The sequence below is a fragment of the Solanum lycopersicum genome, chromosome 7, assembly GCF_036512215.1.
Source record: "Solanum lycopersicum chromosome 7, SLM_r2.1".
Taxonomy (NCBI): domain Eukaryota; kingdom Viridiplantae; phylum Streptophyta; class Magnoliopsida; order Solanales; family Solanaceae; genus Solanum; species Solanum lycopersicum.
Window position 1 is genome coordinate 60406534 of NC_090806.1, and position 71698 is coordinate 60478231.

Consider the following 71698-nt stretch of genomic DNA (forward strand, 5'->3'; position numbering starts at 1 on the left):
ATTCTGATATTTGGGTCCAACAAGGATCCCCTCTATTTTAAAAGCTTGATATTTTATCACTTTTAACAATGAATGCACTAGAATGACATGGGTGTCTTTACTTTACAAGAAGAGTGATGAATTTAAAGCGTTTAAGGAATTTTACAATATGGTGCATACACAATATCAAAGGAAAAATTCAAATTTGGCAGTCTGACAATGTCAGGGAGTTTAGTGATGGTTCATTCGAAGAATATATTAGTCAGTTGGGGAAACGACATCATACTTCATACACATATACACCACAACAAACTGGTTTAGCAAAAAGAAAGAATAAACAAATTTTGGAAGTAGTTCGTGACTCTCTTTTTGGTATGAACATGCCTCACTTTTATTGGGGAAAACAGTAAAGTCTGCTATTCATCTTATCAATCAAGCCCTTTTCTGGGTTATTGACTTTCAAACCCCTCAACAAAAGTTAAAGTCATGTTGCAAGATATCCCATATGTCGAACCTTGAACCTCGAGTTTTTGGATGTACAATTTATGTCGATATTCAAAAGTCTTAAAAGGTAATTGGATCCCTATGCAAAAAGATGCGTGTTTGTTGGGTATTCAAACTTCCGTAAAGGATATCAGTGTTATGATCCTCAGAATAAGAAGTTGTATGTTACACTAGATGTCTCATTCCATGAGAACAAAACTTATTATGGAGGGGGAGTTTCTAGTTCAACTCTTTATGAAGAGAATGTGAGTGAAGCACTTGAGTCGAACAAGCAAGATACTGGAATTCCAGTAGACCAAGCCAAGTTCTTAAGACTTGGAAGAACTGCAAGAGAGATGGAGTAAGAATACACATGTAAATGAAAAGATTTCCTCGGATCATCCTATCGAGTCTCCATCTTTTCCAAATCTATCTGAAGGGGATGAAGTATCGAAACATTATGAAGATGTTGTAGAAGACCCCATATTAACATCATCAAATGATGATTCCTCACAAAATGTTCAGGAAGGTGTTGCACCTCAGGTGATTCTCAATGCTCCTTCTCAATTACCATCAAAATTAAATAGGGGTGTCCCTAAAAAACAATATGAACTTGATCTTAAAATCAAGGTCAAATATCCAATTAGTAATTATATCTCAAGTCATAGATTTTTGAATTCATATGCTCTAGCTGTTAATCAATTATCCAAAGTATCTATTCCTAGTAGTGTGCAGAATGCATTAACAGATCCAAAATGGACCAAGGCAATGTATGAAGAGATAGAAGTCTTGCAAAGAAACTCAACTTGGGAGTTAGTTCCGTTGCCAAGAGAAAAAAAGAGTCGAGGGTTGTAGATGGATATATACTGTGAAACTTAATGTAGATGAAATCGTTGATAAATACAAGGCGAGGCTAGTTGCGAAAGGTTATGCTCAAAAGTATGGAGTTGATTACCAAGAAATATTTGCACCAGTAACCAAGCTCAATACTATTCGTATTCTTATATTTGTTGCAATGAATATAGATTGGCCTTTACGACTATTTGATGTAAAAATGTCTTTCTAAATGGTAACTTGGAATAAGAAGTATATATGGAATTTTCTCCAAGCATTAAGCAAGGAATAATGCATAAAAAAGAAATATGCAAATTGAAAAAATCATTTTACGGGCTAAGACAGTCGTCTAGATCTTGGTTTGAGAGGTTAGCTTCAGAGATGAAGTCTGTTGGTTACTTTTGCAAAGTGACTTTAACCATACTTTGTTTATTAAACAAAATGACAGAAAGATAACAACATTGATTGTATAGGTAGATGATATGGTATTGACTGTGATAACCCCAAAGAAATGGAAAAACAATAAAAGTACTTATCAACCAAGTTTGAAATGAAAGACTTAGGACAATTGAGATACTTCCTAGGTATTGAAGTGTCAAGGTCGAGATAGGGAATCTCTTTTTCCCAGCGAAAGTATGCATTGGATTTATTTACAGAAATTGGAAAACTTGATTGCAAACCAGCTGAAATACCGATAGAGATGAACCAACAACTTGGAATTTCTTCGACTCAACATTAACATACAAAGTTTGTTATCAGCGGCTAGTGAAAAAGTTGATCTATCTAACTCATATTAATTAGATCGTATATTGCATATGCAGTAAGTTTAGTAAGCCAGTTGGTACAAGCTCCAAGTATTATACAAATGAATGCAGTCCATAGGTACCAAAGGTATTTGCAAAATGGACCTCGAAAAGGGTTGATGTATTCAAAGAATGAAGTACGAACTGTTGAAGACTATACCGATGCTGATTGGGCTGGAGATCGCTCAACCAGGAGATCGCTTTAGGTTACTTCACATTTGTTGAAGGTAATCTTGTTATCTAGAGAAGTAAGAAACAAAAAGTTGTTTATCGATCAAGTGGAGAAGCGTAATTTCGAGGTATGACGCATGGTTTATGTGAACTATTATGGATACAAAGAATTCTACGTGATCTTGGAATTGAAAGTGTTGGACCTATGAAGTTGTTTTGTGATAATAAATATGCAATTATAATAACACAAAATTCAGTGCAACATGATCGCATTAAACACGTCGAAGTGGACGTCATTTCATTAGAGAAAAACTTGATCGGAAGATTATCTAGTTTCCATATGTGAAGTCTATAAACCAACTCGCTAATATCTTTACAAAGGCAGTATCAGAAAAAATATTTCATGAAGCGATTGACAAGTTGGGCATGATAGATATCTATGAACCAACTTCAGGTGAACTTTTGACGACAAGAGACTACAATTCTAGAAAGTTTTATTTTAATAATATTTATTTACTGCTTTTTTTATATGTATCCTATCTAAATAGAATTATACCTAAAATAGATTTCTAGGTTTATTTTTTGTTGTATAAATATATATATATATATATATATATATATATATATATATATATATATATATATATATTAATACAATGAATAGAAATATGAATGACAAATTTCTTTATGTAAGGCTACAACCTTTTTTAACAATTACAATTGTTGCATCGTTAATCATATATCAATTTTATTTTTTTTTTAAAAAAAGGAATTGTGTTTGTGCCATTATGAATCTTATAGTTCTTATATAAAATTTCAATTATGTTTAATTTTATAATGTCTATAATTCTTGTATCTTATATTGTCATTGTATCTAATGATAGTTGTTGTAATTTAGACGGCTAATCAATTGAACTACTAAGATTTTCGATTAATTAAGTAATTGTTATATTATTTTGACCTAGATTTAAAAAAATCACTTATACATATTGACACAGCCAATTATATTTATGTATCTAAAACAAAATGGTATATTATTAATTACAAAAAAAAGTAATAAAATTGAGTACAAATGTGTGCATGGAAAACGAAAAATGGAAAATATGTAAAACATATTTAAGACAAAAACGACAAACACAAGGGACGCTTGATGATATGCGTGATTTCTTTATGAAGTGTCACAATATCTAACTTCCTTCACGCTCTTCGAGGTGTCTAACTTCCTTCCACGTGGCAGCCTTGCCACAATCTTCTGCCACGTTACGTCTCCACCCCACATAACGGCTCTGTTCTCTCTTCTTCTTTCTGTCTCTTTTTCTGCAATTTTTAACTTTTTTTCCCTCTTTCTCTGCACCTTTAAGAATATTCTTTGTATAAATAAAATTAATTTGGACATGGGTTCTTGATTTTGATCAACTTCATTGAACCATTATAGTGAAGGTTTTTGTTTTTTTTTCATGGAAGTACCAGTAGGGTTCTTGGCTAAGCTTTGGAGCTTTATATCTTTTCTTCCTTTCTTCTTCTTGTTCTTCCTTCTTGGTGTTCTCAAAGGTATGTGTTACTAGTAACCCCTTTACATTTTAAGTGTTATTTTGCACTGAACTCGTGCATATTACAGAGTAGTAGTATGTTAGTATGTGTAGTGTGTTTTGTTTAGAGGCTAATCAAGGCTTTAAACTCTTAAAGATTCAATCTTTAAGGTTTAACCACTAAGTTACGTTGTGGAATTGATGTTTGTTGAAAGTTCAATTGGCATGTAGTTGTGTTTTGGTGTAGAGTATGTTGGGTTCAATTTTAAGGATTAAATGCACCTTTATAGCACTTCAAATTTATAAAGTGAAAATGGGGTTTGGGGTGTTTTTTAGATTTCAAAAAACAATGATTTTCAAATGAAGTGGAAAAAAAATTCGGGAAAAAAATGAAGAGTTCTCATGGCTAATTGGTGTTTTAAGTCTCTCTTTGTTTGTTTTCTTTTATCTTAGCACGCTTTTGAAGATGGATACTAAATTTGTGGAATATTGACAAGTTTGATATTTGTCTGTACAGGATTAGTAATTGGCCCCATTGTGACAGTCATCATATCAGTTGGAAATTCAGCAGTTGTAATTGGGCTATGGCCTGCACATTTTATCTGGACCTACTACTGTGTAGCAAAGTATGTGTTTTCTTGCCAATGCTCTTGTTGTATGAGTTCTTATAGTACAGAATATGGACATACTGTTATCTGATATAGAAGCTTTTGTGCTGTTTGTGTTACATTTCAGAAGCAAGAGACTTGGATGGGTTTTGAAGATTGCGTTACTGGTATCATTGCCAGTTCCTCTGACTCTTTGGCCCATAGTAGCCATTATTGGAAGTCTTATAGGTGGGATAGGGTACGGTTTTCTTGCTCCTTTGATTGCAACTTTTGAGGCTATTGGAGAGAGTATCACTAGCAAGATTTACCACTGCTTCGCGGTGAGTCTCGGTCTCCACGCGAATCCTGTTTTCCATTTATCCAATGTTTGAGGTGGATGAATTGCTATACGCTTAGATTGTCGGAGGAGACATCAACCTTGTAGTTAAGGGATTGGTCATTTCATATTCTTGATATTCTGAATGTTTATCATGAGCTTTTGCTAGCTGGTTAAATGATTACGTGCTTTATCTAGGGACTTGATTGGAAAATATAAATTTCCAGGTCATATGATGGCATAATTCATCTGTTTATTTAGTTTTCTTCTGATTGTTGGCCCTCGCTCAAGTAGCTAGAACATCCAGTGTTCTGAGTGCCACTGGTTTTTCTAGCCAGCTATAATTTTCGAGTTGATCAAGTACTTTATTGTTATCATTTTCCTAAAAAATGAGAAGGAGAAAAAATTCTTCCTTACAACTTTCATTCGTCTTGCTTTGGTAGTCGTTTCTTTTTCTTTATGAAATTGTCTCAAGTTTGTTTCTGCTTTATATTGGTGGATTTGTGTAATCAATCACTTATTTATAGTTATAAAGAGTTAATTGATCATGAAAAGATCCAAAGACTTCTAGCTTTTCAATGGAATAACATGTGCATGAAATGTACCTGTTAAAAAGAGCATATGTGTGTGTGTGTGTGTGTTTGTATGTAAAAATTTGAGTTCTGTTTGTTCAAATGTAATCATGTATTTTACATGCCAAATATTATAGTTGATAAAATTATCAGGATGGTTGCATTTCCACTCTTAAAGGGAGCTGCACAGTAGTTCGAGACTTTACAGACTTTTGCTTCCACTCTTACTTTTCTTATATGGACGAGCTTTCGGAGGAAATATATCCAGATGAGAAACCTATAGAAGTGAAGTGAGTGATATCTGAATGTTTTTTAATAAGTATTAGACAAAGGTCGTAGATAACAGCGGACCATATTTTTATTATTGTTCTGTGTCCTAGGTTGTCAAAGCTGCCAAGTTGCATTTTGGTTTCTCTGCTTGCGATTCCAGTGGATGTACCCATTATTACAGCTCTTGCTCTTTGGAAGAGCCCATTCATGCTGTTCCGGGGCTGGAAGAGGCTACTAGAAGACTTAATTGGTAGAGAAGGCCCATTTTTGGAGACTGTTTGTGTACCTTTTGCTGGCCTTGCAATCTTTTTGTGGCCTTTAGCTGTTGTTGGATCCGTGGTAGCATCCTTCTTTTCAAGTTTTGCTCTTGCACTTTACAGTGGGATTGTGGTTCATCAGGTATATTTGCTCTTCTTCCTCTGCTTCCACCGTTTTACTATGTAATCATCTGAGCCAGCTTTGAAGTTTGAGAGGCACTTTGTCTCATATATCCTGTTGTCTGATTCTTACCGAAGTGACACGAGTTTTGCTAGGAAGACTCGTTTCGCATGGGACTTGCATACATCCTAGCAGCTGTTTCCATATTTGACGAATACACAAACGACCTACTTGACATGAGGGAAGGGTCATGCTTCATGAGGTATTGACTGCATAGTGTAGTTCGCCATTGTCAGTTTTAATTACATTATGATCTGAAAGACGACCTATTTATAAATGTTATGAAATAACTTGATGATTCCATCAATAATGTTGATTCTCTGAATTCTTCTGGCAGCTAGGCCTAAATATAGAAGAAATATGAGCTCCTCTGGAGGCCTTGAGAGTAAGATGTCAATTGAGCAGAGAAATGAAAAAGAAAAAGAAGGATCACGCAGTTCGAAGCTTGTTTCGCATGGATCAAGAACCCTGAAACAAGCAATCCAACAATATACGCCCATGCATGTATAGAGTCTATATGCGTAATCACTTTAGCTACTTAATGTTCTTTTTTGCTTTAAACCTAAATGTAACTCTGCGGCAGGTATGGGGTTGGCTCTTTAAATCCTGTGAGGTCAATGGCAGAATACTCCTACGAGAAGGATTTATAGATGTCAAAGATATTGACCAATGTATTGTCAAGGGGGACTGTAAGAAGTTAGGTATCAAATTGCCTGCTTGGTCCATTCTACAGTGTCTGCTTGCATCTGCAAAATCCAACTCTCAGGGCCTACTAATTTGTATGTCTTTTCTCAGAGCTGCCTTTTTCTTTAACTCGTCTTCCGCCTATGTATCATCTTTAGGAAAAAGGTAATGTCTTTTATGCTCTATACAGCTGATGAAGTGGAACTGACAAAGTCTAACTGGCCAAAGGATAAAGTGTTCGAGTGGTTCCTTGCGCCGCTCTTAGTCATTAAGGAGCAGATAAAAACACTACAATTAGGAGAAGACGAGGAAATCAGTCTGAGGAAGTTGATAATGTGTTACAAAAACGAAAGGCCAGAGGAATGGGACAACACTGGATTTCCATCCACCGATACTGTGAGGAGAGCACAATTGCAAGCTGTTATTAGGAGGTAAGTTTATATTTATGAAATGCTTTACGAACTTGTGTAACGTTTTGCGATCATAATATAATATCACTTTTGCTTCACCTCTTCCTTGGAAAAACTTGTACACCTTATTTTTATTGAGATGTAGAGTGAGGATTGAACAATATTTTTACAAACCTAACAGGTTGCAGGGGATTGTTGGTTCATTTTCTCGGGTACCGACATTTAGAAGACGCTTCAAGAATTTGGTGAAGGTGTTATATTTGGAAGCAATCCAGACTGGTCTTATTGCGGAAACTGATGGTGGAAGCTCAAGAGCTGGAAACAGAAATAGGCGTCAACGCGTAAATGGGGATAAGAAAAATACAGATGATAACGGAGAGCAAAACGATCAAAGCAGCCGAGATGGTGATAGTATTGTGTGAAGATCATGTAATATGTGTAGTACTTAGGCATGTACTGGCCGAGATAGTGATAGTATCGTGTACATTTTTCGATATCGAATGAGCTACCGTTTGTTTTAGCTTCTATATTTTCTGGTGAGGAACCATAGTACATGCAGTTTGGCTCTGAGGAGTTGATTTCACTTACAGTAAGCAATTGTTGTAAACTAACATGCATCTGTGTTATCTATTTGGTTTATTGGTTATCAATTTGTAACGATTTGGTTATCAGTTTAACCATAATGTCTTTTTGGAACCATTAAGCTTATATTAACTGTTTTTACTTTTATATAATGATTTTCGTATTATATGTTATTGGTTTGTAACGATTTAGTTATTAGTTTAGTCATTAAGTAAAAGTTAATAATCGAACAGATAGACCAATTTAACAAAGTATAAAATTAATTAAAAATTGTTATTTTGTTATAAATCCATTGAATTGTGTGGATTGTCCTTTAGATTTACTCAAGACTTAATTGTATTCATGTATACATGTTCCCAAGGTGATAAGAATCATTTGGATAACTATGTACCTACTAATTGGACATTTATCATGGGGGCTTTTGGGGTGATATCTCCACTCTATAAATAGAGATATCATTCACCTTTTGTAATACATACTTGAATAAGAAAATTATCTCCTCTATCTTATACTTCTTGTCTTTTTCTTCTTATATTCTGAGCTTTCTTTACAACACGTTATCAGCACGAAGTTGCTACTTGTAAAGAAATCCCCAGTTGTCAGTTGGATTCAAGATGAGTAATGGAGATGTATGCCTTCTTGATAGTGCTACAACGCATACAATATTAAAAGAAAAGAAATACTTTTCTAATTTGGTTATGAAAATGGCATATGTCAACACAATATCAGGTAGTACAAAATTAATTGAGGGCTCTGGAAGAGCGACCTTATTACTACCTGGAGGGACAATATTAAGCATTGATAATGCATTATATTGTAGTAAGTCTCAAAGAAACTTATTAAGTTTCAAAGTTATTCGCCAAAATGGCTATCATGTTGAGACGGCTAATGAAGGAAAGGTTGAATACCTTTACATTACTACAATTAATGTTGAGAAGAAAATTGTGCATGAAAAATTACCTGCATTTTCTTCTGGGTTGTACTATACAAGTATAAGTACAGTTGAATCACATGCCGTAGTAAACAAAAGGTTTACTAATTTTAATGATTTTATCATTTGGCATGACCGGTTGGGCCATCCTGGATTTAATATGATGCGCAAAATCATTGAGAATTCACATGGACACACCTTAAAGAGCCCAAATATCCTTCAATCAAAGGAATTCTCTTGTGCTGCTTGTTCTCAAGGAAAGTTGATCATTAAACCATCAACAGTTAAGGTTGGAATTGAATCCCCTGCGTTTCTGGAACGTATACAGGGTGATATATGTGGACCAATTCAACCAGCATGTGGACCCTTTAAATATTATATGGTCTTGATAGATGCTTCTACAAGATGGTCACATGTGTGTTTATTATCAACTCGCAACATGGCTTTTGCGAGATTGCTGGCTCAAATAATAAGATTGAAAGCACAATTTCCAGACTATACAATAAAGACAATCCGTCTAGATAATGCTGGTGAGTTTACATCTTAGGCATTTAATGATTATTGTATGTCTACTGGTATAACTGTTGAACATCCAGTTGCGCATGTTCACACTCAAAACGGTCTAGCAGAATCATTGATTAAACGTCTGCAATTGATAGCTAGACCATTACTAATGAGAACAAAGTTATCTGTGTCTATGTGGGGGCATGCTATTTTGCATGCAGCAACATTTGTGCGCATAAGGCCAACCAATTATCATGAATTCTCCCCATTACAATTGACTTTTGGTCAAGAGCTAAACATTTCCCATCTTAGAGTTTTTGGATGTGCGGTGTATGTCCCAATTGCTCCACCACAACGCACAAAGATGGAGCCGCAAAGAAGGTTGGGGATATATGTTGGGTATGAATCTCCTTCAATCATAAAATATTTGGAGCCTATGACTGGAGATTTATTTAAGGCAAGATTTGCTGATTGTCATTTTGATGAATCAGTATACCCAACATTAGGGGGAGAACATAAGTCATTGGGAAAAGAGATAGATTGGAATTCATCATCTCTATCTCATCTGGATCCTCGAACAAACCAATGTGAGCAAGAAGTTCAAAGAATAATTTATTTGCAGAACATTGCAAATCAGCTACCAGATGCATTTACGAATCTTTCAAGGATTACTAAATCGCATATTCCAGCTGTTAATGCTCCAGTTCGAGTTGATATCCCGACGGGACAAATTGTTAAAGGCAAATGAGTCTAGACCACATTTGAAGCGTGGTAGACCAATTGGTTCCAAGGATAAAAATCCTCGAAAGAGAAAAGGAATAAATGATCAAGATGATCATGGGTTGAAAGAAATTTCTCAAGATGAGACCCAAGTCATAACACATGATGATGAGGAGGTTCGAACTTCTGAAAATAATGAAATTTCAATGAATTATGTCTCGACGAGAAAGTTGTGGAACCGAAATAATGTTGTGATTGACAACATATTTGCCTATAATGTTGCTATTGAAATAATGCAACAAGATGAAGATTTTGAGCCAAAATCTGTTCACGAATGTAGACAGAGAAATGATTGGCCAAAATGGAAGGATGCAATTCAAGCTGAATTGGCTTCACTAGAAAAACGTGAAGTTTTTGGACCAATAATCCGAACACCTGAAGGTATCAAGCCAGTGGGGTACAAATGGGTTTTTGTACGGAAAAGAAATGAGAAAGGTGAAGTCATGAGATATAAGGCCCGACTCGTTGCTCAAGGTTTTTCTCAAAGACCTAGCATTGATTATATGGAGACATATTCTCCAGTGGTAGATGCAATCACCTTTAGATATCTCATAAATCTAGCAGTTCATGAAAAACTTGAAATGCGTCTAATGGACGTTGTCACAGCCTATCTATATGGCTCATTGGACCACAACATTTTCATGAAAATTCCTGAAGCATTTAAAGTGCCTGAAACATACAAAGATTCAAGAGAAACTTGTTCAATAAAGCTTCAGAAATCTCTGTATGGACTGAAATAATCAGGAAGGATGTGGTACAATCGTTTGAGTGAATATTTGTTAAAGAAAGGGTACAAAAATAACCCGATTTGTCCCTGCATTTTCATTAAACGGTTGGGGTCTGAATTTGTAATAATAGCTGTGTATGTTGATGATTTGAACATCATTGGAACTCGTAAAGAGCTTTTAGAAGCTGTTGAGTGTCTGAAAAGAGAATTTGAAATGAAAGATCTCGGGAAGACAAAATTTTGTCTTGGTCTACAGATTGAGAATTTGTCAAATAGAATACTTGTTCATCAATCAACGTACACAGAAAAGATACTAAAGCGTTTTTACATGGATAACTCACATCCATTGAGTACTCCAATGGTGGTAAGATCTCTTGACATCAATACAGATCCATTTCGACCTCAAGAGAATGATGAAGAGCTTCTTGGTGATGAAACTCCTTATCTTAGTGCGATCGGTGCACTAATGTACCTTGCTAACAATACTCGACCAGATATCTGTTTTGCAGTAAGTCTACTGGCAAGATTCAGTTCCTCCCCAACAAAAAGACATTGGAATGGTGTTAAACACATACTTCGATATCTTCGAGGGACCATGGACATGGGTTTATTCTATTCCAATGAATCCAAATCAGAACTGATTGGTTACGCAGATGCAGGGTATTTATCAGATCCGCATAAAGCTCGATCACAAACAGGCTATTTGTTTACATGTGGAGACACGACAATATCTTGGCGATCAATGAAGCAAACATTGGTAGCCACTTTTTCAAATCATGCAGAAATAATAGCCATCCATGAAGCAAGTCGAGAGTGCGTCTGGTTGAGATCAATGACCCATCATATTCAGAAAATGTGTGGTTTTTCTTTGAAAAAGAATATACCAACCACAATGTACGAAGATAATGCTGCATGTATAGCTCAATTGAAAGGAGGATACATCAAAGGAGACCGGACAAAGCATATCTCACCAAAGTTCTTTTTCACGCATGATCTTCAACAAAATGGTGAGATAGAAGTTCAACAAATTCGTTCAAGTGATAATCTTGCTGATTTATTCACTAAGGCATTGCCAACATCAACATTTGAGAAGTTGAGATACAAGATTGGAATGCGCCGTCTCCGAGATATCAAGTAAAGTTTTCATCAGGGGGAGCGAAATACGCGTTGTACTCTTTTCCTTAACTATGGTTTTGTCCCAAGTTGGGTTTTTTCTGGTAAGGTTTTTAATGAGGCAACATTCAAAGCGTATTATGAGATATGTGTACTCTTTTTCCTTCACTAGGCTTTTTTCCCACTGGGTTTTTCCTAGTAAGGTTTTAACGAGGCACATAATCTATGGACATCCAAAGGGGAGTGTTATAAATCCATTGAATTGTGTGGATTGTCCTTTAGATTTACTCAAGACTTAATTGTATTCATGTATACATGTTCCCAAGGTGAGAAAGAATCATTTGGATAACTATGTACCTACTAATTGGACATTTATCATGGGGGCTTTTGGGGTGATATCTCAACTCTATAAATAGAGATATCATTCACCTTTTGTAATACATACTTGAATAAGAAAATTATCTCCTCTATCTTATACTTCTTGTCTTTTTCTTCTTATATTCTGAGCTTTCTTTACAACATATTTGAAAATATCATTAAACTAGATGCAAATTATTATTTTCATCTTGAATTATAGATACCACTAAAAATATTTTTTTTATTTGACAAACTAAATTTAATCCACTCCAATATGTCACATGACACAATAAATAATCTCAAACTCTTATAAAAGCATAAACTCTTAATAAAAAGCCGAGAGAAGTGTTGGAAATATTTTAAATTTGATGAAAAGTCTATTTTAATCATGTTGCACGATCGAGGGTGTATTTAAGTTCTACTAATCAGATAAATTGGTGTTTTAAGGTCGTTAATAAATTGAGAATGAAATCAGTAATTCCCGCCAAAATTTAGGGATGTTCTCAATTCTTCTCTCTTATTTATATAATATACATTCTGTCTACTATTATTTACACTTTGTTTGGATGGTTGTTACATATTATATTATAATGTTTCGTATTGTATTATTATGAATACAATGTTCGGATATATTGTATCATCTCTCTGTTGCTGCATAATGTCACACATTCATAATTTGAGTGATAATCGTACAAGAAAAGTAAATAACTTGAGAAGAAAATATTAGGGAAAATACCCAAGTACTCCCTCAACCTATGTCCGAAATCCTAGAGACACACTTATACTATACTAAGGTCCTATTACCCCCTGAACTTATTTTATATGTAATTTTCTACCCCTTTTTAGCCTACGTGGCACTAGTTCGAAAAAAAGTCAACCATCATTGGACCCACAAGATAGTGCCACGTAAGCTAAAAAGGGGTAAAAATTTATTAATAAAATAAGTTAAGGGGGGTAATAGGACCTTAGAATAGTATAAGTGTGTCTCTGAGATTTCGGGCATAGGTTGAGAGGGTACTTGGGCATTATCCCAAAATATTAAGATAACAATGCAATTTACACTAACACTTTGTTTAGATCATTGTTACCCATTGTTTCATAATATATTGTATTGTATTGTATGGTAAATATAATGTTTGACTAGATTGTATTGTTTGTTATTGTTTAGTAACATTTTAATTGTTTAGTTTGATTGTATCGTATTGTATTGTAATTTATAAATTTACTTAAATATCCTTAATTATTCTAAGGTAGGAGGTTTGACTAGATTTAAATAATTAAGAGAAAGGGTAAAATAGTATTTTGAAATATTATGTAAAGATATAATTGAGAAAAGAAATTAAGTAACAACGGGAACACACCAAATTGATTGTTCCATAAAACAAGGATTTCCATTGTTACGTAACAACGAAATCTAACAATACCATATAATACATTTTAAGTAACAATCAAAACAAACATTACAAGTATAATAACAATACAATGAATAACAATGATTCAAATACATTGTAAGTCGATCGTTATATAAAACATGTCTTTTGATGAATTTAAATAATATGATACGATAGAATCCAATTAATAACCATTCAAACAAGGTGTTAAGTAGTGCTCCATGGATCTTTCTTGAACCCGAATTCAAGTACCAAACGACCCGAAATGTTTCCATTACTATAAACAGGGGAATTAGGGCATTCCATTTTATTGCATTGCAGAAGAAGAAATGAAGGTAGCCCCAAAAGTAATACTACTCTTCAGAGATCCAACTGGCTTCGGCACCGCCATCTTCGAAGCTCTTCAACCAAACCCTAAATCCAACCTTCAAAAGCGGTAAGCAGCGCCACGCATCCCCTGTTCTATTGATTGTATCTTCTTACTTAATCGATTTCATTTCAGACAAGAATCGCTCGATTTATCCTTACAACATTACGGAATTAAAGATCAAAAGGTTTCGGTTGAAGTCGTTCATTTTCTCAATGGAGCAAATCTCGAGGTACCTTTTGCTTTTTGATACTGAGAAAAATGTATTCCTGGACGCTTTCTGCATATTCCTGTGGTTTAGATATTTTTTTTGGTCTTTGGTGTGGTTAAAAAAGTGTATGCTGTATATGGCAAGGCAATGTATCAAAATATAATTTTTAGTGATAGTGTGTAGTAAAATGTGTTTACAAGATTTCACTCAATGGTGTCTGTGGCTTGTTGGTTAATGAGTTGGGTTGAGATACATTTGGTTTAACATGCAAAATTATGGGGGATATCTTCCTGTCTGTCCTAGCTTTTGTATAGGAAGTTTTATCTGGTACTTGTTGCTGAATTAATCGAGCTGCGCAACAGCTGGTTTGAACACCACGGTCATTAAAAAGAAGTGTTTAGAGCATTTCCTGGGTATGGAGGGTTATTCATAACAAATTAACAGTACTTTTAGCTTATTTTCAGATACTAACAAAGGGAAAAATTACTACCATACATTATGTACTGAATTGGTTAGGTATTTTGCTTTTGGGGATTATTGACCATATTTTGATTCTTTTTCCTCCGTTTTCTTAGGTGTCTCTGTTACTACTGGAAAACTATGAGCCTCCAACACTTGCTTGTGCACTCAATGAAGTTCTGGCTTTGTTAGTAGGAGATGGGTTGTCAAATATGCCCACAATTGTAGCCCCTTTTGTTGTGGCTGCATCTAAGCTTAAGATGGAAAATAGAACTTCTGTTTCAATTGACAATAGATCAGTTTATGGGTTGCAAGTAGGTGCCTCTAGTGACCTTACTAAAGCTTTGTGCACAAATTTGCAAAGCCCTCCCCCATCGTTGCAGATTTGTAACGAACAGTTGGCCTGCCTACTTCAATTGGTTCGAGTCCTGAAGATGCCTACTTATGTTATAATTGGCAAAAAAGGTCAAAATTTGCATCGTAAGACTTCGGAAGAGGAACACGAGGTACTGTATAAATATTCATATGCATGTTCAGTAAATGGTTGTTTTTCGTGCTTTTAACATTAGAGCTGCTTTGTTTCTTATCTAAATTTTAATTAAGATGTAGTCCTTGTTCAAAATGTAGTCTTCCGAACAATTTAATCCTGGTATTTATTTATTTTTCGTATTTCTGCATGTGTTTTAAAAATTGTGGGAGGGGGAGAGGGGGAAAGCACTTTAAATAGAGTAAATTTAGCCCTAGTGCAGTATCTATTGTTGTATCCTATCGCAGCTGGCCGAGCTGAGTGGCTTATGTATTGCCATGCAGTAAGTTATTACAGGTGCAAAATCAAACCAAAGGGGCAAATCCAGCTCTTGATTGCTGAAATTCATGCAGATCAAGATAGACAAAGCCATAAATTGTCTTTGATTTAATATGGTCAACTTTTAAGTCTGATAATATCATTGTTGCATTTCCTGTGACAACAGAAAACTAACTTGATTAAGGAATGTGTAGCTGAAAACAGACTGAAAGAAAGCAACTTTAAAATAGAATAATTTGTCTCTCATGCAATTAACTTTGATAGATATCCTATTGCAGCTGGCCGAGCTGAATGGCTTATGTATGCCAGGCAGTAAGTTTATACAGCTGCAAAATTCAATCCAGAGTGGCAAAATAACCAGCTCTTGGTTGCTTGAGTTCACGCTGATCAAGATAGACAAAGCCATATATCATCTTTGGTTAAATATAATCATAATTTCAAGTCTTAGATAACATTGAAGATATTATTTCCTTTTCTATGACAATTGATTGCTTTAGTTCAAGAAGATCAAGATAGACAAAGCCATATATGATCTAGATAACATTAATGTTATTATATCCTTTTCATGACAAGTAACATAAAAAAATAATTTTCAATGGAGTTTACTGCTGAAAAACAGAATGAAATAAAACACTTTAAATAGAATATTTTAGCTCTCATGCAATTAACTTTGATAGATATCCTATTGCAGCTGGCCGAGCTGAATGGCTTATGTATGCCAGGCAGTAAGTTTATACAGCTGCAACATTCAATCTAGAGTGGCAAAAAACCAGCTCTTGGTTGCTTGAGTTCAGGCTGATCAAGATAGACAAAGCCATAAATATGATTTTTTGTTAATTATACTCAAAATTTTAAGTCTTAGATAACATTAACATTATTATTTCCTTTTCTATGACAATTGACAAGTAACATAAAAAACAGCTTGACTAAGGAATGTACTGCTAAAAACCAATTGAAAGGCAGCACTTTAAAAAGAACAATTTAGCTCTCGTGCAGTAAACTTTGATATATCCTATTGTTGCTGGCCGAGCTGAATGGCTTATGTATGCCAGGCAGTAAGTTAGTACAGCAGCAAAAAGGTTAACCAGAGTGGCAAAAAAACGAGCTCTTGGTTGCTTGAGTTCAAGCAGATCAAGATAGACAGCCATATATTGTTTTTGGTTAAACATAATCAAAAATTGAAGTCTTAGATAATGTTAATGTTATTTACTTCATTTTCTAAGACAATTAACATAAAAGATAACTTGATTAATTACTGCTAAAAACCGAATGGAAGAAGCACTTATAAATAGTGCAGTTAACTTGGATATATCCTAATGCAGCTGCCCGAGCTGAATGGCTTATGTATGCCAGGTAGTAAGTTAATACAGCTGCAAAAATCAGACCTGAGTGGAAAAGTTGCTTGAGTTCAAGCAGATCAAGATATTTTAAGCCATACATTGACTTTGAGCCTTATAGAGGAGTGATATAACACCATTATTCCCCTTTCCTCCTGACAGTAAGAGAAAAATAAATCAAGTTGATTAATGAATGAACTTGTGAAAATAGACGGATTTTTTGAAGCAACTACATATTTTGAAAACTGGTAATTCACATTATTTTGTTGCTGTTACTTCTCTGTTTCAAACTGCTTGGCAGTGCTTTATTTTAAGTCGCTGAAACAACCTCTATATCTATGAGTCCACTTGTGGGATTACACTTGTATGTTGTTGTTTCTTAAGCAACCAACACTGTGGTTCTAGGTATTTGATTGATGTAGTTGAATTAGAGCTATCGACTTGAATATTATGCCATTTATCCTCCGTAATTCTCCGAGCAGAATGATGGATCTAAGTCTCCTGTATGTAATATGATCAATGTCCAAGTTTTTACTTGGAGGATATCATTTCTCTATATCAGTAGGCGGGCTCAATAGAGTTAGCAGTTACTTCTCCTCCCTCCTCCCAGCCAAATATAAAAAAGGTGAAAAATAAAGTATACTAATACAGATTTCACTTTTCAATTTCCAGGTGATACATGAGATAGGACAGCATTTGGCTAGCTTCTCATCTCTTAGTTTTTCAGGAGAAAAGATAGCCTGGGATGCAACAAAGTCTTCGAAAGAAACTCAAGAGCCTTGGCGTGCATTATATGGTTGAATCTTAATGCTGGCCATAATCAGCGTCTAACATGGCGTCGTGTTATTGATTTCAGTATGCTCCTAAGGTAGGAGTTCCAGCAGATGTGTGGGTAAGCACAATTGTGTGTGGTGTATGAACCCAGAGAGACGCCAATATTTCCTCGAGGCAGACGAAGACGCCAATGTAAAGCTTCTTTGTTCCATTCTCAATTTTCTTTCTTGTATCCCATGGCATCTGTTGCTTAACCAGTAAAATCCTCGATGTTTTTTTAATATTAGTCAAATATAAACCATACAACTCTTAATTATTCTTATTAACCTTTATATTATATAAATAGAGACCATATATATACGATCAGATACTCTTTTTTCTTCTTTACCAGTGGTTTGTACAATTGCATTCTCTTCGAAATTCTAAGGATTCACATTAATTGATTAAGGGGAGAATATTTGCTCTCTATTTTCTGCTGAAGCCTGGACCTTGTTGATAACATAACCATAACAATATATTTAGTGTAATTTTTATGTATTAATTTGCTATTTAGTGTAACTTTTACGTATTAATTTGCTATATAGTAGTACCATATTCTCCTCATCTTGGCTTTTGCGTCATTTGATTAAAATTCTATTTAGAGGTTATTTGTACATGTCAATATCTTAGGTGAACCTTTTTGAGATGGCGGGTTTCCCAATTGTTTTTGTGAAATTGTATTTGTTAAAAAGTATTTTACCTTAGAGATTTTTTAACGTAAATTTAAATTAATTGGGCTTTAAAGTAGGTACCTCTGGAAAAGATCCACTCAAATCAGTTTAATATAAAACAAATATACTATATTTTATATAGTTTAGTTGTATATTATTACTATACGCTTGTCACACAAAATTGACATTATATATTATATTTCCCTGATATAAGATATAATATATAATATTAGATACTAATTGAATATTTTATGTTGGATATATTATTTTAAAAAAATTTCCCATTTTTACATCTCGACAAGACCACAACTAGAGTCTAGAAACGTCACCTCCCACTAGAAAAAGCAAGGCACTCTTTAGAGATACAAAGTTTGGGTGAAGATATGTTGTTGGAATAATAATTTAAAATTGTTTAAAATTTATCATTTGATTATTATTTATTTTATATCTAATGAATTTTTTATTTTAATTATATTGAAATACGTTTTTTACTTCTAATTAAATTACACTAAAACAATTATAAATAAAAATAATACTAATTATTTTTAATAGAGAGATTTTACCGTGAAAGAAAATTGTTCGAATTTATGAATAAAGAGTATATTTTTCACATGAATATACTTTAGGTATCTAATAGCTTAACAACTTCAAAAGTAATAAAACCACGTAATTTATGGATTTTGTAGTTCAAGAAAAAAATTATATTAAGAACAAAATGAAAAATTATAATTTTTTTTTAATTTTAAATTTCTAAAATTTAAGATAATTGCTTTTAAGGAAAATGATAAATAATTTCAGACAAATAAAGGAACAAGACTAATAACCTCCATCCCAAAAAGTAAGTGTAAAATAATTTGCTCTAATTTTAGAATAACAACGTTTTAAAAAACATCAATTTTATCTAACACTTATTTTAAAACGAAAAAAATATTAGGTTCGTGATAAAATGAAAATTTATGGCATGTATTTGGACGAGAGAAAAAACAACAACTGTCAGTTGATTGGTGAATAGAAAAATTGAAGATAATTAAGGCGTGGGGCTTGACGATTGACATGCTACACTTAACGTCAATTTAGTAAAATATTGAGAGTGTTAGCTCATTATTGACCTCACCTTTATTTTTATTTTGTCTATCTATTATTTAATAATAAATTAAATCCATATTTGACAGAATCTAGAATATAATTAGAGAATCTTCTAATTTCCAGAACACCTCAAAACAATTTGAGTCCTTTTTGTTATTTTTTTGTAATTACTTTTTCGTGAACTTCTGACCAAAAAAGGAAAAAACCCCACGAGAAAATTCAATAAACAGTTGCCATCTGTGTATTATTTGTATTTTTTTTTTGTTGTTGTTTGACTATTATTAGTTGAAAGTTCATAGAAGGTCTGCTCAACTTTTGTTTTAGCAATAATTCATTTATTTCATTTTGAGATAAATATATTTAAATTGAATTATGGGATCATTGGATGATAATTTTGCAGTGCATAATTTGAATAATATAAGTTGTTCAATGGGAGAAGTGACTAATTCACAGCAGCAGAAGAAGAAAATCGTGATTGGTGACGATGGTTATGTTCTAGAAGATGTTCCTCATTTGTCTGATTACATTCCGAATCTTCCTGTACGTTTTGCTTTATCTTTACAAATTTTATGAACTTATGACTTGTGAATTCTCATCTAGATTCAATTGATTAATTAATTAGTATAGAAGTTTACTTTTGATTCCCCCATGTTGAATATTGAACAAAAGTACTGGTAGTGTTGCTATATGTTTGAATTATATTTGTGTATGATCAAGTTGGTACATTCTTTATATTTGTATATTTATAAAGATTAAAAGAAGCAGTTTGTGGAATATGATTGATTTCTCGGGTCGTTATTATCTCAGAAAATTACATTTCGTTCTTTGATTCCAATTTTCTTCAATAAAGATACTGGCTTTTTGAGATAATAACTATTAGTTGGTTGAGTGATCACATGAGAAATGAACTCGACTTTTGCTCATAAGAGGTGTTTGTGCTTCCAATTTTTTCTTATCTATACCCTCCCAAGGGATAAAGAGTCTCTATTTTGATCAAGTGCTAAATACTTGTTCTGTTATTGCAGACATATACTAATCCATTGCAGCATAATCCTTCATATTCAGTCGTTAAGTAAGTCGCCTGATATTATTCTCCTTTAGTGTTGGTTTGCTTATGTACAAAGTTCAAGAGGATCAGGTTGATCAACTAAAATTTTCAACATTTTTCCAGGCAGTATTTTGTCAATGAGGATGATACAGTTGCCGAAAAGGTCAGTTCTGTTTAAATGGAAAAAATATTTCTGGATTACCTTCTAATCATTTTAAGAAGCAGTTATATGTGTACGGAGGCAAAAGTCGTTTTAATTCGTCTTAATTGCCATGCTTGTATCGTTGGCGGAATTTTCTGCCTCCTCCATATTCCTATAAGAACATTAACAAAGATTGGTAAGATCTGCTGAAACAAACTTTAAGTTTCATGGTATTTTGAGGGAATACTGAATAGTATGTATATGATATATCCCTTATCGGAATACTGGTTGGACAAGGTTTCTTTCTGCTTACGTGTTTGCCTACAAATTAACAGGTTGTTGTCCACAAGAACAGTCCAAGGGGGATACATTTTCGTCGAGCTGGTCCTTGCCAAAAAGTATGTAATTATCTGATGTAACTACAGCATATTCAGTATCCAGATTCTATGTTATTTTCGAATTAAATATGGACTCTCCGGATGATTTTTCAGGTTTATTTTGAGCCAGATGATGTTTATGCATGTATTGTAACATGTGGAGGCTTATGTCCCGGTCTCAATACAGTTATCAGGGAAATAGTATGTGGCCTACACTACATGTATGGCGTAAGCAGAGTCATGGGGATAGATGTGAGCATTCATTTCATTCCATGACACAGTAATACATTCAAGCGATTGCATGATACATAACCAGACACCTTAAACTCGGTCTCAATTGGCAACTAATTTACACTTCAACTCGTCCTCACCGGTGTCTCGTGGACACCAAACGCTGATGTGGCACGTAAGTTTTGGAGGTTTCTAGATGATCGTTTTTTAAGTTGGAGTGTTCAACTGACATAGTGGAGGAGACGAGTTGAGGTGTCTAGATGTGCACTTTCAAAGTTGGAGTGTGCTTACTTGCTAGTTGAGGCCAAATGAATGTTTGTTTATGTATTATGCCTTCGAAAAATAAAGCAACTTTACTTGTGACAATCGTTACATATTTGGTGTCCCTTTTATTTAAACTCTGCTCATCAAAATGCTTGATAGATAGTTGTAGAACCAGTAGCATCAAGACTCATCTTGAAGAGGATTGCAGCAACTAGATTAATAGTTCTCGCAATCCAAAGTACAATGCATAACTTTGGGAATTTTTAGGAACACAAGGAGTAAGGATGAAATCAAACTTAACAAACAAAAAAGGTTGAAATCAAACTTCACTATGATTTCGAAGTTTTTAATATCTTGATCTTCTGCTATGTTTTAATCAGTACATTCTGTTTTGATTCGTAATTCGAAAAATTTGCTTTATGCATATCTGCATCAGAACCAATGAAATGTTTGGATGTGTAGGGAGGATATCGAGGTTTCTATTCCAAAAACACGATTCCATTGACACCAAAGGTTGTCAATAATATCCATAAACGCGGTGGAACAATTCTTGGGACATCTCGAGGAGGTCATGTTACCAAGAAAATAGTAGATAGCATTCAGGACCGGGGTATCAATCAGGTAAAACTTTACTAGTGAACTGACTCAGGATAACTCATTTAAGAAGTAACTCAGGGTATTTTCTTTCCATCTAATATGCGCATCCAGTAAAGATATTCATGTCGCCTTTTGTTTTCAAGGTTTATATAATCGGAGGAGACGGAACCCAGAGAGGGGCTGCGGTGATATTTGAGGTAGACCTTCTTAGCCCTTAATCCGTAATCGTTCCAGAATAATACTTCAGAAGAACATGTTTTCGATCAATTGGTCATTCTAATTTAACCACTTGATGTGATGTAATGTTTAGTGTGTCGATGGCGAAAATAATGAAACCATGTCAATCAATTTTATTCTGCTTTTCTCCTACAGGAAATTAGAAGACGTGGTCTCAATGTTGCAGTTGCTGGAATCCCCAAGACAATCGATAATGATATACCGGTAACTACTTCTTCATATAGATTATACAAGTACCAAAATATTCTGTGAGTGACCAAATTAAATTAGTGATCTTTCTGCTTCACTTCAGGTTATTGACAAGTCATTTGGTTTTGACTCCGCCGTTGAGGAAGCCCAACGTGCTATCAGTGCTGCTCATGTTGAAGCTACCAGTTTTGAGAATGGAATTGGCCTTGTGAAGTTAATGGGACGGGACAGTGGTAATCTTCACCTGCTATATTTTTCAATTGCAGATTGATACTGCTACATATACATGACAAAACTGATCGACTGCATACAAAGATAGCAGAAATTGTCTGTCTGATTTACATTTCTTTAACATGTGTTCATTGTGCAGGGTTCATCGCGATGTATGCTACTCTTGCTAGTCGAGATGTTGACTGCTGTTTGATTCCAGAATCCCCTTTCTATCTTGAAGGAAGCGGTGGACTGTTTGAGTATATCGAACATAGACTCAAAGACAATGGACATATGGTTATAGTCATAGCTGAAGGTGCTGGACAAGAGCTAGTTTCCGAGAGTTTGAAATCCACTGATCCTTCAGGGAATAAACTTTTACAAGATGTTGGCTTATGGATCTCGGAAAGGATAAAGGTATGGGTTCTACTTAACGATCGTCCTACTCAAGTGCACGTTCATTGAACACTACATTGTGTGCAGTTGTACTAAACACTACGAACCTTTTTGCAGGAGCATTTCTCGAAACAAAAGAAGATGCTCATTAATCTTAAATACATAGGTTTGTAATTATTACTATTGTTTTGAATGAATGCCAACCTGATGAGGACCCTAGCTAACAACCTGTTTGTCAATCTGGTCCCTGTGCAGATCCCACATACATGATTCGGGCTATTCCGAGTAATGCATCTGACAATGTGTATTGCACTCTTCTAGCGCAAAGCGCTGTACATGGAGCAATGGCTGGCTACACAGGCTTCACGGTTGGTCCTGTCAATAACAGAAATGCTTACATACCCTTTAATGTGAGTTTCATTTCCTCTCACTCGTTTTACGGTTATCCTTGTTAATTACCTTATGATGCCCAAGATTGGCAGCACTAATATATGATCTACTTTTATATAACAGAGAATCATTGAGAAACAAAACAAGGTTGTGATTACAGACAGGATGTGGGCGAGACTTCTATCTTCAACGAATCAACCTAGCTTCTTGAGAACGAGAGTCGATATAATTAAAGCAAACAAGGACGAAGAACCACCTACTCAATTATCAGACGATGCAACGACAGATGATAATTTGATGGAGAAACAAATCCTAACTTTTTGAACATTATACATATATATATATATATGGTATGTTGCAACAATAGTAGACATATTGTGACAGAATCCTATAGTTCTGTTATCTCAATGTGTGAGTATAACCAAACTTTGGTGAGTTTTACACGGTGTATTTTGTGACTCTAAATAATGTTATACATCAATGCAATAATTAACAAAAGAATACAGTGTTTTTTTTTCTTCAGAAACTACTATACTTGTGTACTTGCAAAATTTTGAATACTGGTGGCTCAATCGAATTGGAGGCTTCGTTGTGAATTGTGATGAGACGTAAGTCTTCCACCGTTTTACCTTCGACTGATAACCTAATAAGCCAGCATTAGCTCAAACAGAAACTAAACTACATGTGTTGCATTGTTGGATTCAAATCCTTCAGATCAAATTTCAACAAGTTATTTGAGTTGAATTAAAAAAATTTCTGTTTTATATTTATTTAAGTTTGACCATATAATTTGGTACCATCCCTTTCCTGTATACAGTAAACAATTGGGTGGTGGTGGGGTGTGTGGATTTAAGTCTATGTGGGGTGGGTTTAAGGTTATGTTGGACATGTCGAATGCAGGGCGAGTTAAAGTGGGTTTTAAAAAAATAATGTGGGGCGGGGCGAGTTGCCGGTGTATGTGATTTTATGTGGATTTAAATTTAATTTTAATTTTTTACGTGTTATAAAGCAGCGATAAAATATTTTTTATTAAGATAATTTCATTAAAGTTACTAAAATATTCAAGATAATATATGAAAATGGTTCAATAAAGAATAATACGATTTCTTTCATGTTTTTCAATTGACCTCTACAAAAATAAAATTTTAAGTCACTATCCTGTTAAGTTAATACAACTTAAGAAAAAAATAAATTTATTTTTGTAAATTTTATTTTTAGTATCAAACATAACTAAAACAAGTAAATATTAAAAAATTATATAGGGTAGGTTCATGCGGGGCAGGCAAATTAAAAATTTTGCGAATTAAGCTCAATCCACACCATCCCTATCTTACACCTCCTCCCCATTGCCATCCATCCCTAGGTAGACATAATATTTGTAAATGAATCTCACTTTAAAGAAAAAGAAATTATGGTTAATGCACCTATCCATCAATTTTTCGCGAATTTGCTCATTCATTAATAAAATATAATAAATAAAATTTGTGTCAAGTTTAAATAACTCATTTTTTTTCAGAACGTATAAAAATTGAGAAATGTTATACTTTTAACAAATTGTGAAAATTTTTGTTATTAGAATAATAACTTTAAAAAAATTTAAACTAAATATTCAAATAGTATTTTGATATAGGTTAAACGATAAATCTATAACTTTATAAAAATGTGAGTATTTTAAAGGGAATACATTTTGCCTTTTCCCGCACAAAAAAAGATCACTCATTTGCTTGTCAATGAGTGTAGTACAAACGAGCCCTAATCTCCAGACTGCAATGAATTTCACAGTAATTTCAAAAATTTGAAAATCTACATCCCAATTCGCTACCATGTCAGCGCCGACGACTGACGCCGGCGGCGGCACCAGCGAGGACCGCCGGCAAATTCACAACAACAACAATGCAGAGAACTCGGACGGCGGTACCACCATGGCGATGCAGAGGAAGCGAGCTCGAAGAGTCAGCTTTGCTGAGATGACTTCTGTACACTTCTTCGACCGTGATGAAGAGTACGAAACTCCTCCTAACCTCTCCGGCAAAGCTGAAAATAACAGTGAAAGTGAAGAGGTGAACCTAGGTTTTGATCAATTGGTGGACGATCCCAAAGAGTCCTGGTTGCTCAACGAGGATAGAGAAGATGGCGACGAAGGAAATAATGAGGATGAAGACGAGGATGGGGATGATGAGATGCCTTTGCCTAGGTCGTTTTTAAGACCTGAAGAATCACCTTCTCCTGGCAGCAATTTCGGTTCTGCTACTTCAAATGATGGCAAGTGCTTTCTTTCTCCGTCCTCTTCTATCTGTGTGTGTATCTATGTAAGAGATATAGAAGAATGCAAAGGACAAGGGTTAATTTGTTTTTGTTAATTAGGTTTCTGATCCATATAGATAAATATAATGGAATCTCTGTGACATTTTCTTAATAGCAATTTCATCCACCATGAATTATCTACTAAGCATACTAATGAAACGAAGAACAGTGCATTCAGAACAATGTGTACAGTTTTAGCTAGATTTAAGCAATGATGATTTGAGATCTTCTTATTAAGTACTCCTAACTAATTGAAAAATCAACACAAGAGCACAATGTATTATGATCAAAATGTTACCTATGCAGATTTTATGATTCTCTGGGACGAATAGTATAGAACGCAAATAGAAAACTTGAAAAGCATATCAGAAGTCAATTCATACTATCTGCTGAAGCATACAACATTCTCAGCATGATTCGAACGCCAAAAAAAATTTAAAATCAGATTGAACACTATAACTATCCACAAATTTTTGAATCTAATAAATAAAAGAAATGCATCTTTAATTTGATAAATTCGAGTTTCAAAGGGACCAATAGTTCTCAACTAGAAAGATGGAAATTCTAATTTATTAGTAGTTGGGACTTCAATTAACGTATGAGATTTCAAGTGTTTTAGGTTCCTGTCTGGACCTAAAACAGTATAAGAAAAGGAGCATAATGATAAAAGAAAGAAACAGAAGTATACAAAATTATCTGAAATCCTGGATAAAGTAAAATAGGAGCTTGACCGTTTCAAATTTTACTCTTTGCCAAAGTAACATTTAGGGTAGTTCCCAAGCTCTGCACCTATTCCTCTTATCAAAATGTGGATGCTGACTCAAATTATATAGCCAAGTTTGAAAACATATCTAACATATTATTTGTATTATTTGCGAGTTAGAGGTAGAGATGTATCTAGGATTTAAAGTATATGGATTCCTATACCGACCTCAATTTAACATGTAATAATATTAATTGGGCTCCCATTCAATTATTTATTAGTGTTATCAAAAGCAAAAAAGCGCAAAAAAACACAAGGTCCATTGGGGATTTAATTGCAGATAAATTGTGGACTTCAATGGAAAAAGGTGCGAATGGAGATAAATACACACACACACACACATAAATGTTTAATCCAATACTCATAAAATAAGCATGAATAACAAATATATAGACAAAGAAATTAATTTTTTTAATGATAAAGTGACATAATTTGTTTAGTGTTCCTCTTTAGGAGAGCTTTATTGACAAGAATAAGTATGTCCTAGAGCCTTGACGACATTCAAGCACTCATTAAGCAAGACAAAGCGCTCAACATGGTTTGCGCTCGCTTCAGAGCTTAAGTGTGTCTTTGGCACCAAATGTACGTTGCGGGTCTACCCTTGGTTATAGGTGCCATGGCACCCCAACGCCTGTTTGTAGAACTTACGAATGTACTCTATTTAGTGCACAATATTAAAAAGAATTTTCTCGTGCTTGGCCCATGAAAAAGAATCAAGCAATCATGTGAGGGGACATGCTGATCTAACAACTTAAGCTTTTAGATGGTATTAAAGCATGTAAATGTCCTGAGATCGAATCTCACCACCCAAATAAAAAAAAAGAATTTCCACGTTCTTGACCCATGAAAAAAATTCAGGTCCACGCGCGAGGGGGCGTGTTGAAAATGTAATTAAATAATAAAAGTGTGCTTTCTCTAACAACTTAAGCTTTTAGATGAGATGGTTATACTTCAACACCTTGTATTGATCATCTTCATGCTAGAGATAGGAGGTTATGTATGTCTTTCTCGGAAAAAGAAGAGCTATGTATGGTTTTTATGGCTTGAATAATTGTTATTTTGAGAGACTAAATAATTAGGAGAGTTCGGCTCCTTTTTATTTTTATCTGTTATCTGCATTCTTCAATGCCCTTTTGCCTTGGGCCACATTTTGTGAAAGGACTTCTATGATATCTCATATCAGGATAGCTGCTTTTGCGTGTGAACATGCTAATAGATTTGTTATCTGGAAGGAATTTGTAGTCTTTGAGGTCATTGAATAGGAAATGAGAAAAGATCATTTTTTTTGGTCTGTTGATTGAAAGATTTTTTTTCAGTTTTGAGGGGTCTGTTCCATTAGACATAATTATGTTGATTTGATCGGAATGTTAAACCATTTAGAGTTTGTGACAGTAGTCTATTGTTTGGCCTTTATTGTGTGCAGAAGATAATTTTTTCGGTCCAGTATCTCCCAATTTTATAAGGCCAGGCCGACTATCAGATTCAGCAGCGTCAGACGAAAATCATGATATTACTATGGATTCAACAGCTTTCTCCATGCACTTCCGTAGATTTGTTAGATCAGATTCAGGGATAGACTTGAAGACCCCAACAGAAGTATCATTCGAAGAGAAAACACCGACACAGACCAGTCAGCGTAGTTCCATGGAACTGACAATAGCCAATAAGCCAATTTCTCAATCTTGTATGCCCGTTGCCAATTTTAGTGGCGTTAGTGATTCGAGTGACATGAGTCTGATTGGAGAAAACTCGCGAAGATATGATTATGGGATACTCTCTCCTGATTTAGAAGCTCTTTTAGCTGAAGGCCAAGAGAGATTGCATGCAGCTGTTTCAGGAGATACCAGTGTTCCAAAGTCACCAACAAGCAAGGAAATGGAGGTTGGAAGTACAATGATGGATTTAAGTGGAAATGGAGAACAACAAGCAAATGCAATTGGTAGTCTTAAAATGCCACTTGAACCTTTGTGCCAGAAAGTTGACGCAGATGATGGCTATAAGTTTCTTTCTCGTGTTGTTGATGGTGAATCATCACTTAGATCCACTGTTCCAGCCCCGGATAATAATGACGATAGAGTAAACCAGTCACTGAAGCAGTTAAGTAATGTAAGTACCCAAGTTATGGTTCGTTAATTCCATTGCTTAAATGCACAATCAATAGCTCGATCTGTTACTTTCTTATGGTTATACCATCTTGGGACACCACATGGTTGGTGCTTGTCTATAAATCAGTTCTTTAGTTTACATCTATGTAAATACTTCATCATTTTCCATTTGACATAATGTTCATGTCTGTACTGTTTTCTTCTCTGAAGTTCTTGACGCTGAATTTATTTGACAATTAGATGACTTCAAATATAATATATGATCATTTAGTTGCCATCGCCAATTCTTTTAGAACAAAAGGTGCTCTGGAACCTGAATCTCATTCTAATTGCATAGACTAAAGTATGACCGATTAACACGGTAAGAGTGATTCCTGTGTCAGTCTTATTTTACATATGGTAAATCCCATGCATCTTCAAATGTATTTATGATACCTGGTCATGTGCTTCTGTATTGTTTCTTAATTCTTTTTTTTTTTTGTGTGTGTGTGTGTGGCGGCGGTGGTGGTTAATCAATTAAGTTAATCTATATGTGGTTAGTGAGTGTTCTACAGTCCTGTACAAATCATATTGGGTCTAATATCTTTGTTGAATTGTCAAGTAGCTGATGTGTTTAGGGATGCATTATTTACAATCTTGTACATACCAGTTGGGGTTAAACTACTTGTTGAATTGTCAAACAAATATGCTTGATCCATATTCCTGAGTGATTTGTTTGAGTCAAATAGTTATGGTAAATGATTTTGCTGGTTAGGAAATTAGGCTTAAGCTACTGTGCTTTCTCCCAGTGCACTGACTTCATGTTTTTTCGTTGTTTAAATTGCAGGATTTTGGTGAAAATAATATGTCTGTCAAGGATGCTTCTGTGGTAGAAAACAGTGAAGCCCTATGTAGTAACAATGGTGAGCGTAGTGAATTTTGTGGGCTTCCATGCGATAGGGTATCTCCGGTGGTAGATTCAGTGTCCTCTTCACCAGCTACACAAAGACTAATAGTCATGGGTAGTCCTTCACCTGTCAAACAGAATTCAACGGCAGTGTCTTCCCCAAAAGATCTCATTTCCTTTTTGAGCAATGAAAAGAGAGGACCTTGGACAAGTTCGGCATCCCTCCAGAAGAGCATTTCCAAACTGCCTTTCCTGGAAGATCCCATTTCCTTTTTGAGCAATGGAAAGAGAGGACCTTGGACAAGTTCAGCATCCCTCCAGAAGAGCATTTCCAAACTTGAAAGGCTTAAGGCTTCTGCATTCTCTTCTTTCGGTGGTGACAAAATCCCCCACATGGGCGTTAGAGCTTTAGAATTTCCAAAAACACCTCCTTTGGATTCTATATTGAAGAAAAGGAACCTGGATATGGGAGTGAAACGTCTGGATGCCGCTATGACTTGTTCAGAGGAGCAAATTTCAGGTTCTACTATGAAGGAGGGAGAAAGAAAAACATTCACCCCAGGTGGTAGTTGGAGTAAGGCTCTTTCAAGTAGTGAAGATGTAATTCAATGTGAACAATCTTTTGGTCCAGAAAAGCCCGAGAAATCTCTCAATCAACTCGAAGCTGGTATTCTCCCCATGGATCAACTGTTGAAGCCTGCAGACCCCTCGTCTTCATCAAGGTTTTCTTTGTCAGGGAAGAAAAATGACATGGTTACACCAAATGACCTCAGACAGAAGATATCACTGATTTCTAGAACTGATTCCCCATTGGTTGATTATTCAGGGCGAGAGGAAGTGATTGCCATTGCTCAAAAATTGGTATTTACTCCAGAAAAGTCCTTGGATTCAAAGTGTACTGAACATCAGTCTAGCCCTTTTAAAGAATCAAAGTTGGATGATGAACATCTGAAAAGCTTTGGCCCGGTAAAAAAAGCATCTTCAATTAGTAATGTGACAGATGGACCATCTGTGACTGCAACGGCTGGCAACTGGTATTCTGCATCCACATTAACCGAAGAACAGTCTGGTTCACCAGTTGTCGAAGGAAGCAAAGTGTTAAGGCAACCAGAAAGGACACATAGCATAGAAGCTAAGCTCCCTGAGCAAACTAATGAACTGGGAAACAATGAGGTTTTGAGAATCTCTAGGGATGGAAGCTCTCATCTATCGTCAGCAATATTAGATGGGAATATTCAGTGTGCAACAGGTTTCCCTGAACTTGAAATTGATCCTCGAGAGAAAAATAAGTCTTCTTCTGCTTGCGCTGCTTCTTCCTCTATTCAGAATCTAGATTCTTTGGTAGTTGAAAAGGTAAGTACATCATTCTATTCTATTAAGTGTTGTTTACTCCTATCATTAACTATTTTGTAGTGTCAGTATGCAGACCTGTCCTACATGAGCCATGATGATTTGCTTATTTACTACTTCCCTATGGTTATTTTACCCTCTATTTTATTCTCTCTTATGAATGTGGTGTTGTCCTTTATTCCTTAAAGACACTACTGTCTTTGAGAAGTGTTCTTCCTTTTTTGTTAATTGTGGAATTTTGAAACTGAAATGTGAACATGATTATGGCTGGATCTTTTTTTTCAATTAAGAATTTGGTGTTTCATTTAGTTTATAACTCTAAATCCTTATTGTGGCTTCTATGCACACGCTAGCTGAATGAGTTTCTGGAACCTTTTTAGGTTGGAACTTTGCAACTTGCATACAATATTCACTTAGTACTTATATAACCATATTCTGCAGACTCCTGTAAAATGGTCTTCACAAAGTCCATCAGCAAAGGGGCATCACTCACTGGCACAATCCAACTCTATATGTTTCTCTATAGATAAAGTGATGCAATCTCCAAGATCCAATCAATCTATTGGCAGACCTAGAAACTCTTCTGCCCATAAAAGAAGCAGTGAAGAATTGACATTTGGAGATATGGAACACACAAATGAGATTATCATGTCTCATAGGAGCCCAAAACTCCAGAGAGGGGTTGGTAATTATCCAGGAACTTCGGGAAATCCTGATGATAGTGGAAAAGAAATGCACAGAGCTCATGATGAACTCAGACAGTGGAAAGATGTAAGATTGCTTTATGGTCTTCCTTTATTGCTTGCCTGGATGACACTTCTTCTGAAGAGAGCCCGTGAAATGAAAAAGCTTCCTCTTCACCTTGCAGATTAATTCCAAATTTATGGATGATGCAGATGAGTGGATATCTTTGCCTAAAGAAAGGCTTACTATGCCCGCGGTGAGTCTTCTCACTTCAAAATGTGCTGTAGAAATGTCTCTGTTGGTGGGATTTGCTTCTAGATATAAAATAACAGATCTTGATTTGTTTTGCCTTATCATCATTATTATTTGCCACTAAATTGTTGTAGATTGAAATGGTGGAAGACATCGTCACCCGGATGCAGAAGGCAAAGACATACGATATTTTGCACAGTCAAATTCTCACTCAGGTTTCTTTGCTTGGGGATACGTTGATTAATGTTTCAGAGATAATGAAAAGCAAAATAATAATAGATCAATTGTTTAATGTATTCTTTTTAACACCACAGGAAGTTTTAATAACTACTGACACTGATTTCCTCGTCTTTTCAGAAAGCGTCAGTTTCCAATTTTCAGGAGAAAAGGTAAATTCTTGTTTCACCTTTGTTTTTCCAACATAACTACTGTTCATCTATGTGACATCAGATTAGTGTGTGCTTGGAAAACGTGTCATCTCTCTAATTTGTAATGGTAACACAGAGCTGTTGAAGCAATAATGTTATTATGTCAGCTTGTACATGAGAAAGCAAAGTTCCACTTGAGGCGTGTGAAGAAGGAGAAACTGCTGGTAGTATTTCTGTCAATCTATTTTTATGATCATGTTGCCATTTTTTTTTTTTACATAATTTACTTAGTGCATACAGGAAAAATGTCAACTCTTGAATTCTGCAATTCAGAAGTCTCAAATGTCAAAGATCAATCATTCACTTCATAATTCTGTAACTGTCTCAAGAGGCATCCAGGGTGATATTATTTCTAGTGAGAGGTCATCAGCCTATGAAAAGGCTCCGCAGGAGGTACTTTATAGAAATCAAATTTTGATTACACTCTGCTGTTTGGAGTACCTATCACTTCTAGGACACTTTGAGGTGCTGGTTATATTTTCTGTCCAGAAGTTTAGGATATATTCAATGCATTTATCCACCGAGTTTAGAAGGCTGTGATTGGTCCAAAGGGCGGGTCACAGACGAATTTCTCGGTTATCAAAAAAAAAAGGAATGAAGCTAACAGGAAAACTTCCTTTTCAATCTATCATTTTATTTGCCTGGACCGTTATTTATTTCTCCATCCTCGGGGTTTCTTCTTTAGCTCAAAAGTTGGTGTTGCTAGGTTATAGTTGTTGATGTTATGAGCATGTTTATGTCATTAAATGTAAATTTTACTTCTGAATTTGGCCCATCGCTAAAAACTTGTAACTGGATTTATTGACTTATTGATCTACTGGATAATTTACCCGCGCTCCGCACGATTATATATGACTTTATTAAACTTACGAATGTGAATGTTCAAACTAAAGGAAAAACTTCAATTGAGCCCATACAATCCAATCTGGAAACTACACCGCAAAGGCTACTTCACAGTCAAGTCATGTTACTGGAATATCAATTCCAACCAAATAGCAATAGACACAGGGCCTTGGAAGGCAATCTGGTAAGCCAGAAGTCCACCAAAATTGACTTGTTTCTCATGGCTAGGGTGCAGGAAAGCCTGCTTCACACATGAGGCACTGCAGAAACGAGGATGGCAGATATGTTCTAGATGTTTTATGTGTGAAGTGGAAGTAGAAGTCAACAGTCATTTGTTTATGCATTGCAAAACTGCCTAAGCCTTTGGAGCAGTTTCTTGTGCATTTAGTTGCGTGATGGTGATGCACAAGACAACCTTGGAGTTGATGAATCAATGGTGAGGAATTGGCAAAAGAGGGAGGGAAGAAGATTGGTGGAAGACAATATCAGCTTGTACATGGTGGACCTTATGGAGTGTAAGGAACAATCGGTGCTTTGAAGATTAGAGTGTCAAGATACAGATGATTAAGATGGAGCATATAAGCCTGCTATTTTTTTGGTGTAAACAAGAGTTGGTAGGGGAGACAGTAGATTTGGTAGATTTCACAGGGAACTTGTAAAAGTACCCAAAGGGGGGTGTGGCCACCACTCTGGTTTGTAAGTTTCTACTTCATCATTCATTGAAATGATAAATTTTTTGTGTGAATACAAAGCTACCCTTATCGCAAAAAAAAAAAAAAAAGAATCATGAAAAAAAGGAAGAGCATAAAGTAATAATGTTTGGGAGAAATAAGAGAGAGATGGAAGGGAATTAAGAACACTGAAGACATGTCTTTTATGGTGAAAGTGTGGAAGGTGTTATGGGGTGAAAAACAGAGAGATCAGGAAGGAGATCATAGGGGTGTAACGGGTGGGGGTGGGGTGGGGGGAGTGCTAAAGTGTTTTTTCGAACTTTTGAGGATGCGACGTTTTAGTCTGAAGGGGCAGTGATTTGGTTTATTGTCAAAATTCTGTAGAAATAGTTAAATACATTCCTGATTTGTGGCTTGCCATGTAGGTGGGGCTTGGATCTCTTTTACATATAGACATATAAGATTGCCATTGGTCTGAGACTTTATATGTCAGTTATTATCCTTTCTGTATTTGTAGCTCGCCATCCACTTTGTGACAGTGTAAGTGATCGTAGTTGTCCCGATCAATATATGTGGTTACTCTACAGTTATGAAGGCTCAATCTTTGGTTTTAGTGCCTTTTTCTTCCCAGTTGAAGTTTGTCTTCTGTATGTTGTGAGGGCACGAGGTACATAATAATCATAAATTCATATTCTACTGATTTATCTGGTACAGACTGGAGTTCAGGTCTATACATCAAATTTAATTATGGCACACCTGAAAGATGGCAAGATGCATCAGCTTGTTCTTTAGTAACCATGCTTCTTGAATAACTAGTTAGCACTGTTACCTCTAGTATTCAAGAATTTTTCTTACATTTCAGGTTCTTTTGTCTTTATGCGATGAAGACATTAAGAACAACTGTATTACAGTTTATCATCCTCTGCACGTGTGCATGTGTCTGTGTGAGGAAGGATTTAGACCTTTTTTTTTTCATTTGCTCATGATGTGGATATCATTTATTAAGTTTTTTTGCCTTCTCTTTTTAGAGGACTCAGAAGTTTGAGAAATTAAAGATAACATGCTTGATATTAGCAAAAAACTTTTGTATATTTTGTTTGTGACATATATAAAGCTATTCCTCTGCTCCGTCTAACATGTCGTACTTGCTATGACCAATTTAATCTAGTTCTGGGATGCAGTTTACTAGTGACTTAGACAACTTACTCTTTTCATGATTCAAGTACTATACGAACGGTTTATGGTAATGCAGGTGCCACATAATAAAGGGACCACTATCAAGGAGGCTTTAAAAATTTCAGAAAGAAAAGTTGCAACTCTGACTAGATCCTTGCATTCTTCCTTGAAACTTAAGGGAGAACCAAAATGTGCCGATACTATCATTTCTGTTAAGGAACATCTAATGAGGAGATCGTGTTGTAGATTCCTACATCAAGATATGCAGGTCTCCTCTGTCCTGAGTTATAATGCTTCAAGCTTTTTCTTGTGTCACTAACATACATCATTTATTATTATTTTTAGATGTTTGTCATTCAGAATGTGAGGAAAGGGAATGGACATTACGATATCATCCTCAACTATCTTGATTTACTGGTTCAAAGGTTTCTCTTACAATTTTCCAACTATTTTTCACGATTACGTTTTTGAAAAAAGTTCTGTTCTACCTCTGTGTTGTGATTGTTTAGATTTTTATTTGTTTATAATTCCAGTTTGAAGGTGACTGTTGGTCCAAATCCAAGCATCATCATCTCTAACAATTTGAATGATCTACTAATCACAAAGGTAAAAGTCATGATTATGCTGAGGAAAATTATTTTGTATTTCATTTCCTAGTTTGATTTTATTTTGATGTGCTACATTTTGGCTTGTAGAATTTCCCAAATATCAATGCTTGTGCTGCATTAAGATTTGTGTTAAAGGCTGAGATCTCAAAGAAATTTGGTGCTAGGACTCCCGCACAAGAAACGCAGGTAAAAAGTACAAGCTAATGAATTTCCAAAGCAACAATAGACAATTTTGTATATCTATGTAAAGTACCTACCACCTTTCTCACATTGAGAACAGTTTTGAGAAATTAGAAGAAAAAAAGAAGAGCTATGTTGTCATTCCCTCTACCTGCTTTTGTTGCAAAGAAAACTGACAAGGTTCTTAGAGACTTTCTATGTCAAGGAAATAGAAACAAGAAATCTTTCAATCTTATCAATTGGATATACAGTATTAAAGGGAAAAAGGATGGAGGCCTTGTGGTTAGAGGTTTGAAAATGCATAAAGTTATCCTCTTAAAGAATGATTATGGAAGTTCACAAATGAGGAAGTTTGTGGAAAATTTCATCAAAACTAAATAGGACATGACAAATGTACAAATGGTTAAGGCTAGTTGTATTTCTTTACTGTCTTTTTGGACTAGCGTGGCAGCAGATGCACATGATTGTTACAATGTAGAGGCTATAGTAAACTTTATTATATCTCTGCATAATCTGCGAGAATTATTTTTGTGCTACTCAGTTGCTAATTTCCAACATACCCTTTATTCTGATAAATTTGTAAAAATTCACCTTTATCATTTTTCTTAGAACTCTTTATGAGATGATTTAAGCTACAAAAACTTTATGACTTGTTTTGGTCTTAGAACACAAGTTTCAAAAGTATTTCTTTTTTAAACTTCAGGCTAGTCAAACAAGTTCGTGATTAACACATTTTCTTATTGGCTTGTGGTGACTATGTCGCCCTGAAAAGGGGTCACGTGACTAGCACTCCATGGCATAACCTGCACCGGGAAAACTTATCAAACCGTTTATTTACAGGAAATTTGAGAAATAGTTGTTTAATTCTTCAAATTTCAACTCTTTCAATAGTTGTTTATTGAATTATAGGTTGCGACAACCATGGATTGATATTTAGCTCCAATGCTGGATCTTGCAATCATGTGTTGGTTTTTGCTCTTCTTATATACTGGATTGTCTCAACCTGAACACTATATCCATATTTTAAATGTTGATTAGACGGACCATATGCAATCAACTTGTGCATATGGAATAATGTCCTTAATTCAAATAACGTCACCTGTTTCCTGGAGCAAAACTGAAGAATACAAACTAATGCGTCTCAACGACCTTCAAATGGAGAATCTGTTTTTTTTAAGAATGATAACTTTTACTTCAAATGGAGAATCTAGAAACTCACTGATGAAACTCTCTCTAAACAAAATTTCAGATCGTGTTATACAGAGAAATTTCAGTTTTCCAACTGATCTCTTGTTTCCCGTAGGGTCTCTTAGAGGTCCCCTTTGACCTGGGAGAAGCTTAACATTCAGATGCATGGGGTATTGATAGGTCTACAGTTTGTCATCCTTGTTTTCTCAAGTATGTCCTGAGCATACTTCATTGTGAAATAACAATACTTGATATAGACTGAGCTACTTCAATACCTAGGAAATAGTTAGGTCCTTGGTATGGAATTACTGAAAGAGACATCGCTACAAGCTGTCAATGCCCTCTTGATGACCATTTATGGTAACTGCTAACATAGATTATCAAATAGATGCATAGATTAGAGGCTGTGTGTCAGTTAAATAGAGAGCGATCAAGGTCGCTTCAAATCGTGTCAAACCATATATAATTGTGCTAGATGTGGAACCCATAATTGAGTAATTTAAATGTTCTCACTAATGATTTAAGTCTTTAGATGGGACGATCATACACTTCAATATGGTTTCAGAGCAGATAAAGGTCGTGAGTTTGAGTCTCATCGCTCTCCTTTAAAAAACCCCTCCACATGCTTGGCCTATGTAAAAGAATTTGGTTAGCACCTGATAAGACCCAAACATATCATTCAAGGTTTACTTAGTTCAATCTACATATCTAAAGGTCTAAACATGTCAGTCAAGGCTTATGATCTAGTTCAATTTCAAAAAATAGATTTCAGCTCTAGGCCATCAAACCATTACACAACTAAGGGTGAGGTCTTTACTCACCCATCCTATTTCCACCATTTCGATAGTCCATTAACAACTTTTTGATCATTTATGGTCATTAATTACAATTTACAACCACCAACCTTCAAGTTTTTCTATCCACTAACCACCATTAATACCCCTTGATGATGTGAGCACCACTCCAACTTCCATTGAATAAGTAATATCTACCACACATATTACATAGTCTACCCATATCACATTGATACTAATTTATCAAGCCAAGGTGGAGAAATCACCTTAAAGGATCAACACCCCAACTCTTGTCCTTTTGAAGAACTTTTTTTAGCAATCTAAGCACCTAGAATTAGGTCTTTGAAGGGCTTGCATTTATACGCATTAAATATCCCAAAGTACCGGTCCTACCTTTGTTGTTTGATCAAGTCTTAGGGTGTAATTTTTCTCCAAAACATGTCCCCTAACTCATGACTTGAGGTTTTGGACAAAATCTTGAAACTCCTTTTACAGTGGTTGAGGTTTCACGATGTGGCATATGGTGTTGGGGCCACCGTGTGGGTAATGTGCGAGTTGCTTGGCTTGCCAGACAAGTTTCACGCCTTAGATTTGATGGTCATTGAGCTTCCTTGGGTAACGTGGCAGTGAGGCTAATGCCTGATCTAGTTGACATCTGGGCAACCTTCATGTGTTAGAGTCAAAGTAGATCCAAATTGTGCTGGATTATTTTCTTGAACTCACTCGTTAATACTCTGTTTCACTGCACGCCGTGACTACCGGGTGACTTCCTTGCCTACCAAGATTGGGCTGAAATGTGCAAGAGAAGGCCCAAAATAGTTCCTCATCTTTGGGTTAAAACTCAAAGTCATCCTTGAGTTTTCATTATTGGTCCTTCCCTAAACTTTAACCTATTTTTTTAACATTAATTTTGTTCATAATTTTATGTAAGGAATGTCCCATCGTCTTTTTATATATTTAGTAGAAATAATAATTCTATGTGAGAGAAGGTGAGAAGAACACATTGTAGTTCAGTATAAATATTACTGCACCTAAACTAAGAACATTTTAACATATGACATTGCAAGAAAAGAAAAAATTGTACTTTTGTGCGTGAAGTCGTCGTGATGAACCTCTCAACTTTGCCTGCAATACGATCTCTACTAAACAAAAGAAGGTATTTTTCTTCTTAAAATCTCTCACATGGAGTTATTAAATGAGGATTAAACATTCCATACATAAATTATGAATAAAATCAATGTTAAAAATTTGGCAAAATTTTTATGGAGGACCAAAAGTGTGCCAATATTGCAAATATGAGTGAGACTATTAATGCTCCATGTGAAAACTGAAGGAGGACTTTGAGTCTTAACCCAAAGATGAGGAACTATCTTGGGCCTTTTCTCGAAATGTGCTAAAACTTCCTCATGAAAACATGTCCATTCGTTATCCATGCCATGATGAGACTCCCTTAGCTTCCATGCAATGGGCGCGTTATGGTGTGATAGACTTGTAACATATTTAACCTTTAAACATCAAAATTCTTCCCTTTTGAACATTAAAATCACATATATCTGCCTATTACTTCTGCTGCTTTTGAAGCTTAGAAAGAAGATGCTGAAGCGAGATATAATTCCTGCGTAAATAACTATAAAATCCACCGAAAGACTTATTTTGGGCCATTGATTGTTGGACACAAATGAAAAACTATCAGTAAAACGATTCTCATGATGTTCTTTTTCATGTCCGGAACTGTGTTAGAACTTTGACTTTAACTACTTGCCTTTAGAAGAATTTTTTAACAGCTAACCTTGCTGAGCTGCTTTTTGAATTCCGCTTAGATACTTCAAGCTTCTTGGATTAATAAAAGTATATTGATAATATGTGCAGGTTACCAGTTCTCTTTTAGGCAACTCGCTTGATGTGGTCACCGAGGTGCAAAAGGCACAAACACAGTTCCGGAACTTGGCTGATATTACCTTTTCCACTCCAACTGGTATTGTTGTTGAATTCTTTCTTTCATTTCTGGTCCGACCTGCTGATTTCTGCTTATGATATCTGTTTGCACTTAGGCCTGTACTTCTCTAGCATCAGGTGCTTGCTGACAATTATTTCTGTAATTTCAGTAATTTAGAATTAATGTTTGAGCTTTTTTTAATTAGTCCTTCTAGGCTTCTACCCTATATTAATGTTTTAGGTTGTTTAATTAGTCCTAGGCTTCTACCCTATATTATGTGACATAATTTGACTAGGTATGGAATTTTAACATGCTAATATATATGACTTTTATGCTATATTGATGGTGTGAAATTAAAATAATCTGTGTAAAGCTAATTTGAGAGAACATTTGAATAGATTTATTTCTGCAAAATCCTGAAATTTGCAGAAGTTACATTGAATACATCGTTAATGGAATGGTTTAACATGTCAGGATTTTCTAAAATAGAAAGCCTCTTGTAAAACAGAACAGTGTGAATATTTTAATACTGTTGGATTAGGGGTAGTAAGTTCTAATTTGTATGTGTTCTTATTTAATTTAGTTGTGCTGCTGTGTGTCTTGCAAGAATGGTCACAAATGGTACCGTTATGGAAAGACTCATTCTTTCTTCCTATATAGTTTTAATTGAATTTTAGATTATCATTTCCTTTGTCTGAATACATTGATAGCCCCTAAAACTTGTGAGTAATTTCATTCAGACACTTGAACTGGACATGTTCCAATTAAGCACCCAAACACATGATAAAGTATTCCTATTAGACACTTCCAACTCATATTTTGGAAAAGTTTTTGTGCGTGATCACTAGCCCCCTTATGTTGATACATTAATAACATAAAATTGCCTCCTTTAATTATACACATCATTTGGAACTTGCATGAGGTTTCCCCCTTATTGAGGTTAATGCATACAATTAAAGGAAGCAACATATTTTAAGTGGTTAGCTTATTTCGTAACAGACGGTCGGGAACAGGCGCAAAGGTTTTCCCAAAATTTGAGTCGGAAGTGTTTAATAAGAGAACTCTATCATATGTTTAGGTCTCAACCAGGACATGCCATAGTTTGAGTGTGTAAGAGAAATTTAATGGCAAGTTTAAGGGGTTGTCGATGTATTCTACCGTTTCTATTGTGTCTCTTCCTTTCAAGGGGCTATTTGTTATTCTTTTCATCCACCTTAAAGTTTTCTTTCTCTCGTCTTGTAAGTTTCACATAAGGCTGTGCCGCCTGTTTGTTGCACATCCTTTTTGTATTTCTAGCTGCGCAGTTCTGATGATTGTTGTCATTTTTCATGTTCTCAAGTTGTTGAGCTCCTCTTACACACCACATTTCATATATTAGGTTTCTAGCATGGAAATGTACTAAGGAAATTGAAGATAAGTGACTAGTAGCGTCTAGCGATAGCTTTGCTGTCCCCAGGAGATGAATACTGTTAATTATTTTCTTTGGCTGCATGGTTATATCGCATGATTCTTTAGTTCTTTTATCACCAAAAGGAGGGAAATGTGGATTAATTCATATTTTAGGATTGTTAGACAGATGAATTCATGTCTAGATGACACACGGGCACTTCATGCCTTCACTTTTACTGCAATTTATTGGAAACTAAAATCTTCTGCAATAAACAGTAAATTTGTCCTTATGGACTAGGTTTTTAGTAGTCAATGCTATTGCAGATAATTTAAACTATTTTGGTAGTATAAGCATGGGACGTCTTTATACTGAACACTTGACTTCACGTTTGCAGTTGAGAAACTTGAGTTGCAGCTTCATTTTATGAGTTTTACTACTGGCAAGAAGGTGAAACTGACACTAGACGTGTCATGCTTGAATAGGTACAGTCCTTATGTCTATACAGCTATCTTTTGCTTTCACCTTTCACATGATGGTGTATGAACTAGTTCATGTTTCCGGCAGGATAAGTTGTCTTATACTGTGCATTATAAGTGTCCCTTTAGTTCTCAAAACCAGAAAGAAGAGAGCAAACTCAATGTTGTAATTAGTTTGATAAGTTGGTTGCTTCTTATGGGTGATAAGACGAGCACAATGAAATCATTTAAGCAATCTTTTAATACCAATCTATCTGGTCTCGGTTATTCTTGTTTGGTTTCGCTGTCCTGGTTGGGAACATAGAGAGCGCGGGTTGTTTGTGTGTCATTTCTTGGAACAGGAGAGTTGATATGATCTGAACATAATAATGCTCCATTAGTTCCAGTATTTCCTCCTTAGTGAAAAACTTAAAAACATTAGCTAGTCACTCTCCTTAGTCTGGTAGTTTTGAAACTGCTAGCTTGTCTCAGATGCTGGAATCATATGATTGGAACATCTAATTATTATCTAGATTGGATAAAGTGGTACATTTGAGGCACACTCAATGCTCTAAGCAAATAGGTGTTGAATCAAGCAATTAAGGTGTACTGGTGACCACATGTGGCAGGACAAATGCATCGATTTAGACCATATTTCGTATGTTACCATGTCCAAAATTGTCTGAAGTTCTGCATTTATATCATTTATCACCTCAGACTCCTTACTGGTAATTTAGTCAGAACTGTTTTTTCTAATAGAAGTAAATTTTTCAATGATCATACAGGTTTTGTTGATCGTTAGTGAATTCTGCTTTTCATCAATTCTTCATAATATTATCACCAACTTCTTGTTGATATCTGACAACATCTTCATCGTGTCTCACAAGTTACTGACATTCTGAGGATTTTCTGACAGAGGAGTCTATCCTTCAGAAGTTGTTCCATCTCAGTTTGCAGCTCTAGCTGTTCCGGCAAAACATTCAGATGATCCTCTACTTGGTGAAATTAGAGATGCTGTCAAAAGCCTTAGAGCTGGATACATGAGGATTATGCGGTTATGTGGTTGTATTTCACAGGTGGTTCAAGCCTAGAGCGGATAACTTCAGCAGAAAGGAAAAATTAAACAACTTGGACGAATGGACTCTTGTTGGGGCTGCCACTGCATGGAAGGCAAACAAACTTACCCTTGCGTTCTGCTATTGTTGTCAAATTGCACTTGTTCGACATTCTCACAGGCCCTCTACTGTGTTAACAACAACGCATCATATGTTGAATGATGATGGTGGTATATAGGGTGAGAGTATAGCTGCACGTATTACTTGTTTCCTTTGATGCTGAAGTATTGTCCTCGGGGCATTCTCCCAGGTCTGTTTGTTCTTTCCTTATTTTGAAGTAATTCAAGTTGTTAGGCTAGGTGCATTTTGCTCATGCACATGTGTCCCTAAAGAAAGGGTGAAAACTGACAAGGAACACTATAGTTTGCCTACTTTAGCTGTATGGTTTCCATATTCTTACCAGCTATGGGCGTTTTGTGTCTACGTCTTGATGCAAATGAATCTAAAAAGTGTCGTAAATATTTGGAAATGTGATTTTGGCCAGGGATGGTTAGAATTAATTATCCATGATTCCATTTACTTTTCCCAGGCTTGTTTGGTCATATATTCTACTAATTGTCCTTTATCCTTAGAATACCACCACCGAGTTTGTACTCTGTATACAATATAATTTAAAATATCGAATTAATATAATCTAATTAATTAAATAGACTTTTTGATAAATGAAGCTGTGTAACATGTTTGAAGTACCACACGCCAAAAAGGTGGGACTTATGGTTTCTTAATTAAGAAGCAAACTATTCTCAAGGGTTCTCCAACTAACTATTGATATTGACTTATCATACATATTAATAATTTCGTCTCAACACACCATTAATGTTAAGGTCCCTATACCTCCCTTTTTCTTGTTTTGGCTTTTTAATTATTGGTTGCAATTTTGTCAAAGAAATTTGGGGGGGGGGGGGGGGGGGTTGTTCAAAATTGAATTTGAAACTAATAATTCAAATTGAAAAAATTGATGATTTTAGCTGTTTCAGTAATAATATTGGTGCTTCTTATATTGGATTTATCGATTTTTAATGGATTGAAATTTTCTGTTAACAGATTAAATAATAATTTGATCGTAAATTATGTTTGTATCAAATTCTTTGAGTTTCATATTTTTTATTTTTTACGATCTCAAACTCTCGATTTACTTATAAGATGCTAGTGAACTTTTAAACCACTACGTTATTTCTAAATGATATATTCACTCAAATCTTAACGGTTAAATTGCCAATCAAATTTATAATTACAGATAAGATAACAAGTTGATATGATTTAGCATATCTACAGACCAGTAATTAATAAGTCAAATCAAAATTGTAATGAGCCAATCAATATACATCGTTGAAATATCAAATAGAATTGCCAATATGAATGTGGATCTTCGACCTTTGGATTTTGGTAAACAACCAAAGAATTTGTTTTGTCCTTACCAAACAAAATCTAGTGTGTTAGAAAGGTAGTGCCATTATGAAACACACATAAAATAACCACTCCTATAGACGTTATCAGAATATTTGACTTTGACCAGAAATTAAATTATAATATAAAATATAATATTATATCTCAAACAAAATTCAACAACTTAATATATTTGATGCTTTAAAATAATTTGCTTCACACAATGTTCAATGACTTTTTATTGATGCTTTACTAGTTAGCTTTATATATCTTATAAGTATAAAATAATTTTTTGAATTTTAATTTATTTATCTGATTTTGGTTGTCATCTCTACACTATATTTACAAGTTTAAGGAAATAAAGTTGGGCAATTAGAAAATAGCACAGTGCAGTTGAAAGAAAGGGTGTGACATTTAGATTTATATAAAGTTAAATAAATTTTTATTTTATTTAATTCATTTTTAAAAATACATATTTTTTCTCTTTTGATAATAATTAATTTTAATTTTTTACGTTGTATTTTTAAGATCACAATGTTAGCATCTTTGAGTGTGACGTAGTGATTAATGAAGTAATTGAGAATTATGAGATCTTAAATTTAAAATTAAGCGAAGACTAAAAATATCAAGTTATCTAATAAATATTACTAAGTGAAACTAATCTGAAATGTATAAAAAACTGATCTAAATATTATTAGGATCATAAAATGAAAAATCACAAAAAGCACATCACGTTTTTTTTTCCTTTCTTTTCTATCATGTGAGAGGTATAAATATTACATCACTCGCAGAAAATGGACTAAAATTTATATTTCTTTCTCTTGCTTTTTTTTATTAAACGAAAATTTAATTAATTAATTTGATTTTTTAAAATATTTAAATCAATTAAGCCAATTTTTTTTCATTTTAATTTTTTTTGAAATTTTTTTTTTTGCTGTTTGATTTTTGTGGACTTCTAGAAAATATATAATTATAGAAAGTTTTGGTCAAGTTATATATAGTATCCTTCAAAAACTTATCTACATTCGTAACAATTTAATCATTTCTAAGAAATACAGTAACTTCTTTTCAAGAATTTTACTATTTCTTTTGTTTCAATATATGTGACACATTTTATTTTTTAAGAGTCAAATAGTTAAAGTTTGATAAAAAATTATTTATGAATCTTAAATTTTTTAAAATAAAATTTTTTATATTTGTAAACTACATAAAAAGTATTATAACTTACAATAATTGACAATTCAAAATATTTAAAAGATATATGAAAATTTTACGATAAAAAGCTACATAGATAATAATGATACAACAAGCTGTTTAGTTAATATTTGATTTAAATAGAAAAATATTCAAGTAAATAAATATGAGCTATTTTGAGCATGAAAATACACTCTTGGCATTATCAAAAGAAATATATAAATTAAACTACAGTAAATACAAAAATCTGATTACGATAAAGTGAAACACATGAAAACAAACAGAGAGAAAAAAAAAAACAATGCATAATAATCTTTTTAATTCTAAAGAAGGCAATAGAAATAGAAATAGATAAATTACAATTTTGTTTAATAACTTAAAATTTTAGATATTTATAAAATTATAAATTATTTTAAAATTAAATTATCTATAATTATGGAAAGATAAATTATTAGAATAGATAAAGGAGTACTATTTTGTTGTTGTTGGTGTCATTCTTATTGGTATTTGTTATGTTAGTTAATTAAACCATGAGATACTTTTTCCTACTTTTTATTCTTATCCTTTGTTGTGGATGACAAGTTTCAACCTTTCTGGGATGGCATTCACCAAATATAATAGTATATATTAAGATACCTTTTTCTTTTTTTCTGGTTAAGGTCTTATTATTGGCTTAAATTGATTAAAACTAGTGAGTAGTGACACATTTTGGATTTTAGAAATTTAAAATAAAATACACTAAATTCTTTCTTGTCCATCATTTTTACTATTATGATTCCCCTTCCCCCCATACACACACACACATTTTTCTTCAAAACCTGTAATTCAAGTAATTGAAAAGGTGGCCATGCAGGGTGCATTTGACATAAAAGGAAAATAGTTTTTGAAAAATATATTTCAATTTTTTTATATGTTCGATTGACTTAAATAATTTTGAATTTTTTTTTTGGATAAACTTATTTTTCATTCATATTCAAAAAAAGTAGGACAATCATTTCCTAAATAACCTTTCAACTTCACCATCTAAACCACCTAAACGCCCTCCATCCGTAGCCCCATAACCTATCACCTCGTGACATGACTTACCCTGCTCCATACCAACTCGAGATTCGATCCGAGATCACCTAATTCAAGATCCAACCCTAAATTGTGAAACTATCACGACCTTGACACCGAAACTTGACCATGTTGGGGGTTGGTGTCAAGGTTGATCGTTTGAGTTTCGAGGATCGGGGTTTGGAATTGAGGTTGGGTCTTAGGTTAAATTGGGTCTTGGAGTTAGAATTGAGTCTTGAGGTTTTGGGAACAGGTGTCGGAGTCAAGGTTAAGGGTCGTGATTAGTCTCAGGGTTAGGTTTAGGTGGGTGTCGAGTCTCGGGGTTAGATTTTGAGGGTCGAGGTTGGATCTTGGGTTTAGGCCAGGTCTTGGGTCAGTTAAGTGATCAAGATTAGGACTTGGGGTCAAGCTCCAAACCAAGGTTGGATTTTGAGGTTAGGGTATGGTGTCGAGCTAGGTGGAGTCTCGAGGTTGGGGTTGAGTCTCGAGGTTGGGGTTGAATCTCGAGGTTGGGTCTTTGGGATATGGATTGTGGTTGGGTCTCAAGATTTTTTTAAGATCTCGGGGTTAGGTTCGAGCTCAAGGTAAAATCTTGAGCTTAAGGTGCGGGTTAGGGTTAGGGTTGAGCTCGGTGGGTCTCGAGGTTAGGTCTTAGGGTTGGTCTCAGGGTCAGGATCAGGGTTAGGTCCCAGGGTTAAGGGTCAAACCTCAGTTGGTGTTAGGTTGGGGATAGATATTAGGTTGGGTTCTCGAGCAGATGTCAAGTCAGGTTCGGATCCTACGTTGGGTCAAGATATGGGTTTTGGTTTATATTATTTTCCTAGATTATATCGAAATATTCTCGAGACAATATTTTTTCCTTACACTCTAAACATCTTAAAATAAGTAAGAAATCACTTATGTCAAATAAATATTTTCTTTTTCTACGAAAATACCAAGCACACCCTCATTGTCGTTTTAGTAAAACTCAATGAAACATTTGACAACTTTTGTGAGGTAGGACTTCTTTCTTTGTTGAGTTAGTTAAATATTATTAATCGTAATCATTTCCCTAGATTTGACTTTTTCATTAGTCAAATACATTACAATAACAATAACAATTTCAATGTAATTCTACGAGTGAAATCTTGAAAGCAAGAATGTATGCAAATTTTATCTGTACCTATGAGTTAAAAGATGTTGTTTGCAATTAACCCATAGAGGTACACACTTACTAATATGTGTATAATATAATAGTATAAAATCAAAAGAAACTAAACAAAAAAGAGGGGAAGTATCTAATACAAATTAGGGTTAAGTTAACAAAGTACTTTCACATGTTGCTTCTTATTATTTTTGATCGAATTGGCGTGTACTTAACTATAACTTAGGATTATTCATGCATCTCAACCCCCCCTTCTTCTCTCTCATAATATTTCACTTTTACCTACTTTTCTATTCTCACTGTTTAAAAAAGTTTATGTTTGTTTCTATTCAGTGTTTGGTATCTATGTCGAAGCCCGAATAAATTTAAATTTACGCTGTCAAGAAGTCTCACATTGCGGGCCCCGAATAAAGAGATCCCAACAAAGAGGACTATCTAGGAAACTCGAACTCAAAACCTCTTATTAAAGATGAAAAAGTAGTTATTACTCCACCAAAATTCTTGTTGGTTAAAAAAAAAATTCTAATCTTTACTAATATATGATGTTTGCTTATCCATAAATAGCAGTATGTGTTCTATTTTTTTCTTGGAAAAAGGGAACTACTTAATTTTATGATTTAAAATTGATATATTCGTAATTAAAAAGTTGTACATATATATTTTCATTGTCTACAAATGAAACAATCATAATAGTTAATAAATGTGTTATTTTCCTGTTGTTATTTATTAAATTAATTTTTATTTAATGACCTAAAAAGTAGATACTTTTAAATAAATAACTCCATAAACAACTGAATTTTAAATGAGTGTGTCTATGAATTGAATTTATTTTACTTTCATTAAAAAATTTAAATAAAAAGTATTTTTTAATACTATGTAAATTGTAACTTGAAAGTGAAATGCTAAAAGAAATTTTAAAAAATGTTATCTAAATCTGCCTTTTATTCTTTATGTCTCATTGATAGTCTTGGCTTTCTATAAAACTCATTTCTTTCTAAATTGAACTCTTTTATCTTTATTTTCTATTTTTGGCTCCATCTATTCATTTTATATTAAATTTGAACCCCTTATTATAATTTAAAGTTTTTGCTTCATCATACACAAATTTGGGCTAAATGCCAAGTTAGTTAGATAAGTCATGTCAATTGTTAGTTATTGACTAGATATCATGTGCCCGCGCCAGCGCAGACCCAACGTATGTTAGTATTTTTTTTTAAATTTATTTGACACAAATAAATTTGAAAAGGTGAACTAAATCTTTTATGTGTTTTCTAAAAAATATTTTAAATTGTTAATTTATTGAGTACCTTTTATGTTATTTTCGAATAATATATGTTACTCCATCTATTTTAGTTTATGTGATACAAGTGATTATAGGAAAGTAAACGGAATTTCTTATATGATTCTCACATATTTTTAATCGTCATTTTATTGTAATTCATAGTATTTTTTAGTTCTTACGTTATTTTCAAACAATATATGCAATTTTTTTTGTTTCGATAAAAATAAGGGAGTTAACAAAATTTTATTATGTTTTTTAACTATGTTTTTCTAAAAATATCTTAAATTTTTACATTGCGTTTTTAAGCTTCTTTTTCTTATGTAATTTTCAAGTATGTAACAAATTAGAAATTAAAACGAAGAATTAAAGTTTTCAAATCATTATATTTCTATATTAAAACGTTCAAATCTTTAAAACTTCACATATATGCACAACTTAATAGAAGGAAGCCAAATAATTTTTTTTTAAAAATAATATATGAAAGCTCATTTCAATAATAATACATATATATTTCATTTTTAATATATGACTCCCTCTTTTTTTAAAAAAAAAAATATATATAAAAAATACATATATATATTTCATTTTTAATATATGACTCCCTCCTTTTTTATTTATATGAACTTATTTTTTATTTCATTTCAAAAAAAAAGAAAATAACTTCTGAATTTTAATTTTTTTTACATAGCATATTAAAGATCACAAAATTAAAATATATTTCAATACACAAAATTTAATATACATATAAATTTTAATTTTAATTTTGATTGGTTCCACCTAATGTTATACTTGATATATAATTATAAAGAGCTAAGCGTAATCATTATTTATTAACTTTCATATAATAAATAGATATCACAATAACTCATAAAAAAAAGAAATAACAAAAACGGGTTAATACTAATAATAATACCTAAATATATTTTTAGAACTATTTAATTTTCTTGTTATCATTCTTCGTAGATTTTTGCTTGCATGAGTAAATTTTTACCTTTGATCACCATTCACTTTATATATAAAGATGTTTCTAAAATTATTTTTTCTTAATAAATTTTTATTAGAATGAAATTACATTTTTATTTTTGGTCATCTTTAATACAAATATATCATTCTATTTATTTTATTTGTAAAGTTACTTTTAACATCTTTTTCTTTAATTTCAATCTAATTTATATTATTAATTTTATCACACTAATTTATTTCGAGTATATTAATTAGAGCCAAAATAAGAATTGAAATAATTAATTCGTGATATTTTTATATACAAAGTAGGTTTTTTAACAAGCATATTGAATAGAAAAAATATTAAGAATTAAATTAAAGTAATACTAAAATAGAATAATAATAAAATAGATACAACAATAACTTACAATGAAATAAAAAGGAAATGAAGTAACAACAAAATAAGTTAATGATAATAACAATTACTTAAGATATTTCTAGAATTGTTTAATTTTTTTGTTATCATTCTTGGTAGATTTTTGTTAGCGTGAAATTATATTTTTGCCCTTGATCATTATTCATTTCATATATAGAAAGATAATTCTAAAATTATTTATTATCTTTTTTCATAAATTTTTATTAGCGTGAAATTAAATTTTTGTCCTTGATCGTCCTCCACTTCACTCTCTTAAAAATTAGACAACTAGTTTAGCCAATCAAATTTCGTTTCAACTCCATATTTATAAGTAGTTATAGTTTATTAAAAAACATTTTTCTCTACTCTCTTTTTTTAAATTATTTTCAAATTGACTGAGATTATTTGGAAGTGTTAGAAAATATGGATGAAAGTGTTGTTTGAGTTATGCTAGGTACTATTAAAAAAATCATTTCAGTGATGTAAAATATTTTTTTTTTATGATTAAATAAATCCTTTCTATAAGAAAAATAAAATTAACAATATTTATGTTCAACTATTTATATAGCTTTGTGTAAAAAAAAAAAAAGGTGATATAGGCGCTAAAATGAGTCTGGTCTACTTAAAAAATGAAAATAAAGTTACTATTAGTGAGATAATACAAACACATGAACACCAGAAGTTTACATGTATTTGCATCTAAAAACATTGCATTACATCATATTATTGACTTTAAGTGTTTAAAATATATTATTTAACTAGTTTATTTATTATTCTACTTATATATATAATATAATTTTCTAACAAATTAAACACCTGATATAAATAATGGTCTTTACATATTTAAAATGAAATTGTGCACTAGGAATTTTTGATAATTTCAAAGTTATGAACAAAAATTTAGTTTTGTTGAGGAAAAAATTAAATTGATTTCTTAAAGCTGATAAAGAAGACAATAGATTTAGTTGGATATTTAGAGATAAATTAGCTAAATATTAGGAATGTTGATTTTTATACAAACTATAAACATCTGTTACTTGTTCACGGTGAAAAATCAAAGATTTCTTGTTCATGGTAAAAAAAAGTTTTTACACAAAAAATAAGCAAGATTTAAAAAATTCAACATAAGCTTAGGAGAGAGATAATATTTTTCTGTATCAGTATATTTCAAGCAAAATAGATAAAGTTGAATAATATTAGAATTCTAAAATAAACAGAAGTGATATTTCTAGATAATTTTCCAAAGACGATGAGAAGTTTGTTCTCTAAAAATGAAACTTTTTTTCTATCTATTAGTATGGTCAATTTTGACTTTTTGTTTCTTATATATGTTTGATATTCTCTATTTCTTTATCATGGAGTAGAATTCAAAAATAAATATATACTTTATCTATTTTAATTTATTTGTGTTGTTTATTTTGAATCCATTTTAAAAATAATGTCTTTGTTTTTTTTAAAAAAAAACTTAAAAATATTTTAATAGTTTCTATGTATCTTTAATTAATATAAGATTATAAAAGTCATTTTCTTTTTTAATTTTCTTAAATTATTTGTTAAATTAAAATGAAGGAAGTAATAAATCAAAAAAGAGAAAATAGTAATGAGAACCCCATGGGGGGTGGGTGGGGGGCTAAATATTTCCTTTCATGAAAGTGACAGGGTCCCACATAACAACCTTGTTCTCTCTCCTGCACTTTTTGACAACTCATCAGCATTCAGCAACTTCACAATTCTTCTTCTTATAGAAATACAAACTTCCAAAACCAGCACTGATTGGACTGGAAAGGTCTCAACTTTATCAAGTTTTAGGGTTTATGGGAGCTGTAAACTAAAAGGGGTTTATCTATTTGTTTACTTGGTTTCTTGTGTACTGTGTAAATTCTTTTCTGCCACCTCTTCTGTTAATTTAGGTAAAAAGTTTGTTGCTTTCTTGATTTTCTTTGTTTTTCTACCTTTGAAATGATATGGGGTTTGCTCTGTTTCTCTTCTTTCATCATCTGTTTTTTTGTGGATTCCTCATAATTTGGAGAATATTTACTGTTCATGTGAGAATTTTGTTGTTTATCAGTTGTTCTATGAACTTTTCTTTTCTTCTTGTATGTAGTTTTTTTTATCCTTGTTTGTAGCTTGAGCTTAAAATTCTCCGTCTAAGCTAAATTGAGTTTGATTCTGTTTTGTTTGTTTAAATACTCTTTTTTTTTGGTTAGCTTGCTGGAGATGTTCTATTAATTTCTTCTAGTTTTGGTTTATCAAGTTCCCAAACTATGTAGTAATGATAAACTAAAATATATAATTTTGATTGTAGATAATGATGCTTAAAAATAGACAAAATGTGGCTCTGTGAAAAATTCTCAGCTTTTTGTTTTTGGAATCTTCATTCCTATTTATTTGGAGCACCTTTTCCCATTTTTTGATTGACAACTTTTATTCCTTGCCTTTTCCTTTTCAAGTGCCACTCTGTGTATTATTCCAAAATAGAATTTTGTTTTTTTTCCTATGATTTAAGTTCAGTTCTTGAGATATGTGATAAATTTTATTTTATTTTTTGTTTAGATTAGGCATATCGAGAATTCGAGATATGAAGATAGACTTGTATTCTGTTTCAATTTGCTTCTCTTTTTAGGTGTCACCTTTAATGATGCAGATTCTATTTCCTTGTAACAGTTAGTTGCACAAATTCATTTCTGCTTTGGGGAGAGCAATTTCTATTGCTCAGAGGTTTTAGCTATAATTTTCTACCAGAGAATTGAATATTTGTACACCATTTTTCATCTTAGAAAAAACTAGGGGAAGAAGGTAATGGGTTATATATGTGAGTATTGTGGGGAGCAACGATCAATTGTCTATTGCCGGTCTGATTCAGCTTGCTTGTGTTTGTCGTGTGATCGGAATATCCATTCTGCAAATGCCCTGTCACAACGTCATTCCAGAACACTTGTATGTGAAAGATGCAATTCCCAACCAGCTATTTTCAGATGTGTCGAGGAGAGGGTCTCTCTATGCCAGAATTGTGATTGGTTGGCTCATGCTAGTTCTGGTACATGTTCAACACATAAGAGACAAGCACTTAGTTGTTATACAGGGTGTCCTTCGGCGGTGGAGCTTTCTACTATCTGGTCATTTATTCTAGGTGACCCTTCAGTTTGTGATTCGACTTGTGAGCAAGGGATGGGTTCAATGAGCATCACTGATTGCCAACCTGGGGATAGCCAACATCCTCAAGTAAAGGAAAAATCTCAAGACATATCTTCTGATGAAGCAAAGGATTTGCATAATCTAGTCAAGTCTGCCCCTTTCATGGGATCGTCTATGCCTAGTCTTGATAACGAGCTTCCCAATGTTGAACTGCTTGTTGCTTCCACAAATTTAACTTGGTCTAAGGTAATCTAAGTTCTTAGATATGCATTTTGTTCACGATTGAAGCAATATAGATACATCGCTGAAATTTCATTTCTAATTTTGCTCACCAAAATGTATTATTATCATGTTCTGTGATGTATAGCACTTACTACCAATGAACAACTCACTGTTCTTCTTACTCTTTTGTTGCTGGTTTTGAAGCTAAGGTTGTCTTGCTCCTCATTATTCCTCAGGATGTACCGGCAGAATCAATTTTGGATTTTTCAGTGCCATAAATCCCTTTTTTTTATCATACTAAATAGGAGATTAACGGAGTTCTAAGAGGTTCAGATGCCAAAGCATATAGATACAATTTACTCCCTCTATCCCATTTTTTCTGATGCACTTTCCTTTTACATACACTCTACCCTCCTCATACCCTACGCTCATGTGTAGGATTTTACTGGGTTTATTGTTGTACTTTCTTTTTAGTCTAATCCAAGAAGAATTATTCCTTTATATATAGTAGAAAGAATTTTACTTTAAACTTTTCATTTTATCCTAGTGCGACAAATTGTTGCCACACAAATATCTATAGCTTGTTTTAGACTATAAATTTCAAAAGTATATGTCTTTCTTTGTTAAATTCCGTGGCTAGGCAAACAGCATCATGTAAAATGGGACGGAGGGTGTATAGTATTTGATATTTTCATCTGTCTTCAGACAACGATTCCACATTTTAATTTAGCATTGAAATGTTATTGCATGTTGCATCCCCATAAATTGGTGAAGGATGATTTTGTTCTTCCATGAATTCTCTGGATTTGTTAACCCTCTATATCTTGTCGATTTCATAACTAACTGAGAAGGTTATAGATGTGAAGAATTTGCACCTCAAATTTAGTGCATTCCTCTCTCTAGGACATGTTTTTCTCTGTTTCATTTGATATTTTCCATCTAGAACTATTCCCGCTGATGATAACTTCTTTTATTTGAATATTCCTACTTAATGATAGCTTCTAGGAATTGTTTCTTATATTTTTTTTTTGTTCCGTTGATTTATATATCACTTTTCAGATCAAGCAACTTTAGCATATATTGCTTATTTTTTCACTTCCAACAAATTGTGTGTGTGTGTGTAGGAGGGTTGGCTAGTAGAGATTGAATTCTTCTCAAAAGATTTCTTTTATCTGGTTCAAGTCTGGATGTTTCTCTTTTTGTCACTTGTTGAGAGTTTCCTTTACGTCATATTTGTATCTTCAGGTGAAAAATTCTGGAACAAAAGGCTACAATGATCCTTTTTATGATGATTTCAATATGGATGAAGTGGACTTAAGTATTGAAAATTATAAAGAGCTATTTGGTGTTTCTATTGATAATTGTGATCAACTGTTTAAGAATGAAGATATTGATGACTTCTTTGGGATGAAGGACATGTCAGTTGCTGAGTCCAGCTTCCAGGGTGTCAATGCTGTCGAGGTGGTTCATACTTTATAGTATTACTGCATTCTGAAAACATTATCTGCTTTTGTTTATTCATCATTCATCAACCCCCCAAATAACTTTGCGTACTATTAGTTCTTTGAAAATGAGGAAAGCCATGATAAGTGTTTTCAAAAATATTTTTTGAGGTGAGTCTCAAGCGAGTCTCGGAGCGGGGCATACTAAAAATGCTCTGTGGCACAAATTGAAGCTGTAGATCCTTAGGGCCTAAGTCTTAGAATTTGGAGAGTAAGCTCCAAGCATAAAAAATGCAAGCCCTTGGTGTAAAAACGTACACCATAGGTGTTATTTTTATTTTTTGGTTTTTGAATCTTTTTTGTTTTAAATCATATATTAAATAATTGGTGTAGTGATATTTCTCAATAATTGTAATATTTTTTTCTTCATTTTTGGTTATTAAAACCTTTATCAAATAAAATCATAATATTTTTTTCTATATATTATAAGTTATTTATTAAAATTTATTTGTAAAATAATTGAAAGTTTACTTTTGCTTATTTTCTTAGTAATAAAATTATAAAATTGAATATATATGAGACTACGGCTCGTAAATCGATAAGATTTACGCCCTGTGTCTCGAGGCTTACGTCTCGCCCTGTACCGCATAAAACGTCTTGCCTCACGCCCCCGCCTTTAAAAATATTAACCATCATTATTACTGTTACTTTGTCCAAATTCAAATAAAATTGTATGTTCTTGATGTTCTCCTTACCATTAGTTATGAACTAGATAGTCATCCACCCTTTTACTTGTTGAAGCATGATTTTGTTTTTATATTTTTGATAAGCCAGAGATGCTCATCAAATGTATTTTCTGATGCCTTCCCAATGTCCTCTTCTCTAGACTTGATTCTAATTTCTGAAATTCTATTATTCCTCTAAATTCAATAGTCTCCTTTTAAGTAGCTTTAATATGGATTTTCATCCCAGTCTTAATATGGAGAAGCATCAGATTTTATCTGCTTCGAGAAATAGGTTGGTGCGAGAGTTTTTGTCTTTTTCAATGTTGCAATATTCTTTTAGCAGGGTTTGGTTACCTTGAAATAGAATAGACACATTTGATGTTTACCGAATGTTTCATAGAGATATTAGAGTAGGTTTCTAATTTGATATTCTTATTTCGGTGAAGTTACAAATCATAAGAACTCTAGAATTTTGATTGAATCATGATTACAAAGAAGAATAAACACCGAATAAGTAAAACTTCTAATGGATGATTTTTAACAACTCTAAAGGAATAAAGCATAACATGCAACACAATATTTACGTAAATTATATATTATGGGTTGGCAGACTTAGACATGCTAAATCTTAGTTGGAAAAGTAAAAAACATACACACAACACAAATAAAGATAAAATTAGATAGATCCATTTGAGTTTGTATTTCCTACTCCTACATCTGCCACTTACTTAATGAGGTATTTGCAACATAAAATGAATCATCCAACTGGAACCATGTGATTTTTGTAGATCACTAGTACCATTTCAAATGATGGAGGGATCTTTTCAATTCCATAGCCATTGTTGAACTATCTAATGCATGTGCATATGTTATTGTCTCAGAAAACCTAGTAGATACGACAATGGTATAACAGATGAATAGCATCAGAAAGGTTTCTGTAAATGTTAGTACTGCAGATCGATGAATGCTACCAATAAATATATCATCTGGTTAAAGTGCTTGAAAATAGATTTTTCTGTATAAGCAATGATGTTACCCCCTACAATTTGATGATTGATGGTTCAGAAGCCGATTTCAGGGTTTGAGGGTTGAATATATTTATCTAGTGTAATCATGTATTATGACAAGACAATTTTACATAATACCAATCTGTTGGACCTTTCATTATGGTAGGTTAACAGTACTGTAGGTCGACACATAGACAATCTGATTCATGCGCTTTGATCTTGCAAATTTTGTATCACATTTTTCTTTCTTTTTACTGTAACTAAGAATATCAACTACATGATACAATTCCATCTTTTGAAATTTTTGTTAAGAAATCTATTAGCATATTTTAAATAATTAATCTTCTAAAGGTTGTAATTTTTCTAGGCTGGCGCACTTTGTCACACTCTTATGTTGTTTATACAAACTCTTGCCCCTGCATTCACCTCCTTTCAGATATGGAATTTATTTTATTGGATATGAGTTGATAGAATACTCTTGCATAAATATTGAGACATCATACAGCTTGTGATCTGTGAAATATCTTTTTTTGTTTATGTCCTTGTTTATATGCATGTTTGTATATGTATGCGTGTGTATGTGTATGTTTACTTGTATATATAAAAATATATACTAGATGGGGTAGGGTGGGTAGGGGTTGAAAGCTAACTTATCAAGCAATAGAAAAATTCACTACTTTTTCATTGAAAGGATTCATATGTATAGGAGCATCTTAAATCTGTTAACTTTGGGCCTTTGATAGAACGATTATCTCAAACCTGATGTCTGATAAGATTGTCTGTTTTACATGATTATAATTTATTATCGTGGATGAGAGTTGATATCCTTGTTTACACAATTCTATGTTTATGTATGCTTGTGTATATGTATGTTTTGCTTGTACATATACATATAAACTGGCTGAGATAGGGTGGGTTGGGGTTGGACGCAGTAAGTTCACTACTCTCTAAAGGATTCATATGTACAGATACATCTTAAATCAGTTAACTTTGGATCTTTGATATGTGTCAAATCAGTTATCTCAAATCTAATATCTACTAAGATTGTCTTCTTGCGATGATTATAATAGTTTCCACTTTCATGATTGGGGGTTGAACTGACTAGATATATGTTCACATACAATCATGATTTCTCTAGGAGAGTAACTGATTCTTAATCGATTTCTGACATTTTATTTGTAAGCTTCCAAGTGATTACCAAAGCTGACAGTGACAGAAATTTTGTGGCTCATCAATCTTATTTTAGTCTTCAGACGATCGAAAATTATTTTCTCTCTCAGTTAAAGTGAGTTTGAATATGATTTCTAGTCATTTCCTTGTTTTTTTTTAAATTCCATGTATGCTATAGTTGGTATCAATAAATTATGGCACAACAAGTTTGTCTAGGTCTGCTCATGTTTGATATTTATGTGGAGTATGAAGATATTAACTTCTAGATTCACATTGAGTTATCCATCATGAACATAATCAATTAGTCAGGGCTTTCTTAAAAGTTAAAAGGATCAACTTCCTAAGCAGAGATATCTGCATGTTAATTTTTTATATGAAATATTTTCTAGCTTTATGTTCTGATCGACAGAGACATCAATTTTTAGGGAATTCTTGGAGTTGAATCAACTTCTTGACAGTGATATTCACTTTTGCATTTTTCATCTAAACTTCATCAAGTGGCTCTGTTATGGTCCTAATGTTGTCTGGATTGCTGTTCTATAGAAAGTTTTGAGTGTGATTCTGATTAATTGTGACAAGTGCATATAAAACATAGCTATTTCATATCTTTATTGCTGGATGATGTCCTTCTTGTTTGCTGATGGTATGAACTGTTTTGTTCGGCTCTTAAGGTCTAACAAAAGATGCTAAAAAAATGAATAAGTGGGATTTCATATATTTCAGGATATCAATTCTTTCTTTATAACTCTGCATGACCTCTCATCTTGTGAGTGTTTTATATCTGTGTGATTGTTTCTCGTCTTCTATTACTACTTATTCTAGTTTGATTATACTTTGTCTTTTATGGTGAAAGTCTAGGTTATCGTAGATAATGGAAAAGCTCCTGCATAAGAGAGGTATACAAAAAAGTAGAGAATCTGTGGGATATTATGGTGAAAAGTTTATGTAATTTCTTCAAAGTATGGATGAACACAAATCTATCATTGTTTACCAGGGGTCAGCAGTGGGAAAGGTAAACGCGGTGAAGTCAGCTTGTAGCAATGCAGCATCGGCAGAATCAATGATGAGCTGTAAGACAGAACCTCCTACCCTTTGCTTTGCAATGCAACAATCCAGTTTCTCATTTTCAAACCTCACGGGAGAGAGCAATGCTGGAGATTGTCAAGACTGTGGAGCTTCCTCAATGCTTCGCATGGGAGAGCCATCCTGGCATCCGCCATGTCCTGAAAGTTCAATGCCATCAACTAGCAGGAGTGATGCTGTATCGCGCTACAAGGAAAAGAAGAAGACACGTCAGTAAGTTTTCTTTTATAAGCGCATAAAAAAGGGCTAGTTAGTGATTCTGCACTCCATGATTTGATTGATACACTTATGTTAGAGTTGTCTTGGCCATGTAGGCTATGTCCATAATCCCAGAAGATTTCTCGAGTTGTAGGCTTTTTACTTGGTTCTCTTTTCACCTTTTTCTTATTTTTTTATGACTTTACTTTTTATAGATTTGACAAACGAGTGAGATATGTTTCTCGCAAGGCAAGAGCAGAAGTAAGAAGACGTGTAAAAGGACGGTTTGTCAAGGATGGTGATGCTTATGACTATGATCCACTGCACCAAACCAGAAGCTATTGATCATAAAACATTTCCTCGTAGTACACACGAGGAGAAAAGCATAGAGACAATTGGTTGAAGTTTGAAGCAAATAAATTGTATTTATTGTTGCAGTGACAAAGAGTAGGTTGTTTCTCAGTGGATACAATGTCTCCAATCATTGGAAGCTTGAATCTAGAATGCAGAGTTCGCTGTTCCTCCTCTTTAGGTCCAAACTTCATCATCCAGAAAAAGAAAAAAGATAGATGTGCACTCCTTATGTCAATCAAAATTTAAGAGTGCTGCAGAGAAAGAACTTGGTCATCTGTAGACAACGCGATGGGCGTTCTCTCCAGAAATCAATCAAGATATGTTCTCTCAATTGTATTTATGTTGCATTTCGATAATACTGGGTTTCGTCGAGCTTGCTTCTGGTCTTACACAACTCATACTATGTGGATTTAACACTATTCATGTCCCTATACAAATTCACCTGCCCTTGAGCTCCCCTTACTGTTATGTATATTATAGGCAGTGTTTAGAAGTTAAGAAATAAAAATGAGCAACACATTCTAAGTTTTCATCTGTGCTTTATGTTTGAGGATTGAGATTCCTTGTCTAATATGTATAGTACTATCATGTATATTATGGCCACTTTGTACAGATGACAGATGCACCTTAAATTGTAATTTTTTCATTTTTTGTCCTATAAAATGTATTAGCATATGATAGAAAATATTGTTCTGATATTATCACAGCTTGTTTCTCAATTTTTCACTACAGCTGAAATTTTTGAAGAGTTTTAAGTCACTTTTAAAGAACTTAAAATCAAAGAAATGTATGGGGAGGGGAGGTAGATGCTATATATCATCTTGTTGTGTAGTTGGCCTTTGAAATTGCTCCACAACTTGCAAATTTTCAGCAACTATATATCTCCCAATCATTTAAAACATCTTCATATTCCAACCTTATTGGCAACTAGATATTGAAGTATCATATTGAAATTGAAATATTTAATATTGCGGTTTTGATATTACGATATATGATATGGTGTTGGAATTCATTGTAATTTTTTTTAGTATTGGATGTGGTATTCGATGTCCATAAAGAAAATAGCGAAATATCAAAGTTTATAATTACACATACAATCAACATACATTATCTTAAAGAAAAGGGTCAAAAATGCCCTTAAACTATGCGAAAGGAATAAAAATATCTTGCATCTGTAGTTTCGTCAAAAAATGTTTTTACCGTCAATACTTTGATTCAAAAATGTCCTTATTGTTATTTAATTGGTCATAAATGCACATTTTCCAAATAAAATATATTATTTATTTTTATCTTATTATGATTTTTTTTTATGATGGATATACTATGACCTTATATATATATAACATATATTATCTACTGAAAGGGTACATGAAGTTATTCCATTTTAATTGATAAAATGAGATTATGAAGAAAAAATCCTACACTTTATTTGTCAAAGTGATATTAAAATAAAGAAAACAATAACAATGTTCTTTAATATTAGTAATTAGGAAGAAGATATGTATAAAAAGAAATATATATATATATATTTGAAAAAGGACATTTTTGACCAATTTAGTAACTGTAAGATCATTTCTGAACCAAAGTATTGAATTTAAGGGCATTTTTATACCAAAATATTGACGGGAGGGATTTTTTTTTGAAACCAAAGTATAAACGAAGAGATTTTTTATTCCTTTCACATAGTCTTATGACATTTTTGACACTTTTCCCTTGTATTAATACTATTACTCTGTAAAATAAATAGAGTTCAGACTTTCAAATGAATTTTGGTTGTTCTATTGTGATTGCACCCTATGTTTCATCAGTCATTACTCTTTTTACCAGAAAAGGGCCTAAAATACCCTTAAAGTATTAAAAATGGAATAAAATTACTTCCCATCCACCTGTTGGCTCCAAAATACCCTTCTCATCCACCTTTGGGTTCAAAATTGATCACTTATTTAACGATTATATATTTAAACTATTTAAATAATTTTTTAATAGATAGCGCTCAAATATTGTTATAATATAATTTAATAATATAATTTACAAAATCAATCTACTATCTACCTATTACTAATTAAATCACACCCAATTAATAAACCCGCTCCATTACTAATGCAACAACAGAACTATTGTCAATGAGTGTTTCTAAAAATTTGAGGCGAAAATATCTAAAGAAGTACATTATCATACAATCAAGTCCTCAATCAAAACATATTATAATTCAAGTGTCTAAAATAAATTTACTGATAAACTTAAAAATATGACTATGTTCATCTTAATTATTCATTTCTCTCAATTATGTGATGTTACTTAATAGATAATTTTTTTAAAAAAAGAATATATTAAAGTATTTAAAACAAATAATAAATATTTATAAAATTATATTTAAAAAGTGCATAAATTAATTTGGGATGTACTACTTCTTTACTTTTAATCATAAAATTTGAATTCAAGCTTGAAAGGGAATTCTATTGATGTTTATTAATTGGGTGAGGTTTCATTAGTAATGGGTCGGTAGTGGGTTGGTTTATAAATGATATTAATAAATTAAATTATATCTAATAGTCGAGCGCCAACTACTTAAAAAATATTGAAATATTTTAAATATGAAACCGTTAAATAAGTGGTCAATTTTGAACCCAAAGGTGGATGTCAAGAGTATTTTGGAGCCAATAAGTGGTTGAAAAGATATTTTGGAGCCAATAGGTGAATGGAGGTATTTTAAGCCCTTTTGTGTTTTTTTATTACTAGTTCTCGAACACGTATAACGCGAGTTATTTCATACCAGTAAACTACATGAACACACAATCAACTATGAACCTATGTGCTCCAAGCATAGTCTATGTCCACATTTCAAAGTTCAAGTATGCAAAAGGCATTCACAGATCAACTTATATATGAATTTGAATTTTTATTGCAACAAAAGCTTTTCATATGTAGATATTATACTAAAAGAAGTGAATATTCTGCTATCTTAGCAATAATACAAAAAGTCTTGATCAATATTTGTAGCTAAATCAATTGTATTTGAATAGATTTAACTAAAGTAGACTCTTTATAGAGGAAAAATCTAATCAAAGAAGGCAAATGAAATAATTGGACAAACCCACCTTATGATACACTTCATAAAGTATTTAATGAATATGAAAAGAATGATCAAATTTAAGTATTATTGAGAAGATTAAACTATATACAATAATAATAACAAAGAAATTTTATATATTAAAATATGAATGAAGAATGTAAAAGGAAGTTACTATTGGAAGATGAAAGAAAGAAAATTTATTGAGTGAAATAAATTTTAGTGTTCCTACACACAATAATTATAGGAATAGTAAACAATTTTTTTTAAAAAAAGTTAAATTTATAAAACAAAATAACGGAAATATAAAGACACATGAAAAATTGAAATGTCAAATATTATTAAAATAAATATAAAAAAGATAGAGATAAAATTTAACTTTAAAAGATATATGAATCTACTTTAATTCCTTGTCTTTAAGGAATAATCACTTATTTTTGTATTTTTTTAAAATTTGTGTGAAAAATTTGAAAGGTCAAAATTTTGAAATGTGAATAAGAAGATTATATATGTATATATATATACATATATATATATATATATATATATATATATATATATATATATATATATATAATGCTTGGCAATTCTTGGTAAAGCTTATTTATGATTTCGTGCTGAACCCGGTAAACGAACAAATAGGTATTCTTGTACAGTCAAAGGAGATCGATTCCGTAAAAGATGAGATCAGTAAATGACAATTAACTGAAATTTAATCTTTGTGAGATCGTCAATATTGTACTGAGGGCGTCTTTAGTGTATACCAAATCAGTATAGCTATCCTTCTTCTGACACAGCAACGCAATTTGAATTAGTATCAAAAGTAAGTACTAAATAATTTCTTTTTTCCTTTACTTGTTGATGTAAAATCATCGGTAGATGATAATGAGAAAGGGCGCCGCGTCTGGACGGGCGGAATGGATGAGCGAAAGGTGTCATGCCATGGAGTGGGGAATATCCCTCGTCTCATGTAAGACAACTAAATGCACCTCGAGGTGCTGCCGAGGAACTGAGGGACCTTCTCGAGCACAGGATAGGTAATTGAGAGATAGAGCTAGCCTATTCGTTATGGGAAATCAATGCTCCGGGCCAAATAGAGCTTACCTACGGCACCTGGCTTTCTCCGGCGAGCTTTCTATCATAAAGCCAAAGACGCCTATATATATATATATATATATATATACATGTAACGATCTGTTTAGTCGTTTTTGAACAGTAGAGTTTATTCTGGTAATAACTGTCTGGATCGACAGATTTCACGACGGACCGTCATGGGCACGACGGACTGTCGAGGGGGTCTCGTTCCAAAACACTTAGAATCTAAAAATTTGGGTACTGAGAACAACTCTCTGAACTTCGCGACGACATGGCAGGACGGACCGTCGTGGGCACGACGGACCGTCACAGACCCTATAGAGAAATTTAGTCTCTGAACTTTGTGACGGAAGCAGCAGGACGGACCGTCGCAGGCATGACGGGCCGTCACAGGCTGCGTAACCCTGACTGAGTCGGATTTCTGTTAAAAGCTTTAAGAGGCGTTTTGGACTATTCCTGCTTATAATTATAAAGTTAGTGGGTTAATGTTAATAATTCAATTACTTGGGGGTTAAAGGAGATAACCTTGGAATAAATAGTGGGTTACTTTTAGCATCTTTTATACTTAATTATATGGTAATTAGGGTAAAAGAAAAAGGGTTTGAATAAGGAAAAATAGAAAGAACAGAGAGAAGAAGGGAGAGACGAGCGAAAGAAAGAGAAGAATGAAGAGGAAAGCAAAGCATTGACAAAGTAGATTGCGTGATCACAATTCTTCGGTGGAGGTAGGTTATGGTTCATGCTATTTCATAGTAAACTCTTAATAGCGAATGATATGTATTGGGTAGTATTGTAAAGTCTTCTATATGCTTAATTGTATGCTTGCATGATGTGATTATGTAATTGTAATGGGTTGGAAAGATAAGGTTGTGAAGCTTAAACCTAAAACCCTCTCTGTTAATGATGATGCCTTGATATAAAAGAAGGCTTGATGAACTAAAAGAATGAGGTTAATGGATCGGGTGTCACAAATCGACACGTAGTATTAATGGATCGGGTGTCACGAACCGACACGTAGTATTAGGGGATCGGGTGTCACGAACCGACATGTAGTATTAGGGGATCGGGTGTCACGAACCGACACGTAGCATTAGAGAGATCGGGTGTCACAAACCGACACGTAGTATTAGGGGATCGGAGTGTCAAGTTCCGACACCGGGATAGTAAAAAGAATGAATCTTGAATTATGTTAATGGAGTCAATTTAATGAACCTATTTCCCAAATGAGTATGGTATGGAGGCTTGAGTCCTCATGGGTGTACTTGGCGTTATTATCAATGATCCTTGTACTTGTTGCTGCTACCTGTTGAGTATTGTAGTTGATTTTAGGATATTATTTGATGTATATTGCTTTCTATTTTGAGTTGGCCGATGATACCTACTCAGTATTTGTGCTTGTACTGACCCCTACTTGTATGTTTTCTCTTTGTTATTTGTGGAGTGCAGCAAACGTACCGTCGTCTTCAACTCAATCGCAACTCTAGCCAGACTTCAGCATAATCAGATTTCAGGGTGAGCTATTGTTCCTAGCTCGGACTGGATTCTTTCCTTCGCGTCTTGATGTCTTAAAGTTCGGACATGGACCATCTCTTTTACTTATTTTAGCTTCTTAGATACTCTTAGATTTAGTAATTTGAGGATAGATGTTCTTGTGATAATGACTTCCAGATTTTGGGGAATGATAAGTATTGAATTTTAGAAGTTATTAATTGATTTCGTTAATGAGTTTTAAGTCTTCCGCATTATATTCTGTTTATTATGGTTGAAATGTTGGGGTTTAGATTGGTTGGTTCGCTCACATAGGAGGGTAAGTGTGGGTGCCACTCGCGGCTCGTTTTGGGTCGTGACAATATATATATATATATATATATATATATATGAAATTATAAAAAAAAATTACATTAGTAGAAAAGCAAAATGATAATTTGAACTTTTTAGTTTGAAGCTTTCCACTTATAATTATGAGTGCATGCAAGTTAAAGTCAAACAAATTATAATTGTCGATTTAACATTTCATAAAATATCAAAATCAAACTTAAAAATATCAAATCATATAAAATTAGTTTAATATAATAATGCTATACGTAATATTGTTAAAAAAATTCAAAATTATCAAATTAAAATTTCAAATATTGTATCATACCACACTTTTCTATTGACTTCAAGTATACCCTACTGTTGTTAAATGAGGTTGTCAATATCAAGAAATAATTAAGTTTTTAAGTGGTCCATGTCTAAAATTTAATTTAATTATCATTTAGAATGATGTGTTTGTAATTTAAGAAAAGAAATTTACAGAAATACATACTTTTTGTTTCACTTTTTTTTTTCTATTGCTTCTTCAAAATTCATTACTTTTTAATATATTCTAACTGCATATTAATGTACTTGAGTCACTATTTAATGTATTTGAACTATATATATGAATCTGAGCTAGTTATTAATATACCTGATTTTTTTAATTCTTAAGGGATTAACGTAATTAGAAATTTATTAGGGATAATTTGTAATGTCATATCAAAACTATGAAATTTATGTAATTTTCCCATTTCTTAAACTTACATAAATATACTAATGATAAAAAAATATTTACCATTTATAGCAATAATATCTTTTTCATTTGATCACTTTTAATTCATATTACATAGAACAATTTATTATTCACATATAATATACATTTTATTGATGAATAATACATTTATCACACATTTTAATACACTTATAATACAATGTGTCAACTTTTTACTAAACAAGCGTAATATACTTTTAAAAATAATTATAATACATATACATTGCATACTTAATTAAATTTAATTACATATTGTAAATTTAACATAATATTATTATAAATGATAATAAATGAAAAAAATATAACTAAAAATCTATAATTATTTATTAGAAGACATTCCACTTAATTTTTCCTTCAAGAAAAGTGGCCCATTAATAGAAAAATGATTGTTGGGCCAAGATCCACTTGCATGTTGGCTACTACCCAAGGTTCATTCACATAAAAATCTCTAGATGATTTTTAATTTTTAAATTTTAGTAAGTTGAGTAATAATATTGCAAAGGCCAAAACATTTCATAGACATATATCATGCCTTATAAAACATAAGTTCATATTAAGAAGTTGGTATATTAAACTTGTGCCTTTTTGACAATTTTTTTTTTTTAGCTCAGTGAGTGATTGAATGAGTCAGTTCCCTAAATGGTCATTCAAGTCAAGAGAATAGTCTTTTCATTTAGGACTAAAATATCACTCAATTATCACTATTTTTCTCCAAATATATTTGACATTTCAAAATCATCACTTTCTCCTAATTGGCATGACATGTCATTAAAGTCTTTTTTTAATAATAAATTAAGTTAATTCATCGAACCCATTTGACTAAAATGATGGTCATATTATTTTTTTAATTTTTTTAGTTTATTATTAAAATCTTTTATCATATCTAAACTTTTTATTCTTTTTTATGTTATGAAGAATACATTTTAAAAATGTACTATAATTTCATCAATTTTGGATATTTATAGACACATACATTCAAAAAAAATATTGATATACAAATCATTCATGAAAACTAATTTACATCAATTAATCATAATTTTTATAATAAATCAATAATATTAAAGGTCAATTAACTATCATGATAATACTAATTGTGTATTTGGTAATTCATGCTTCCGATATTATTATTTTTTTGAAGAAAAAAAAAGAGTGAATAATATTATATTTTTTATCCATTAAAATACTAAATACCTCAAAAGTCTCCTTAAATTCTAGTTGATATGTTCTGTCATTAAATCATCATTTAAAAAAATAATTGACCTATTTAATTCATCAAATTTATGTCTCAACAAAATAAATATATAAATTATATGAGAATTTATGAAGATTATAACCCAAAAAAAAATTAAAAAGTCTAGTAACTTTATATATTGTCACCAAACAAAATTCAATGAAAAAATCTCTGTGTGCACTTGTTACATGATATTTTAAAATTCCTAACTAAATTATTTCAAAATTTTAAGCAATTTATTTTATGAAGTATTTAAATAAATTTTTAAGGATGACAAAAAAATTGGTAAGAAGAAAAATTCTTATTTAACTTTTATTAATTTTATCTTTATTTTTATTCTTTTATTATATATTATATTATATTATAACTTTTCATACAATTTAACAAACATAAATAAACTAATAATTAATTGAATTTCCTAATTTAATTCAATAATATATTATATGAGATTAATATACTGATAATAAAGATTAAAATTTTATTTTCTATAAATATTATTCACTTACTATTTTATTTGAAAAAAGGATATAGTAAGTATATATGGATTTCAAAGCATCCAAATAATTATATTTTTAATAATTAATTGACCTTCAATGTTATTGATTTATTATACAATTTATAATTAACTGAAGTAAATTAGCATTCATGATTGATTTGTACATCAATATTTTTTTGAATGTATGTGTTTATAAGTATTAAAAATTGATGAGATTATAGTACATTTTAAAAAGGTATTCTTCATAGCATAAAAAATAAAAAGATAATTATGATAAACGATTTTAAGTATGAAAATTTATTCTTAATATATTAACAAAAAAATTAAAAATAATATGATCATTATTTTAGTTAAATGAGTTTAATGAATTAAAAATTAGTCTACTATTAAAAAAAAGACTGTAACGACATGTCATGTCAACTAGTAGAGAGTGATGTTTTTGAAGTGTCAAGTATATTTTGAGGAAAATAGTGATAGTTGAGTGATATTTTGGACTTAAATAAAACACAAATGATATTTTAAGACAATCCCTTTACTTGAGTGACCATTTAGGAAATTGACTAGTGATTGAATTAATTTATTTCAAATAACTTTTGACTTATAAACTCTTTTTTATTATTAGAGGTGTCTAGAAAAGATTAAAAAAAGTGTCTTCAAAAACTTTTTTTTGGCTGAAAAAGTTTATCTTAAAAAAGAAGAAGCTAAAAGTAAAAAAATAGGTATTCTTCATCAGAAAAATAAGATTTTTGCCTTTTTAATTAATGTGAATAATAAAGACATTTTTTACTCTATAAACCCTTAAAAAAGTTATATTTTGTGGTGCATGACAGATAGAGAAGCAAAGGCAAAGAGGTCTTCATGCAATATCTAATAAGGAAATAAATATGGTAAGTGATTAATTATAAATACAAACTTAATATGAGAAACACATTTCATCTAAAAATATTATTACTAAGGTAGATTTGATACTTTTGAAGTTGAATCATACGTATATATGTATATATGATCGTACATTTTTTTCTTCTTATAATTTTTTTTAGTTCTTTGATCGATTCTTCCCTCCATATAAATAAATATTTGATATCAATAAGTGAACACATGAACTAATCGAAAAGAATTAAATATCTACATAAAAAATAATTTTAATCATATATAAATATAAAATATTTTTTATAAAAAAAATTCGAATGAACCCTAATAATATGTTCTCGCTCCGCCCCGAACATAGTGGGAGGATTTGGGCAAATAATTTTTTTAGTATATACACGTGAAAATAACGTGGGATTTTATCTTTTATTCTTTTGTGCACGTGAATATGTACTAATTAAAACTTTGTTCATAGAACTTGGGCCTATTTAGACCGCAAGGTCTCTATCGGCCAGCTTATGATTTTTACTAAATATAAAGGATACGCAGTTACGGTTTTTCTGAAACTTTTTCGACAGAAAATTACATATTTATACATAGTTAATATAACTTTTAATGCATATATTCAGTTAGCTTTTGTGTTAATTTCTTTAGATTTTGAATCCTCTTAGTGATTTAACTTCTTTAGATTTTGAACCCTCTTAGTGAAAATTTTGGCTCTAATAATTAACAACGTAAATCATTACTTTTATAACTCCCATTAATGCTCCTTCTTGTAATAGCTCCAACATTTACTAATTGAATTACATTTCGACTTACTCTAGACAAAACATGACTTACTCTAGATGAAACATATCATATGTATAAAAAACTATAATCATATAATAATAATAATAATAAATAAGACAAACAGAAAAGAAGACATGAATATGTTAAGAATAAAGATAAACTATATTTCTTAAACTACATATTAAAGGATATATCAGTAATCAATTTTTGGGCATAGATATTATAGTATATGCTATTTGTTGATGACATAGTCCTGATCTATGAGAGTTACAACGGAGTTAATGATAAGCTGAAGAATTGGAGGCAAACTTAGGTGTGGATCAAATTGAGTAGGACAAGGACAGAATTCTTGGAGTGCAGTTTTAATAACGTGATACTGTAAAAGGATGGAGTGGAAGGCTTGATATCCAGGCCATCCAAAAGATAGGAAGTTTCAAGTATCTTAGGTTTATTATCATAATAGAAAAATTGACAATAATGTTACATTGGTTCAACGTGGATAAAATGAAGGCTAATTCACTTTCGAAGTTGGAAGAAATTAACCACCAAAACTTAAAAGATAAGTTCTATAGTGTTGTGGTTATATTGACATTGTTGTATGGAGTGAATTAAGTGGAGTGGTCTACAACCACTTTATAGGATTATGGTGAATGTCTCATTGTTATAATATTCTTAGAAAAGTAGAAAGATTGAAAAATTATTTAGATTTTGATATTATAATCAAACCCGCGTTTTGCTGGCAACAAGAGAGTGAATTGCAGCACATATATATTATTAGACAATTACAACCAATAGTTTTAGCAATATTGTGAGGCTATTGATGGTTGACCCCCCTTAATTAAACAACAATCTCAATCAAACTATTACATTAATAAAAGTGTGTTTGAAAATGAATTGACTTATTTTAAATAGATTTTGATTTTCAAGTTTTAAATTTTTAAATTTTTAGAGGTATTTTAGACAGGGGGAAATTACACGGTTAACTAAATTTATACTATTTAATTACTCATTATAGCTATAGTTTGCTATAATTATCACTCATGACTAACATTATACATTAATTACGTGGGCTCACTTCGAGTTTGTATAATTAGCCACGTTTGTATATGTATAATTCGCCAGAATATACAAATACATATGTATAATATATAATTATCTAACTGATATACATATAAAATTCACCTCTCTGGCCTCTCTCGCTCGCCTCTCTCCTTCCTCTCCAATCTCGCTTGCCTCTCTCCTCCCTCTACCAATCTCACTTCCCATATATACAAATGCGTGTGTATAATATACAATTTTCTAACCGATATACTTATATAATTCACCTCTCTCCCACTCTCTGTCCTCTTCCGCTCGCCTCTCTCCTCCCTCTCTCAATCTTGCTCGCTTCTCTCCTTCCTGTCCCGATTTCTCTCGTCTCTCTCAATCTCGCTTGTCATATTTACAAATATATATGTATAACATACAATTATCTAACTGATATACATATACAGTTCACCTCTATCACGCTCCATGCTCTCTCTCTCTCTTGCCTCTCTCCTCTCTCTCTCCCAATATCGCTCGCCTCTCTCCTCCTTATAACATGTAGCTACGAATTTTGATTATCAAACTATAGCTACGGAGAGTAATTAGACAATTTTAAAGTGACTATATGTGAAAATTTCTCGATAGAAAGACGCTTTATTTTAGGATGAAGTAGTATAAAAACAAGCTAACAATCAAAAGTTGAGTCCGTCAACTAATTAGTTTATAAGTAACTCAAAAGAAGCAACACACTCTTACTCCTTTCATCCCAAAATAAGCGTCATCTTAAAGCTTATTTACTGTCCATTAAAAAACAACATACAAGATATAATTTACCTTTATGAAATTACCACTACTTATTAGAAATCAATTAACTATTACTTCTTACTTCTTATATAAGAAGAATATATAAATAATTGAAACACTATATATAATAATAATAATAATAATAATAATAATAATAATGGAACCAATACTTTTTAATCAATCATTTAGTAGATTTTGGTCTTTCAAGACCCACATGACCATAAGGTACTTTTTCTCCCTCGTCTATTTTGTTATTATAAAAATACATAGTGGGATCATGAGCTAAGATTCACATGTATATTATAGATAGAGTACAAATTAAGCATCTTTTGGAACAAATATAAAACATTATCTTATTGCCAAGTTTTAATTATTGGAATGGAAAAAAAGAAGAAACAAAGGATCCAAATGCTTTCGAAAGTAACTAGCAATATTTCATTGATTCTTCAAATTACATATAGTAAAAAATGGTCAATTGACGAAACTAAATCTTAAAAATTGATCATAATAATGAATATATAAATTATTTTGTGACACATAAACTAAAACGATACAC

The 71698-nt window shown here is 32.7% G+C and overlaps 5 protein-coding genes across 9 annotated transcripts; all 5 read left to right on the forward strand.

Moving 5' to 3' along the window:
• Nucleotides 1-3373: 3373 nt before the first annotated feature.
• LOC101243802 (uncharacterized protein) lies at nt 3374-7774 on the forward strand. The gene is made up of 10 exons (XM_004243556.5): nt 3374-3821; nt 4317-4425; nt 4535-4727; nt 5449-5585; nt 5676-5964; nt 6099-6205; nt 6345-6507; nt 6587-6782; nt 6878-7118; nt 7279-7774. The coding sequence occupies exons 1-10, from the start codon at nt 3728-3730 to the stop codon at nt 7517-7519; spliced, it is 1770 nt and encodes a 589-aa protein (XP_004243604.1). The 5' UTR covers nt 3374-3727; the 3' UTR covers nt 7520-7774.
• A 6017-nt stretch (nt 7775-13791) lies between these two features.
• Nucleotides 13792-17795, forward strand: LOC101268776 (uncharacterized). The gene is made up of 4 exons (NM_001322079.1): nt 13792-13918; nt 13985-14081; nt 14636-15025; nt 17334-17795. Exons 1-4 carry the CDS (start codon nt 13812-13814, stop codon nt 17460-17462), a joined length of 723 nt encoding a protein of 240 aa, NP_001309008.1. The 5' UTR covers nt 13792-13811; the 3' UTR covers nt 17463-17795.
• A 1453-nt stretch (nt 17796-19248) lies between these two features.
• LOC101268121 (ATP-dependent 6-phosphofructokinase 6) lies at nt 19249-23810 on the forward strand. Of its 2 annotated transcripts, XM_004243554.5 has the most exons (14): nt 19249-19533; nt 19632-19771; nt 20257-20303; nt 20403-20442; nt 20757-20819; nt 20913-21050; nt 21756-21914; nt 22034-22087; nt 22263-22331; nt 22420-22549; nt 22687-22943; nt 23040-23088; nt 23178-23332; nt 23436-23810. In XM_004243554.5, the coding sequence occupies exons 2-14, from the start codon at nt 19661-19663 to the stop codon at nt 23634-23636; spliced, it is 1473 nt and encodes a 490-aa protein (XP_004243602.1). In that variant the 5' UTR covers nt 19249-19533; nt 19632-19660; the 3' UTR covers nt 23637-23810. The 2 variants fall into 2 exon arrangements, with proteins under 2 accessions (XP_004243602.1, XP_004243600.1); XM_004243552.5 differs by lacking the exon at nt 19249-19533 and having other exon boundaries at nt 19541-19771.
• Nucleotides 23811-24990: 1180 nt separating this feature from the next.
• On the forward strand, nt 24991-42959 carry LOC101266239 (uncharacterized). 3 transcript variants are annotated; one of them, XM_004243832.5, is made up of 16 exons: nt 24991-25574; nt 27803-28485; nt 29311-30723; nt 31162-31491; nt 31589-31660; nt 31791-31871; nt 32014-32045; nt 32161-32248; nt 32325-32477; nt 34851-35042; nt 35120-35199; nt 35308-35380; nt 35470-35568; nt 39414-39519; nt 41265-41352; nt 42242-42959. In XM_004243832.5, the coding sequence occupies exons 1-16, from the start codon at nt 25136-25138 to the stop codon at nt 42414-42416; spliced, it is 4104 nt and encodes a 1367-aa protein (XP_004243880.1). In that variant the 5' UTR covers nt 24991-25135; the 3' UTR covers nt 42417-42959. The 3 variants fall into 3 exon arrangements, with proteins under 3 accessions (XP_004243880.1, XP_010323923.1, XP_069143098.1); XM_010325621.4 differs by having other exon boundaries at nt 32358-32477; XM_069286997.1 differs by having other exon boundaries at nt 42111-42248.
• An 8607-nt stretch (nt 42960-51566) lies between these two features.
• LOC101267825 (zinc finger protein CONSTANS-LIKE 10) lies at nt 51567-59858 on the forward strand. Of its 2 annotated transcripts, XM_004243551.5 has the most exons (5): nt 51567-51769; nt 52524-53240; nt 54462-54677; nt 58555-58856; nt 59057-59858. In XM_004243551.5, the coding sequence occupies exons 2-5, from the start codon at nt 52659-52661 to the stop codon at nt 59184-59186; spliced, it is 1230 nt and encodes a 409-aa protein (XP_004243599.1). In that variant the 5' UTR covers nt 51567-51769; nt 52524-52658; the 3' UTR covers nt 59187-59858. The 2 variants fall into 2 exon arrangements, with proteins under 2 accessions (XP_004243599.1, XP_069143099.1); XM_069286998.1 differs by lacking the exon at nt 54462-54677 and having other exon boundaries at nt 51589-51769.
• Nucleotides 59859-71698: the final 11840 nt, after the last annotated feature.

Excerpts from the sequence above, each read along its gene's own strand:
- LOC101243802 (XM_004243556.5), top strand. The coding sequence starts at position 3,728 with ATGGAAGTACCAGTAGGGTTCTTGGCTAAGCTTTGGAGCTTTATATCT. Across the intron at positions 4,728-5,448 it reads AGATTTACCACTGCTTCGCG|GATGGTTGCATTTCCACTCT; the intron begins GTGAGTCTCGGT and ends TAAAATTATCAG. Across the intron at positions 7,119-7,278 it reads TTGCAAGCTGTTATTAGGAG|GTTGCAGGGGATTGTTGGTT; the intron begins GTAAGTTTATAT and ends CAAACCTAACAG.
- LOC101266239 (XM_004243832.5), top strand. The coding sequence starts at position 25,136 with ATGTCAGCGCCGACGACTGACGCCGGCGGCGGCACCAGCGAGGACCGC. Across the intron at positions 31,661-31,790 it reads AAAGGCTTACTATGCCCGCG|ATTGAAATGGTGGAAGACAT; the intron begins GTGAGTCTTCTC and ends AAATTGTTGTAG. Across the intron at positions 32,249-32,324 it reads TGAAGAAGGAGAAACTGCTG|GAAAAATGTCAACTCTTGAA; the intron begins GTAGTATTTCTG and ends TAGTGCATACAG.
- LOC101268776 (NM_001322079.1), top strand. The coding sequence starts at position 13,812 with ATGAAGGTAGCCCCAAAAGTAATACTACTCTTCAGAGATCCAACTGGC. Across the intron at positions 13,919-13,984 it reads AAATCCAACCTTCAAAAGCG|ACAAGAATCGCTCGATTTAT; the intron begins GTAAGCAGCGCC and ends ATTTCATTTCAG. Across the intron at positions 14,082-14,635 it reads TCAATGGAGCAAATCTCGAG|GTGTCTCTGTTACTACTGGA; the intron begins GTACCTTTTGCT and ends CCGTTTTCTTAG.
- LOC101267825 (XM_004243551.5), top strand. The coding sequence starts at position 52,659 with ATGGGTTATATATGTGAGTATTGTGGGGAGCAACGATCAATTGTCTAT. Across the intron at positions 53,241-54,461 it reads CAAATTTAACTTGGTCTAAG|GTGAAAAATTCTGGAACAAA; the intron begins GTAATCTAAGTT and ends TTGTATCTTCAG. Across the intron at positions 58,857-59,056 it reads GAAAAGAAGAAGACACGTCA|ATTTGACAAACGAGTGAGAT; the intron begins GTAAGTTTTCTT and ends TACTTTTTATAG.
- LOC101268121 (XM_004243552.5), top strand. The coding sequence starts at position 19,604 with ATGGGATCATTGGATGATAATTTTGCAGTGCATAATTTGAATAATATA. Across the intron at positions 19,772-20,256 it reads ATTACATTCCGAATCTTCCT|ACATATACTAATCCATTGCA; the intron begins GTACGTTTTGCT and ends CTGTTATTGCAG. Across the intron at positions 20,304-20,402 it reads CCTTCATATTCAGTCGTTAA|GCAGTATTTTGTCAATGAGG; the intron begins GTAAGTCGCCTG and ends ACATTTTTCCAG.